Genomic DNA, 72,089 nt, shown 5'->3' with positions numbered 1-72,089 from the left:
AGGAAGCTGACGACCTCGGCAGCTGTCAGAGCTGAAAATTGGCTGACTTGTGCCTCTTGGCCAGCCCCCTCACATCTGTGAAAGAAACCAGTCATGCTTGAATCACTCCTCTTTTGTTTTCTTGGATTTTAATCTTTTCTGCAAGCCTAGAGGTGTTGATTAGGGTGTCAGAGAAAGGGAAGGAAAACATGATCTGTATCCTCTTGCCCACATCTCCACATCTCACTCTCATATTCCACTATCAAACAAGGCAGCCAAAGCTTGCAGCTGGAATCAGGTACTTTCTATGTCTGGAGTCGATCACCCTCAAAACATCAGTTCACCTGTACAAAGGTGTTGCTACTGAAAGCTAAGAATACTTCTAATCCAAAATTTAGAGCAAGGACAGCTCATTTTAAAGGGATCTGCTTTGCTTCACTGGATAATTCTGAGCATCCTCTTTTTTCTTACTACCCCTTCTGCAACCCTAGACCCCTGGTTCTCCCATGTAAACCACCCAGTGCTTCCTTCACCTGAATGGCCCAGCCCTCTGCTGAGCATTTCCTTACTACATCCACTATTCCTGCAGTGTTTTAACCCTCCTTTTCCCACCTTGTAAGCAGCCTCAGAAAACTTCTGCCGTAAGCCTTCTCAGGTGAATCTGAAAAGAGGCTGTGTTCCCACAAGCCTGGTAGAGAAAGAGGTCAGAACTCAAAAGCAGTGCCAGGACTTGGCTCTGACATTAACTATGTGTGCCTCCTCCACAAGTACCTTAATGCCGCCGCCCACAAAATTACAGAAAGGCTTAAAGGCCTTTCCAACCCTGAAGCCCCCTGCCCCATAACACCACTCTAAATATGAGTTTCACTTTCACTATTATACATATTTTTTAAACCTCCACCTATAGTGCTCACATCTAGCATACATGTCTTTTGCCTTATTTGTTCTTTTATTTGTGTGGACTTCTAAAATTCTATAGTTAATATATTTTAATAAATAATATAAGTCATAAGAATATGGCTAAATCAGGTTTTTGCATTTACATCTATATGATATTCAGATGAATTCTGAATGTTTTAGCCAAATAGTCTGTATTTATAATGTGGAGTATGTTGATCTACAGAAATATGTGCATATTTTACCATCGATAAGTAAAACATTCCAAACATGACTCCTTTGGAGGTTTTGCCATCAAGGACACACATTCTGATTGAGCTTTGAACATCTGCCCACCCCAGTATTTCTTGCTGCTTAAATAACTTTGCATGGCAAATATTCTTGATGATGATGAATTATCCCTTTACCTCCAGAGAGGGCTCAGTTTTGAAAATCCATCAAGATCCTACCGAAATGCAGAGCTTAATGTTTTTGTCATCTTTGTTTTCCAGGCCATGAAACTGAAATTTTCCAAGCTTTAATCTGTGATGTTAGCACATCCTAAAAGTTGTCAATTTTTTCCATACATGCAAAGTTTGTTTTTGCTAGTGAAAATTAAACAAGATAATAGGTAGCTAAGGCAGGAAAGCAAACTGAATAACAAGTACAAAATGTTTAAAGGTGATATCTCTTTTAGATATCTAAAATTATATTTCTAGTTTTTCTTTAAGTTATCCTTTCTTACCAACAGAGATACTAAGCAAATGATATTAAACAGAGCTATGTGCTAAATTAGCTACCATGTTTGCTTTTAGAATTTGGAATTCATAACTCAGTTATAAAATCGCTGTTGGCTTTTTCCACTACTCTGCCTTCTATCCCTCTAGGATAGGAAAAACTCAGGCAAGCATCCTGAAATTGCCAGGGGGTAGGTAGCAGAATGTGCTTCTGACCACTAAAATACTCTCATTGTTCACACACTAGCCACACCACTGAGCATGTGACCTCTTTCCAACACTGACAAGTGAACACGAACAGCCCTGCTGACTTTGATTGGCAGTTCACTGGGTCTCTGACCTTGAATGACATTGCTGGCAGATTTTGATTGGCAGGCTGCAGCACTGCCGACCACCTCTAGGACACATGTCCACTCTTCAGAAATTAGCCCTTATCTTTTCAAAAACACTCTTATGTTTTCAAAACATGGACTAACATGCACCAAAATGTGACTGCGGTCATCAAACACAGGCTGGAAAATAAAAAACAAAAAACGCATGATCTTTAACTTACAACCCTCAGATCCCACTGTAATTGACATATCCAGTGATGCAGCTGGTCAGGCTTTGGCTGCATCTTTGTGAGACCAAATATCAAAATTAAATGAGAGAAATTTAGACAGTCATACAGATATATTGTCTATAGGGCGTCAAATATTCAGATACTTGGAGCCTCTGAATGGTTCTTGACATGCAGACAAAACACTTGGATGACTGGTAAAAGGTTTCATTTTTCTCTAGATGCTTAGGAATACTCAAAGGAAGCTTCAGTCTCTGCTCAAAACCCTGATTCTGCATGTGCCTGGGTAAGACAGGGGCTCATGGTGCCTTCCCACTGTTCTGGTGAAAAACTATGCTGACTTTAACCCAGCACTCTACGTAGCCTCCAAATGTTTCCCTTAATAAGAATTTACTTTCAAATTAAAATGCCGTATTTTAGTTTGTTTAAGAAACTGTTGCCTTCCTTATAAAATAAAATCCAAATGCTCCAAAGCTAGCCACAAATGTGAAGCTCCCATACTCCTGTCACAGGAGTATGGTATAGTGTACACCTGTGCTCAACTTTGGTTTCTCCAGAAACTCCACCAAAAGGAGAGTAAAAGAATTACAAACTTTCAAGTGTAAAGAAAATGGGAAGAAGACAATGGCAAGTGGGAGACAGCAAAAATTTTTGGAAGTTGGAAATTTGGAGAAATTAACAGAGATAGTGTGATGGCTAAATACCAGGAGAGAAGAATAAGAACTAAGCCAGTTCCACCAAGAGCATCTCAGAAAGGCCCAGGAATTAGAAACTCCCAGTGTCATGCAAGAAAGTGGAGTAAGAACTGAAAACAGGACAAGTGGATGAATGTCAGTATAAGAGGTATTCAGATTCCCTGGCTCCCTCCCAAGCAGACAAGCAACGAGTCCTCTTTTATTCCCCCAAAAAGAGGTTTATTCTATGGAAAAATAGACCAAAGAAAATCTAAACTTTTTACACAGGAGTGAGCAAGAGTTCTGTAGTGAAAGCAGAGGAGAATAAGAAAAAGTCTACACCCTGAACAGCAAACCCCAGCCGCCTTCTGCCAATCAGCTCAGATACTGCTGGCAGCCAGGCATGGAGTTCCCTGTCGCAGGTCAGGTTCCCTGGGAGATAAGCGTAAAGCAAAGATTTGTGTGCAGAACGTGTGTTGGAAGTGCTGTCTAGATTAACACCTGTGTAGGAGGGAAGGGAGCATGGCTGGGCAGAAGAGGAAGTGCTGCGGTGACAACAAAGGACTCAATGAATCCCACAGGGAGCTCCAGAGCTAGGATGGTCCTTCAGAGTTCCCCATGCTGAAGAGAGATGCCAGACCTTTGTATTCCCACACCAACCAGTCACTAAATGTGAGCTGCTGTCTTCAGCTAGAGGCAAACACTCCAGCAATGGGAGAAATGACTGATTTAGTCCTCAAGGAGTGAGGAGGAGATCTGGAGGTGCAATTTGGGGATGAGCAGGATACTATTGCTGTCCTTGTCAAATTCCACTTGTCAATAATCAGAATAAAAAATATACTGTTACAGGGAAGACAGGCTGGTAACTAAATAACTTTAATAAAGTAAGTTACGTGCTCACAAAAGTTATGGGACCAAGGTTTAGTTCTGTGAGTGGGGAAAAGAAAGTGTGGAGGTCCTGGAGTATTTTTCCATGTTGAAGATATACGAACTGGATGTGGAAGGATGCATTAAAATGTATCCACTGGAGTAAATAGGGAAACCTGCACCAGATGGAAGGAAGAGTAAGCAGAGGAATGCATGTACAAAAAAATCGATTAAGTTCAGTGGGGGTAAGTAGTGAAGCAGAAAGGGGTGAGGAGATAAGTCTCTAAGGAAACCTTGAGTGGAATGAATTTCTCTGTACAATAGAGAACTACTGAAAGTTTTTAAGAAGAGAAAGAAACTGACAAATGCCATGTGTCCAGATTTTACTGTCAGTGATTATAGAAATGATTGGAATTGGGAATGACTTGAAGTGAAACATGAGTAGGTAGAAAGTTTATGAAGCTCAGGGGGGCAGTATAAAAGGGTTTTGCATGCTGGAGATTCAGATAGGCCTGGGTTTTAATCCTCACACTGCTACTTACCACCTAGGAAACCTTGCATAGATCACTTAACCACTCCAAACCTGCTTTTCATCTGCAAAATATGGGATACTAATACCTGCTTTAAGGGATTTTGGAAGCAAATAAACGAGATAATATATATTAAGTGCTTAGTACAGCACCTAGGACAGAGCAGGTGTTTATTAAATGAAATCTGATGGGTAGCAACAATAGTTAAGTGCTGTGGGCTGGGATTACTGTGTAGGCAGGAGAAATGAGAAGGAAGGCAAGGAGTTCGGGCATGCTGTGAGAGAGACTTGTAAAGAATTGAGAGAAGTTGGTTTTTATCTATGAAAAGGAAAAGAAATAGGGGTAGATTCAATGATACCTTCACAGTTTTACGTGGAACAATGGCAAGACCAACTGTTAGAATTATGCACATTTAAGGGTTGGAAGTATCATACAATTTTGAGACATTTGATTTTAATATGGTCCAGATATTTAGTCAAACATTATTCTGGGTGTTTGGGGTGGGGGTAGGTGTGTGTGTTTTAGGTGACCAGCATTTGAATTGGTGGGCTGAGTAGAGCAGATTCCTCTCCCCATTGTAGGTGAGCCTCATCCAATCAGTTGAATGCCTGAATAGAACAAAAAGGGTGACCCTTCCACAAGTAGAATGAAACTCCTCCTGCCTGACTTCCTCAAGCTGGGACCTCAAAATATCCTGCCTTGGGACTCAAGTTGAAACTAGCCCTTTCAGAGTCTTGAGCCTTCCAGCCTTCACTCTGGAACCACCCCATTGGCTACCTGTTGCAGGAAGTCAGGGATCCCGAATGGAGGGACCAGCTGGAGCAATGAGGAACATAAATTGTGAAGATTTCATGGACATTTATCAGTTCCCAAAATTAATACTTTTATAATTTCTTATGCCTGTCTTTACTGCAATCTCTGAACATAAATTGTGAAGATTTCATGGACATTTATCACTTCCCTAATAATACTCTTATAATTTCTTATGTCTGTCTTTACTTTAATCTCTTAATTCCGTTATCTTCGTAAGCTAAGAATGTATGTCACCTCAGGACCACTATTGTACAAATTTATTGTAAAACATGTCTGTTTGAACAATATGAAATCAGTGCACCTTGAAAAAAACAGAATAACCATGGTTTTCGGGAAACAAGAGAAGATAAACATAAGTTCTGACTGCCTGCAGGGTCAGGTAGAATAGAGCCATATTTTTCTTCTTGCAGAGAGCCTAATAATGGATGTGCAAGTAGGAGAGATATTGCTGAATTCTTTTCCCAGTAAGGAATACCCTGGGGAAGGAATGCACTCCTGGGGGGAGGTCTATAAATGGCCATTCTCTGAGTGTCTGTCTTATGTGGTTGAGATAAGGACTGAAATACGCCCTGGTCTCCGGCAGTACCCTCGGGCTTACTAGGATTGGGAAATTCCAGCCTGGTAAGTTTTGGTCAGACCGCTTCTTTGCTCTCAAACTCTGTTTTCTGTTAAGATGTTTATCAAGACAATACGTGCACAGTGGGACACAGACCCTCATCAGCAATTCTAATTTTGCCTTTGCCTTGTGATCTTTGCTGCCCTTTGAAGCATGTGATCTTTATGACCTACTCCCTGTTTGTACACCCCCTCCCCTTTTAAAATCCCTACTAAAAACTTGCTGGTTTTGCAGCTCAGGGGCATCACGGACCTGCCGATATGTGATGTCACCCTCAGTGGCCCAGCTGTAAAATTCCTCTCTTTGTACTCTTTCTCTTTATTTCTCAGACTGGCTGACACTTAGGGTAAATAGAAAGAATCTACATTGAAATATTGGGGGCTGGTCCCCCAGAGAGCTACCCAAGTTCCAAGGGTGGAGAGAATTTCAGGGAGGGGCAGGTAAGCAATGGGCTAAGTGTCCATATAGCTAAATGAAAATGAGGGTCAATAAAAACACTTAGAATTTGGGTGACCTTGATATAAAATGTTGTAATAGATTAAGAAAACTGGATTGCTCCACAGGTGCTTTTATAAAATCTCTCACTTTAATACTGCAAATGTCATCAAATATTTTTAGACAATATCTTAGGGGAAGGTTGAAAGCAGAACAAATCACATAAAATTATCCTTGAAAACACAAGTGTAGGCAAATACTTGGAGAATATCATGGCTGGGACCAATCCACTGCACAGTCCATTTCTCAGAACCAGGGATTTAGTCCTGGTAGGAATGGTCTTGGTTGTCTTTTTGTTTCCTGTGTCTGCTGTAATGAATCACCATAAATTGAATGCACTAGAATTTATTCTCTCACAGTTCTGGATACCATAAGCACCGGGCTGAAACCAAGGTGTCAGCAGGCCTGCACTTCCTCCAGAGGCTCTTGGGGAGAATCTGTTTTCCTGCCTTTTCCAGCATCTAGAGTTACCTACCTTGGCTCATAGCCCCTTCCTCTGTCTTCAAAGCCAGTGGCCTAGCATCTTCTTTCTCTGATTCTTCTTCCCTCTGCTTCCCTTACGTGGCTTTCTTGGGGTGTGTGTGTGTGTGTGTGTGTGTCTGTGTCTGTGTGTGTGTGTGTGTGTGTAATCTCCCTCTTATGAGAATGCATGTGACTCCATCTAGAGCCCTCCTGGATAATCTCCCCATCTTAAGATCCTTAGGTTATCACACATGCAAAGTCATTTTCTACCATATAAGTTAACATTCACAGGCTCCAGGGATCAGGATGGGCATATCTTGTGGGAGACCATTATCCAGCCTACCACAGTTAGTAACGTGAAGACTGTGTTGAAATATCCACGCTAACAACCCAGCAGCCCAGGTCCTAAACTCAAGCATCCAAACTCAAGGATTTGAAAGAGAAGCACCCTCAAATGCAAGCCAAAACATAACCAGAAAAAAAAAAAGTGTAGGCACTTTAAAGAGAGAACTGGAGATAAGATCTCTTTAAGAAAGATAATCCACAGTCGTGGAAGGCCTGTCACTTAGCAAGAGCTGTGAGCCAATCAGATGCTCTGTCAGAAGGCAAAGCAGGAGAAAGCCCTGCCTAATTGGATTGGCTGTCTTAATGGGCCAGAAGTCAAGTCAGAATGAAAACTATACTCAATTCAGCCACCTGAAATTGGTTGTAAAAAGGATGCAATAAAATAGGTCAGTTTTCTGAGACTGGTAAGAGGGTCCACGCCCAAATGGACTGAATGCTTCAATCTTTATGTGACTGTTTGTCACCTTGTGACTATAGCCTTCAACCATGCAGTGTGGGTGAATCTATCTTATTTTTAAAGGGTTAAAATCCGGTGACTGAATTAATTCATTCTGAGCGTCCTTCCTACCTACTGCCAGTGAGTAGAATTTATTATAAGTTTGACCAATTGCGCCAGTTCTCTCCCTGCTGAATGACACAGCTCATCAGCTCATCCTCTTTAATATGTCAATACTGAAGTGGAGACTTCTGAGAATGCCTTCCTCCTGAGGGTCCTTCTATTGGTCTTGACCTGCCATTGCTGGTTTACTCTTTCCAAAAATATTTACAGAGTACCTGCCATGAAAGGCACTTTACATAAGTTCTAGCTCCTAAGACTCTCACAACGGAATGGACAGAATCAAGAAGATATAGTCTCATATTGCCCAGATTCTGAATTCTCATCACATTCTGGAGTTGTATCAAGCCTACTGTCCATGTGTGCTATATTGAATTGAATAGTATTCCCCCAAAATTCATATCCATCCAGAACTTTACAATGTGACCTTATTTGGAAATAGGATCATTGCAGGTGTAATTATTTAAAGATCTCAAGATGAAATCATCTTAGATTTAGGGTGATCCCTATATCAAATGACCTATTGAGAATACTATCCCCCTTGCCAATATATTAATATTAATAAATCTCATAATAAATTAAGAGCATGTCTGTTTATCCATAGCCTTATAGTAAACATATTCCCAGTACATTTTTGTAGTTTTCCATTAGGTTTTTGGAAGTTGACAGTTTGTTTGTTTTGGTGACATTGACCTTGTTCCTAGAAGCCTTTACTTTGTGTCTTTCATTTTCTTCCCTAGCTGACATGTTAGTGGCATTGCCACATGGGTATCTGCTTAGAAGGCCAGCATTCTTCTTACCTTTTTTGCCAATAGGTCTTCAGGTTTATTAAAGCTAAAGACTGTGTTTATAGAAAACTACCATTTGGACTGAATTGACCAAACAGTTGATATGGCATTTCCCTACCCTCGCACCTAATTGTATGTTTGAGTAAAGAGACCAAGCTGAACAACTGTTTCGATACCAGTTGAACTCAATGTCTTAAGTTCCATTTAAAACATAGCCTTATGTTTACCTATGTCACCAACTTGTATATTCCACACATGTACTCCAGAACTTAAAATAAAAGTTGACCAAAAAAAGAGCCTTACCAACTAGCCAAATAGTAAAGGTAAAAAATAAAATAAAATAGAACCTGTTATGTATTATAGGCTGATACACCCACTAACTTAGGGTGGTTAGCTGATTTGTCCTCAATCTGTCAGATCACAAGAGCATCTAGATATGTAACAGAAAGGCAGATAAAGCAGGCAAGAAAATGCCCACACTGGGAAACAAACAAGGGCTGAGAAAAGAGATCTCTTAGCTGTACCTAGAGACTGAAGTGAGATACGGTTTTCAGCATTACTAGACCCAAAATTCTACTGTCCAAGGAAAGGGATGAGGAACTCTATTCTGCAAAACTGCACGAAAAATTTGACCCAGATATGAGAATACCACCAACCTGTCATTTAGGGAAGATAACTAAAGAGAAAGAGCAAAGGCTTGTGGGAATAAGGTCAATTTTATCTAAACAGGAAAGTGCTCACAAAAGTACGGGAAGAGCAGCCGCAGTTCAGACAGGAAATCAACAACATGCACAGCTGAGGAAGGAGGAGTCAAGACAAATTAATTCCAACACAGTGTAAAATTCTCTGGACTCCAAGAAGACAAATAGAATCGGGGAAGAGGATGGGAGCACAGACTAGATGTCAAGGATCGCGTTAGGAATATTAGTTATATTGTTAATTTATTGGTCCATTTTATAGTTGAGGCTCAGAGAGCTTAAATTACTTACCCACATAAACACAGCTGATAAGCAAATTCAAGCCGAAGTCTGTCACGTTCAGAGCCTCTGCTCTTTCTACTGCATCAATGTTTCTCAAAGTGTAAACTGAGGCCACCTGCATCCAAGTCACCCAAAGTGCTTGTTAAAAACCCACGCCCAGTACTTCTAAATCAGATTCTCCTTAGGTGGTTCCGTGTACTGTACCCTCTACAGGGCCTCCTCTCTGAGACAGGCCTGTCCTCTGGGAAAAGTAGAGAGGCTCCTGCCTCCTACAATGGTCCTAGTCCCAGGAATCACCCAGTGTATTCACAGAGTCAGATCTTGAAAATAAGGACAAAGTCCAGCCATCAGAACTGAAGGGACCAAAATGTAGAAATGAGTTGAGAGTCCAGCAGCCTCACCCATTAGCAGGCTGAAGTTTCACCCTAGAGCCTCCACATACAATACGAGAAGGAATCAACCAACTGACCAAGGCCAAGTGGTCAGAACTGTGGCAGCAACCGGGAGGCCAAATATTGAGGGTCAGTTTGTTCTCTCTTCCTCTGTGTAAAATTCTCTGTGTTTTTTAACTATCTCCTCCTCCAATTTTCAGCTTCCTTGTCTATAGTCATAACAATAGCTGACATGCACTGAAAACCTCTAGTATGCAAGGCCCTATTGTAGGACTTCTATACATATTTATTTATGTGATTCTGCAACCACTTGAGGAAAAAGGTACAATTTATATATCCATTTTACAGATAAGAAAACTAAAGCACAAAGACATTAAACAACTTGCCCAGGGTCACCCAGCTGGCAAGTATGTCACCCACCCATACTTATCTGGAAAGTATGTCTTCAGAGCCATACACTCAGTCATGACACAGTACTTCCTCTCTGACTGTAGCTATGGTGCCACGTTTCACAAGCCTAACACTTGGTAGGAAGCTAGAGGTGGTGCCATTTGGGGACTCAAATTAGGACTCAAAAACCGCCCTGAGTACATATGTCTGACCAGCTATGATAAGGGAGACAAAAAGATCTCAGCAAATTTTATCTAGTCACATCAGATTCTGCTGTGACCGAGGGTATAGACATGTCCCCAAACCATCAGCTAAATAAACAGAGGAGCCAAACTCCAGCAGATGCATGCACTCTTGTTTTATTTACCATGAGTCCAGGAAGCATCACAACTTCTGCTAGAAGCCTGTTTTGGGGGGAAAAAAATTGCTTGGAAACAGAGAGATAAAATCAATAGGAAGGTGGAATCTTTGAAGAGTTTCTCAGTCCAAAAAAAAAGACAGCAGCAGCAGGACGTTCTGGAGGGTTGTCTTCAGTGGCTGAAGTGCCTACAACTGACCAACAAGGTAAATCAAATCTGCTGCCAATACATTCTTTTGCTGTCCAGATAAAACGGCAGACTAAGCTGGTGAACTTTCACCCTTCACCCGCGCTCTTCAAGCCAAAGTACAGATTAAAAAAAATCAATAACCCCAATCGATGGGAAATTATTTTTAGTCTCTAACTGAACGATATGTTTTGACAAGGCCAAAGAGGAGCACAAAAGAATGGCGAAAGATAAAAGACAGAAAATTAGGAATTTGCTTTATTGGGTGAGGTGGAATCACCAATCACTTTCTTTTTTCCTCGCTGACATTCGTCTAAATTATCTCACAGCAAGGAAATAAAGTGTAAGGAGATGAATTTATAAAATGGCATGATTCACTGCCAAGCACCTTAAAACCTATTATTGCTACCATTTTCTGTTGCCATTTCCAAGAAAGCAATCTAGAGAAATGTCCATGTTCAGAACAGTCAGAGAAAAGAGCATTTCCCCAAAGTGAATAGAGTGAACAATGGAACCACGGAGCCTCCCACCCCCACCCCAATCTGCAGGTCACATCCAATACTGAACACATCAGAAAGTGTTTAAAATCCCCAATTTGACTTCATTTTTCTCAAAATAACCGTTGTTTTTCATAACTCAATACCCTCGAGTTCCCTTCATAACAGAGCAAATTAAACACATAATATCACCTTGTCTTCTGGCCCTTTAAGCAGTAATTTATTTTTGTACATAGGTGCAAGCCTGTTGTATTTCCAAAAATTATTTCACATTTTTTCCTACATTAAATAAAAATGATAAACATGCAACCCTGAATGAAATTAACAAAAATTACCTGTCAATTTGTTTGCTTTTTTTTTTTTTTTTTTGGTAGAAGAAAGTTGTGAACATAGGGAATAGTCTTACCAATTGATTAATATTTTCAATTCTTTATAGTAACGACAATTGGTAAACAGATTTATGGGATTCAAAAATCTATATAAATCCAATAGACTGAGAGTTGGCATCATAGCGACCTATTTTACTTATTAATACATATCCTTCTCTTTTTTTCTCCCTTAATATCAATGCCTCATCTGTTATTTGATAAGCCTTTGGAGTGAATTTAATGACTATCATTTTACTACAACTCTTTATTTTTTCCTCTAGCAGAAGCTTAAATATATATTTCTTACATAAATACATACCTAAGCTGACGGTTACATCCGTGTGATGGCAGCCAATTCTACCCACAAAAATCAGTCAGTTCCATAAAAGAGATTGCCAAACCAATGGTTTGACATCGTATATGTGGCAGTCAAAGCATCCACTCAATGGCTACTTGATTGGCCATTTTATTAATACTGTAAGTAAGTTGCTTCGTTGTTAAGATCAATGCAGATTTTCTAATTGCGATCATTCTGGTAGGGTGAAAAAAAAATGGAATAGTCTAGTCCCCTGAGACTTCCATAAGAACCAGCTTTGTACACTTGTGTTCTATTTACCCAAGTGTAGAAACCTTCACAGACTGTTGGTACCCTCACTTCACAGACTCTCCAGGATACTTGGACCTACTTACATTTTTGTTAACAGGAACAATGTACTTCACTGTCTCTGTTAGTAAAAATCATATAACACTTGCTTCTCTTTCCTGAGCATTTACTATATGCCAAGCTCTCTATGCTTAGCATTCTTATGCATCTGATCTCAGTTAACCTCAGAACTAACCTACAACATAGGTAGTATCAGCTCCAAATTACAGAAGAAAAAAGCCTTGGCGAGATAAAGTAATTGCCCAAGGTCACAACAGTAAAGTGGTAGAGACAGGGGTCTAATCCCATTTCTTTCTGATTCTGATGTCTATACCACTACTTCATTCGGTTTATGGTACCACCACCTAGATGGAATAGAGCTGATAATATTCACCACCTGAAGTAGTTGGAATGACCAGAAAATCACATTTGATCGACTCCTTAGTTCACAAACTATCGTGCCATATTCAAATGAGCATGAAAGTCACTTTTAATTTGTTAAGTCATTAGTTATGATACATTTGTTAAGCATCTTTAATTCTGGAATATTTATGTGAATACAGCTCATTAATAAATTCCCAGTAGGCCCCCTTGTTAAGAAATACTTGCACTTGCTTAGTGAAAGATCAATGCATGATAAACACATTTTAAGTGCATTGTAAGTACATCCTGTATGTACTTCATGAGCAGGTGAAAGGCCAAAACCAAAAGTGTTATATATGTTACCCATGAAGACTCATTTCCTCAGAATTTTCCAAAATAATTTTTCAATATCGAATTGCCATATTTCACACATTTCCTCAAAATGGCTGTCAATAAAATGTCATGCTTCAGGTTGCCCATTTATTCACATCTCTCTTCAAGTTGCCTAAAGGACTTTGGACATACACTCCCTCTTTTTAACATTCCCTAGAAGTCCTTACCATGGTAGTTGATTGTTGAAGCACTTGTAATTGAAATGAGTAGGTAATTATGATGTTCAAAGCTTTCAACATGCTCAGGGAAGTGTGATGACTACTTGAATTAGCTAACGAAAACATGTCAAGTCATTGCCAAAAGATCTGTCACAAAAATCCATTATTTGCAGCTGGGAAGTTACCAACTGTTTGAAAAACCAGAATGACTCTGTAACTCCAGCTACATAGTATTTGACTCCATTATTTGTGAGTAAAACTGGGTGTATATGTGAATCCCGGAATGTTTTCACAATGGAGAGACATGGTAGACTCAGTGATTCCCTGACCATCACAATGTTCAAAACATTCTGTTTCTAACAGGGGCTGAGGGACTGAGCTTTTCTTAGCAAAAAATGGATTTAGCTAGCTAAATCTAGATTTGCCTCTCCGGTTGAATCCTAAGTTCTTGAGAGGTAGAGACTGTTACAGGAAGTTCATGCTCCAAATCTAGCCTTTAGTCCATTTTCCTTAAACCTTCCAATGCTTCTCATAAGACTGGAATAAAATCTAGATCTCTTTCCATGACCTGACAGCCTTGGTAGCTGTGTGGTCACCACCTGGAATACACAACCCACAGACTTCTGTGTGGCCAGCAACTATTTTATTCATCATTCAGGTCTCAGCTCATGCATCATCCCTCCAGAGACACCTCCACTCCACCGCTCCCCACTCATTCTTTATTATTTTGTTTTCTATCCTCTGCAGCACCTATCATTATCAGAAGTTGTCCTACTAGACTACAGGTTCCACTGACTGATGAAGGGGAGGAGCCTGACAAGGGGGAGGTGTTCAATATTTGTCGAACACATGAATCTCCAGGGCAATGACGGACAACTTGGATTGAATCAGATTTTTTATTAAGCCAAACTGCTTTTGGGGAAGTACCAGTTTTATTCCTCATGCAATAGCAAGCTGATTCTTCAAAAATTTGACTACTGAATTTTTTGGTCCAGGCCTTTTTAAACCACAGGTATATGGACATGGTCTTAGGATAGATTTTCCCCTGACCTGGGTGAAGCTGCTTCACGCCTTCTCTGTGCCTTTGCATATGTCCCATCTGCCTGGAATGCTTTTCCCCTCTCCACCTGATAACTTCTACTCATCTTTCAAACTTGTCTAAAGCATCCACTTCTTGTGGAATGCACTTGTGAGTGGGGTCCTCTGTTTGCTTCCATAACTTATCTCCTGCAAGTCATCTCTCATAGCTTATTCTCTAGCAACATTGGTATTTTCACCAAACTCAGTCACATGTTTGTGTTCTATATATGCATTTCTTTCTACCAGAAATTGACTAGATTTTATTCCAGTCTTATGAGAGGCATTGGAAGGTTTAAGGAAAATGGAAGGTATTGACTCTTTACCCAGCTTGCCTTCCTGTGTCTTTTAATTGGAGCAGTTAGCCCATTTACATTTAAGGTTAATATTGTCATGTGTGGATTTGATCCTGTCATTATGATGCTGGCTAGTTATTTTGCAGACTCGATGTATTCGCTTCACAGTATCACTGGTCTTTGTACTTCAGTGTGTTTTTGTAGTGGCTAGTAACGAGTTTTTGTTTCCATATTTAGTGCTTCTTTCAGGAGCTCTTGCAAGACAGGCCTGGTGGTGATGAACTCCCTCAGCATTTCCTTGTCTGAAAAGGATTTTATTTCTCCTTCACTTATGAATCTTGGTTTGGCCGGATATGAAATTCTGGATTGGAAATTCTTTTTTTTTTTGAGAATGTTGAATATTGGCCCCCAATCTCTTCTGGATTATAGGGTTTCTGCTGAGAAGTCCACTGTTAGTCTGATGGGCTTCCCTTTGTAGGTGACCTAGACTTTCTCTCTCTGCTCTTAACATTTTTTCCTTTATTTCAACCATGGAGAATCTGATGATTATGTGTCTTGGGGTTGATCTCATGAAGTATATTACTGGGATTCTCTATATTTCCTGAATTTGAATGTTGGCCTGATTTGCTAGGTTGGGGAAGTTCTCCTGGATGATATCCTGAAGTATATTTTCAAAATTAGTTCAGTTCCCCTATCTTTCAGGTACCCCAATCAGTCATATGTTCAATCTTTTTACGTAGTGCTGTAGTTCTCAGAAGTTTTGATCATTTCTTTTCCTTCTTTTTTTCTCTAATCTTGTCTGCCTATCTTATTTCAGCAGGATAGTCTTCAAGTTCCGAGATTCTTTCCTCTGCTTGGTCTGTTCAGCTATCGATATTTATGGTTGCATTATGACATTCTTGTGTTGTGTTTTTCAGCTCCATCAGGTCTTGCATGTTCCTCTATAAACTAGTTATTCTGGTTAACAGCTCCTGTAATGTTTTATCATGGCTCTTAGCTTCTTGCATTGAGCTAGAACATGCTCCTTTAGCTCAGCAAAGTTCATTATTGCCGTAATAATCCATGGAGACTATGGCCATCCCTCTCCCAACGGGCTTTGTCCCAGGGAGATCAGAGTTTTGTCCATAAACCCCTGACTAGAGTTGCTGAAATTCCCATGGAGAGACCCTGCCTGGTGAGGAGGGATGGGTCCAGGTCCAACCTAAAGAGGCAGTCTGGTCATAGTCTGCCACAGTCGCTGTGCTGCACTGTGAGGAATTCTTCTTGGGTCAAAACCACCCAGTCTCTCCAGCACCAGCAGGGGAAAATGGCTGCAGTGATGATGGCTGCCCCTCCCCCATGGACTCAGTAGTCTTAGGTAGTCTCCAGCTGAGTGGCCACCAAGAATCTGCACAACTCTGTGCTTGGAACCCAAGGCCCTGGTGGTATGGGCTCACAAGGGGATCTCCTGATCTGCAGCTTACACAGATACATGAAAAAATTGTGGTTTCACCAGCGGGGTAGCACAATCACTCACCACCTCCCTTGGCTGGAGGTGGGAGCTCCCCTTGCTTTGTGCATCTCCTGGGTGGGCTGTTGCTCCACCCTGTTTTTCTCACTCTCCCTGGGTCATGCCAACCACCTAATCAGTCCCAGTGAGAAAACCTGGATACCTCACTTGCCAGTGCAGGATTTACTCACTGCTTTTCATTCCCCTTAGTGGGAGCCTCCAACCACAGCTGTTTCTAGTCGGCCACCTTGGCCCCTCCTCGTCACTTCTCTAATGTGTCTTTCTATGGAACTCCTATTAATTGTTCAAAACCTACTCCAGTGTCATTGCTTCTGTGAAGCCTTCTATGAATCATCTCCACTCCAGAAAGAAGTAATCACTCCCTCCACTGGGCAACATCTCTACCCTGAACATATCCAGTTTTTACTTTTCATACTCTTTTAAAATTACTTATTTTCAAATATCAAACTGTCTTTGACACTAGACCAGTGCTTCTCAATCCAGATGATTTGACCTCTCTGGAAACATTTGGCAATGTCTGAAGGTATTTTTAGTTGTCATAACTAGGGGAAAAAGGGATAGTGCTACTGGCATCTAGTGACTAGAGGCCCAGGATGTTGCTACACATCCTACAATTCACAGAGCAGTACCCACAAGAAAAAATCATCTGGGCCAAACTGTCACTAGTGCCAAGTATGGACTAAGATTCCTATGTGCTGCAAAGGGCTTCAGTGATCAGTGTAGTTGGAGCCAAAAATGCGTTCAACCTTTCCTTCATCTTTGCAAGAGACAAAATGGCTGAAATAGGGCTCTTCAGCTTACTTTTTCCGTATGGAAAGTGAGAGTTTATAGATACACACAAGGTGCCATAAGCCTAGGACTCAGAAATCCTGAGTTTGAATCCTGGAGCTATGCGGCCTTGGGCAACTCACTAAGTCTCTCTGAGCCCCAAATCAATGAGATGCAAATAACATCAGCTCAAAGGGCTATGCAGAAGATGAAAGAAAATCATGTGTATGAAAATGCTATGTAAACTAAAAAATTCGAACATTAACACTTTCTTTCCATGAAGGGGAGAAAAGAGCCAAAAACAGTTTCAGTTTTATTTTCTAGCCCTGGTTATAAAATCAGCTCAGAGTGAGCCATCAAGTTTTCTGTTTATTAATGTTCAGGCTCAATATCATGCAGTAGACAGGAGCCCCTTGTCATCATCTCTGTCATTCTTACAGCAATGGAGGCAACTTGATCTAAAATACCTGGGGCAAACCAGCTCCAAACTATGCCTCCCACACTCCCACTCCAATTACATCTTTGTATGTCGTGTATTATATAATGTAGGCCAGCAGCTGGGACATGCAAACCTCAAAGTTTCAGTGGCTAAACATTGCAGAAGCCCATTTCTTGTTCATGTAGCATCCAATGCAGGTGCCAGTTAGAAGAGGGTGAAGCAGGTGGGTGCTGTGCTCCATGCAGTCATTCAGAGACCTGGGATTCCAATGACTCTGCCATCTTCAACATGTAGCTTCCAAGCTTACTCTGGGCATTGACATCTAATTGGAAGACAGTAGGAAATAGAGGTTAGAGAAGGCACACACTTAATTTTTAAACATCTCAACTTAGAAGGGATACATACATCACTTCTACTCATATTCCATAGGTAAGAATTAGTCATATGGTCCTACCTGGATGCAAAGGAGGGGAACTGAAATATGTAGTCCTTAATTTCCCAGCCACTTTTCAGAAACAATCAGAGAAGATACACACTCAATTATTAACATCTCAATCTGAAAAGGACACATACCTCACTTCTACTCACATTCTATAGGTAAGAACTAGTCATATGGTCCCACACAGATACAGGGGAGGAGGACTGAAATATGTAGTCCTTGATTTCCCAGACACTTTCCAGGAACAATTTTATATTATGAAAGGGGAGCAGGAGAGCAAGAAGTTTTGCTAGATAGCTAACCATCTCTGCCACACACGCTAAAGTATGCTCTGCTAACTTAATACTTTAGATTCTTCTTGACATTCTTTAAACACACCACGTCCCCCCACCCATTTCCCTACTCTTGTCTGTAATTTTACTGCTTCGTTAGTGTGTAATGCCCATTCCTTCCTGTATCTGTCAGTATGAATCTTTCAAGCCCAGCTCAATTCTCACCACCTCCATGCAGTTTCCCTGATCCATTAGGTAGGATGTGCTCTCTCCCCACACCGACCTTCATGCTTCTTTGTACCTTTCATTATAACACTGGTGATCTATTTGGCATTTTGTTTATATGTATCCAAATCAATCCCATTACTAGGTTACAAGTTCTTGGAGAGTAGGGCCTATGTCCCATTCACCTATGTGTCCTTTACAGTATCCAGTAATATGCCTGTTGTGTAGTTTGTAGTGGGTGCTCAGTATATGGTAGGTAATGTGGCCATTCATAGACATGAACCCATAATAATATCTCACTTGCTTGGAGGCAGATCCAAGCCTGCGAAGAACTCAGGGAAACAACTCTCCCTCACCATTCAAAAAAAAAGAATCCTATAAATTTTACCTCAGCTATTACTTCTTTTTTCACTCAAAGAAGCAGGTGCTTCCTGCCATGCTATTCAATGCTGCCTTTTATGAGGCATAATGGGAGTATTTTGAGTGACTGGGATTCTATTTTATTCTACCACAGAAGCCCAGGTAGCTAAAGGGCAACTTTAAGACCACCAACTAATCAGTACAGGATTAGTTGACAGCAACCTGCACAGGAAGAATGGATGAGCCAAGCATGTCTGGCCAGTAAACTAAAATTTGTTTTATTTGTTCAGAAAGGTATTTTGTGAAGCCTTGGCTGGCCATATTTTTAGCATTTAAAGAAATGCTCTAAATCAATAGAAAATATGGCAAATAAATTTTGGCACATCCCCACATAGAATACTCGGCTGTCATTAAAAAAATGATGTATTCACACCTCAAGAAACTAGAAAAAGAAGAACAAATAAACCCAATGTTAGCAGAAGGAAGGAAATAATAAAGATTAGAGCAGATATGAATGAAAACGAGAATAGAAAAAAACAATAAAACGAAGAGTTGATTTTTTGAAGAGACCACAAAACTGACAAATCTTTAGCTAAGCCAACTAGAAAAAAATGAGAAAAGCCTCAAATAACAAAAATCAGAAATGAAGGAGGAGACTACATAACTGATACTATAGAAATATAGAGGACTATAAGACACTACTATGAACAATTATATGCCAACATACTGAATAACTTACAAGAAATGGATAAATTTCTAAAACACACAACCTACCAAGACTGAATTGTGAACTAAAAAAAAATCTGAACAGACCTATGACTAGTAAGAATCTTGAATTAAAAAGCTCCCAACAAAGAAAAACTCAGAACCGGCTGACTTCACTGAAAAATTCTACCACACGTTTTTAAAAGAATTAATACCAATACTTCACAAACTCTTCCAATAAAATCAAAGAGGAAGAATTCTTTTAAGCTTATTCTATGAAGTCAATATTATCCTGATACCAAAATGAGATAAAGACACTATGAGTAATGAAAGCTACAGACCAATATCCTTGGTGAATATTGATGCAAAAATCTTTGACAAAATACAAGCACATTGAATTCAATAGCATGTTAAAAGAATTATACACTATGACCAAGTGGAATTTGTTCCTGGAATGCAAGGAAGGTTCAACATATGAAAATCAATCAATGCAATATACCACATTTACAGAATGGAGGACAAAAATGACATAATCATCCCAATTGATTCAGAAAAAGTATTTGAAAAAAATTCAATACAATTTCATGACCAAAAAAAGCCCTCACCAAACTAGGAATAGAAGGAAATTATCTCAACATAATGAAGGTTATATATGAAAAAATCACACAGCTAACATATACTCAGTCATGGAGAACTGAAAGCTTTCCCTCTAAGATCAGAACAAAACAAGGCTACCATCTCTCACCACTTCTAGTCAACATAGTACTGAAAGTTTTAGCCAGACTAATTAGGCAATAAAATAAGTAAAAGGCATCCAAATGGGAAAAGAAAAAGTAAAACTATTTCTATTCACAGAAGACATAACCCTATATGTATAAAATGCTATATGTAAAATTCCACCAAAAACCTGTTAGAATAAACGAATTCAGTGAAACTCTGGGATACAAAATCAACACATACAAAAAAATCAGTTGTGTTTCTGTACACTAACAATGAACAATATGAAAAGGAAATTAAGAAAGCAACCCTATTTACAATAGGATAAAAAAGAATAAAATAATTAGAACTTAACCTAGGAGGCAAATAACTTGTACACTGAAAACTACAGAACTTTCTTCAAAGAAATAAAATAAAACACAAATAAATGAAAGACACGTACATAGTCTGTGAAATCCCTATCAAAATTCCAATGATTTTTTTAAAGAAATAGAAAAGGCCTAAAATTCTATGAAATCTCAAAGGACCATGAATAGCCAAAGTAATCTTGAGAAAGAAAAACAAAGCTGAAGAGCTCAGCCTTCCTGATTTTGAAACATTATTACAGAGCTATAGTAATCAAAACAGTATGGTGCTTACAAAGACAGAAACATAAACCAATGTAACAGAATAGAGAGCCCAGAAATAAACCCTCACATATATGGTCAGATAATCTTCAATAAGGTGCCAAAGTTACACAATGGGAAAAAATGGTCTCTTCAACAAATGTTGGGAAACCTGGATACCCATGGGCAAAAAAAAAAAAAAAAAAAAAAAAGAAGTTGGACCTTTACCTTACATAATATACAAAGTTAATTCAAAGTAGATTAAAGACCTAAACACCTGAAACTATAAAGCTCCCAGAAGAAAATAGGGGGAAAGATTCATGACATTAATCCTTGCAATGATTTCTTGGATATGACATCAAAAGTACAGGCAACAAAAACAGGAATAAACAAGTGGAACTACATCAAGCTTAAAAACTCCTGTGCAGAAAGGAAACAATGAACAGAATGTAAAGACAATCTATGGAATGGGAGAAAATATTTGCAAACCATATATCTGAAAAGGCATTAACGTTGAAAATATATAAAGAACTCCTAAACATCAAACAACATCAACAACATCAACAAACAACATCAACAGAAATAATTTATTTTAAAATGGCAAAACTCGAACAGACATTTCTCCAAAAACACAAACAAATGGCCAATAAGCATATGAAAAGATGTCCAACATCACTAATCACAGGGAAATGCAAATCAAAACCACAATGAGATGTCACCTGAAACCCATTAGAATGACCACTATCAAAAAACAGAAAATAAAAATATTGGTGAGGATGTAAGAAAAATAGAACTATTGTACACTGCTAGTAGGAATGTAAAATTGTTCAGCAGCTATAGAAAACTGTATGGAGGTTCCTTGAAAAATTTAAAAACATAATTACTGCATGATCCAACAACCCTAGATCTGTTTTTAAATCAAAAAGAATTGAAAATAGGACCTTGAAGAGATATTTGCACAACAGTGTCCATTGCAGCACTATTTGCAATAGCTAAGATATGCAAACAATTCAAGTATCCATAGACAGACGAATGGATAAAGAAAATGTAGTATATACATAAAATGCAATATTATTCACCCTAATAAAATAAATTTTGTCATATGTTGCTCCATTAATGAATCTAGAGAATATTATGCTAAGTGAAATAAGCCAGTCACAAAATCACAAATATTACACTATTTCGCTTAAAGTTTCCAAACTAGTCAAGTTCTTGGAAATGGTAGAATGGCAGTTGCCAGGGCTGGTGGAGGAGAGGAAAAGGGTGAGATGTTGTTCAGTAAGTGTAGAGTTTCCATTTTGCAAGATAAAAAAGTTCTAGAGTTCTATTGCACAAGAAGGTGCACATAGTTAACACTACTGTACTGTATAGTTAAAAATGGTTCAGGTGGTTAAAACAATGAAGTGTATGTACTCACTGATATTAAGACATGCTGATTAAAAAAAATCAAGAAGAAAGTTACAAAAAGAAAGTTATAAATAAGATGTATAACATAATCCCACTTTTGTAAATACATGTGTATGTATATATATATGCATGCATATGCATGTGTATTTGTATACATCTACGCATGTGTATCACATTTATATAGTTTATACTACCTTTATATTTATACACGATAGAATATGAGCACAACTTGACAAAATGCATATGTATCTGATTTGTCATTTTATTCCTAGTGTTCAGTACATAGTTGGTTAGAAATATTAATAGTTGATCAATGAATAAGCACATGTGCCATCCAAAAGACTGAAAAGTTATGCACCAAAATATCAACAACAGTCATCTGTTTCAAGATTTTTTGTCTTTACTTATCTGTATTTCTAAAATTTTTTCTAATGAACAGTATTATTTGTTCTCAAAATAATTTTTAAAGGTAAAGAATGGAGAGGAAATGCTCTGTGTCTAGATATATACAGTGAAATGATGAATTTTTAGCCCAAATAGATTTTACCTAAAATTCCCTAATAAAGTGAATAATTTTTTTATTTGGGAGGAGGAAGTGTTCAAGAGACACAAAGTGTGACAATAAGAGAGAGAGGTTATGTCCAGATGGTAAGGTCAGGAGGGAACTTGAGGAAGAGATGTTGCTGGAGTCAGGTCTAGCAGGACGTGTGCACTTTCAATGAGTGAACTGGAAGGAAAATTCACTTCAAAAGGGAGATGAGATTAATAATGGCATAAACACTAGGAATTATGAGGTGGGTTTCGGGGACAAATAATTGGAGTAGACTTGGGTTTAAAAGAAATGTGACTGGAAATGGATATGGGCTGATTGTAGGTGATTCTGCCTGTGGAAAGTTAGGAGTTTTGACTTTGTCCTGTGTGGGATCGAGGGTCATCCTTGTTTTTTAGCAGAGGTGTGGCACAGCCAAAGCGCTGTTTACTCGCCAGCTGCTTTTCACATGGGCTCAAATAGAAGAGACTGGTTAGAAAGCTCAGGTAGTATCCTAGGTTTGAGAATATAGAGACCTGGACAAAGAGGGAGGGGAGAGAAGCAGAAATAGATGACAAAGACAGATGACAGAGTCTATGAAGAAACAATAACAGGGCTTAGAGACTGAGTGTCAGCACAGGAGGTTGCAGGCCCAGATGAAGCAATGGGGAGCTTCACTTTTTCCCCCACTGGATAAAATTAAGTTATGATAAACATCAAGAACATCTCTCATAGAACAAGCTATTTCAGGGTAGGCACAGTGGCTCAGGCCTATAGTCTCAGCACTAGGGAGGCTGAGGGAGGCAGGATCACTTGAGTCCAGGAGTCTGAGACAAGCCTGGGCATGATAGTGAGACCCCATCTCACCAACAACTTTCTAAAAAAATAGAAAAATTAGCCAAGCACAGAGGCTCGTGCCTGTAGTCCCAGCTACCTGGGAGCCTGAGGTGAGAGAGTTGCTTAAGCCCAGGAAGTCAAAAATGCAGTGAGCCAAGATTATGCCACGACACTCCAGCCTGGGAAACAGTGAGACCCTGTCTCAGAAAACAGGGGGCAATGTCACAAGGAAGTCTACTTAGGCAGAAAGATCAGCCAAGGACTTTGGGTTTTCTGGGGATTTTTGTTTTCAGGATGGTACTGTGAGGATCAGAAAGTAGACAAGAATGAGACAGTGGGAAGAGGAAGGCTGGGGATAAAGGAGAGGCGGGATGACTGGGATGGATCTCCCAGTAGGTGGGATAGGAGACAACCCAGACCAAGGCAGAGAAATGGAAAGATTCCTCAACTCCAAGGCTGATAGAAAGATGAGCACTGGCAATGTTCTCACATGGAGAGAAATGGGGACGGTGAGATCATCTGTTTTTGCTGTAGGCATTATGGAGATCGCCTGCTTTGCAAGGAGTGAGGATTGAGCAGAAAAGAATACATCTGAAACACCAATGTAAAAGAGTCTTAGAGAAACAGAAGATGAATAAAGGGTCAGACAGCTACATGTGGCTGTGGGTCAGGCACACGGGACTGAGCAACCTGTCCTTCTAATGCCATAGAGCCCATGCTCCTTAGTCAGGAGAGACCAGGACTGGGAGACACTTGACAAGCCAGTAGAATGTTGTGTTAGGTTCAGGACACAGGAGAGGATTGAGAAAGACAAATGGAAGGGACCTCAAGTCCTGAGTGAGGTGGGAAGGGCTGTCTGACAGGAAGTTGGGTCTGCTTCCAAATCCCCATCATAATCTTTGGTGTTTTAGGGTGACAGAGTCTCATGCACAAGCCCTTGAGCAGGACCATGGGAGAAATGGGTCCTCTAGAAAATGGTAAGGAGGCCCCTTATGAGGGCTGCCTGGGCATACTGAGGAGGGCAGTAGTCTCCTGGGAAATGGAGAATCACTTGTTGGAATTTATTCTCCTCTACTCCCCAGGAAATCAAGAGGAACTAGTCAGTAAGCATACAGGACACTGGAACCCCAGAGGGATGAAAAAAGATAGGGCAACCCGGAATGCGTTTAAGAAAAGCTGATATAAAAATGATGAAGTAAAAGAAGTCACTGGAGTGAGTCATGGGCAAAGAGCTGAGGAAGGGTCAAGGCAGAGATCTGAGTGTGATGACCGAGGCTCTGGATGAGACCTTCAGTTTCATCATCCAGTGGCTATGAGTGGTCTGAGAGGGACAGGTGGGACAAATGAGATTCTCAGGTGTAAGATTCATTAGATCTCACAACTAATCATAGCTAAAGTTACACTAGTTGTTTTGTTAAACGTTAGACTAGATGTTTTGTTAAACATTATCTTTCTGAAATTTTCAAACAATGTTTAATGACATCGATCATGAAATAATGTGATTTACAGGGGTAATATGATTCTATTTCTGTTAAAATTATGAAAAAAGTTATATGCACAAAATTATCAGAAAAAATTCACTAAAATGACTAAAATGTACGTATTGTTTACCTCTAGGTTATGAGAAAATAAGAGCCATTAACTTTCTTTTGCTTTTCTCTAGCTCTCTTGAGTTATAATTGATATATACAGACTTGCACATTTTAATGTGTAAAATCTGATGAGTTTGGATACATGGAAACACCCATGATACCATCACCATAATCAATGTATATAAGATAATAGACACATCCAACGCCTCCCAAAGTTTCTTTGTGTCCTTTTCTGTGTGACTGTTGTAAGAACATTAAAATAATATTCACCTTCCTCAAATTTTGAAGTGCACATATCATATTAACTATAGGCGCTATGTTGTACAGCAGATCTCTAGAACATATTTATGTACCATAACTGAAATTTTATGTCTATTGAACAGCTCCCCATTTCTCTCTCCTTTCTGCCCATGTCAACCATCATTCTATTCTCTGCTTCTATGAGAAGCAGAGAAAAAACATAGAAAAAAGAGGAAAACGTAGGAAATAGGCTGCATGTAGAAGTACTAATAGGTTTCTCATTTATCGAAAATGTAGTCAGTACCTACTTTGTATCAGGCAGTGTGCTTGGTAGGCGAGGGAGGGAAAAGTGAATCAGACATCAGACTTGGATTCTGTCTTAATGGAGTTATTTAACTGAATTTCGAAGAAAAATTACATTTAAAAGTTTAAGTACTTGTAAATATTTGATCTATGTATGCTAAACACAGAGCTGATCCACACAAAGGTTTACATAAAAGTGTTAAAGTCTTGTTGCCTTGTTTCACCTCACTATGGTTACCCATCTCTACTTACTTCCTCTGTAGATGGAGACACACTTGTTCAAGATCAGACCTTAGCATGTAATATTCTTAGTCTGTTCACTTGATATGAAATGTCAGCTTGCATGTTTAATTAAAATCCTAGTCTCCTGTTCCTACAAAGAGGTCTTACAGATTGGGACAGTTACTCTGCATTGGTCAGGAGGAGCAAGAAGGTGGGAGCTCACAGGTGGAGAGAACATGTATGTGAGAAGCTACTGGAAAAATGCCATTTTGAACTGCCTATCTGTCTCTTCTGCTTTTCTCCAAACCCAGCTGATATAAGGTGCCACAGACTCCAAATAACTCACAATCACAACTGATATTGCAGGTGGTGACCTAGAAACCTACAGTCCCCAGGATATGATGATATTAGGAGGTCTATACTATGGTCTCTTGAGAAGGGTGATAAATGGAGTCACCTTGAAGCATGTCCCAACTGGCATTGTGGGAGCTGTCGGTGGGTCTGGGAAGCCCTTTAAACATTGCCTCCTTTTAATCTAAGCTGTCTTTGATGCTGGATATGTTGCTAGAGTTATTCTCCCAAACACAGGCTTTTTGATCGATTTCTCTTTAGTTGTTGCTGATTTAGAAACTGCTTGTAGGTCTATATCTGGGTAATCTGAGGTTGCAGATGTCCTGGCAAGGAGGCTCCTAAATTATCACAAAATTATCTGGAAGGTCCTCACCTCTTGGCATCGTGAGACTTCCTTCTTGTAATCACCCCAGAAAGGCTGAGTGCTTCAGAATTAGGGGTCTGGCTTTACAGATACTGGGGCTCAAATCCTGACTCCCCACTTTGTAGTGCTGTGATCTTGAGAAAGGTAATTTTAATCTTTCTAAATTTCAACTTCCTCACCCAAAAAAATGGATTGTTGTTAAGAATGTAATGAGATAATCCCTTTCCCGATACTTGCAAATAGAAAGTGCTCAAGAGATGTTAACTTTTGTTATTAATAGTAACAATCACAATTTAAGTTTAACACATCATTGTAGATCACATAATCCTATATGTAGAAAACTTTAAAAATTCCACACACACACAAAAAAAACTGTTAGAACTAAGAAATGAATTCAGTACAGTGGCAGGATACACAATCAACACACAAAACTCAGTTACTAACCAGCTGAAAAAAAATTAGGAAAAGTCATTTTTACAGTAGCATTAAAAAGAATAAAAGGCTGGGTGCAGTGGCTAATGCCTACAATCCCAGCATTTTGGGAGGTAGAAGCAGGAGGATCACTTGAACCCAGGAGTTCAAGACCAGCTGGACAACAAAGTAAGACCCAACTCTATAAAAAATAAAAAATAAAAAAAATTTAGCCAGGCATGGTGGTGCTTGCTGAGTCCAAGCTACTTGGGAGGTTGAGGTGAGAGGATTGAGCCTGGGAGGTTGAGGCTGCAGTGAGCCATAATCATGCTCCAGGGCTCAAGCGATCCTCCCACCTCAGCCTCCTGAGTAGCTGGGATTACAGGCACAAGCCACTGCACCCTAGTTATTTAACTAGAAATCAAAGTGTGGTGATCAAACCTCATGTCTGAATCACACACAATCCAATCTACTATAGTCTCGCTCCACAGCCGTATGAGTTGTTCAGACCAAGACCCAGACCATCATTTGGGGGGCCATGATAAAGAGCCATGGTAAATAGCACTACCTAAATGTTTGAGATATGACTAGTTCCTCTGACACTGTATGGCAACAGCCAACAACTCTATGTTCCTGTGGAAATGATATAAACCATTCTTAAGAGTGGTTCTGATGGACTTAGATTTCTTGCAAATGGGTTCTTTTAAGGAATTATAATACTTCAGAGCCAGAGGGTTTTTGTGTTATAAATTTTCTAGTCCAACCCCTTTAATTGACAGGTCTGTTAGCATAGGTTCAGGAAGACAGGGGTCTCGCCTGGTGATCACATACCTTGTTGGTAACAAAACTGGGATGAGAGGCCCAGCCTGTGTCCTCACTTTTATCCTCTCTAACTTCTGTTCCTTCAGCTCTCAAGTTAAAGCCTTCACTGACTTCCATCCCCATCTAAATTAGATACTCCTCCTACTCACCCTCATAGTACTCTATACCTTTGTACATTTGACTATAGCACAATGTGTTGAATGTCTGCCCTCCACCAGAAGTATACAATACCAGTAGCTTGCCAGGCACCAGATAGTCCATAAACACTTGTAGAATAAATGAGTAAATACAGGTATGAATGAATGAATGAATGAATTCCTCTACAATGCGTTTCCCAATACATCACACAACCTTCATTCATTCATGTATCTAGTATATCTTTTTACTTTTCTGTCTATCCCCCAAATTGTCTTTTCTGTCCATCCAAAAAAAAGAATGAAAAACTTTAAAGACCAAAAACAATCATTTTAGAGAAATAAATAAGAGCTTCTAGACATACGAAAAACAGAAGTTTTATAAATCACTTTTGAGGCCCCCTAATTTTTCAAAGTCTAGGACCGTACTTTCTTCATCTCTTTGCCTATTGCCTAGCACACAATAGGAAAGGCAAGTAATGTGAAATCAAATAAAAGAATTGAAGAAATGAATAAGACATGCAGACTATACATGTGTCCAGATGACGGTAAATTATCTGAATGATAAATGAAATATCACCCAGAACTTTTTGTTTATGTTTTCTCTAGGATAAGCCATTTCCATCTTCTGGACAGAGCCACATTCTGAGAACTAAACAAGAGGTTCATAGCTCAGCATTCGAACCCAAAGTGAAAACTTGGTCTCAGTCATAGGAGGTTAGGAGCCTCGTCTTTTCGAAAGTGAGAGTAAGTTGAGGGTCACAGAGAGGACAAGGAATACACCATCCCCTGCCCGCCTCAACAGCAGGGACTCCGGAGCCAGGCTGTTCCCCTCTCTGTATTGAAACTCAGTGATGCTGCAGCATGCTGGCTGAGCAGCAGCTGAAGAGAAGCCACCCACCGCTCCAGTGGAGCCAGCACACAGCCACGAGGGCAGCAGTGACCGCCCCACACAGCCAGGCTGGCCTGACCTAAAGGCCCTTCAAACAGAAAGCACTTTTCTGAGTTTCAGAGAGACCGATCATAGCCACCCCCGTGGCAACCTTAGGTTAAGTCCACGAAAGCAAGGGTTAACATACAGTGCTGTGCAGTGAGAGCACCATCCGTACTAAGTTAAACCTCCTTTATATAAAAGGAAAGATCCGACCGTTGTGCAGAAAATCCCTACCCTTTCTGATCGATGCTTCCTACCACTAGGGCATCTAGTAATTTCTGATTCAGTCTCCTGTAGCCTTTACTTCAATGACAGGGCACAGCAGGCCAGGGGCAGACAGCAGCCAGGCTCCGTGTGGCAAACCGTCCGCCCTGGCAAGAGGTGTGAGTGTTGGGGGTGATGCACAGAGCAGAGGACAATGTCACTGTGGGTCGCACTGGGACTGTTTTAAGCCCTGCCCATGTCCTCAATCATAGACTCTGAGTTCAAAGGGCTGTTAGGCTGCTGGTCACTGATCTCATCTCAAGGTGATAGTCACCTCTGGCCTTTCAACAGACAGCAAGCTCTCTGTCCATCCATCTCGAAGCAGCTTGACACTAGCTTCTCTACCCATTTTACAGCCAGTGAACATTCCCTATTGATTTATTGATCAGTGTCTGCCTGTGGAGGGAGCTCGGAACAGACTCTGCACTCACAGCCTCCCGCATGGATTTTTTTTCCCTCCTTTCTTTTCTCCTTTTTATCCAAGGCGTCTTAGCAGTCTGGGGTGCAGCAGGAATTAGAGCATGCAGGAGCCCAGTTTACTGTCATGAACGTGCCCAACTCCCGTTGGTCAGTCAGGTCTGCTTGTCTTTTCTTTTCTTTTCCCTTTTTTTTTTTTTTTTTTTTTGCCCCAAACTCAGAATACCCATTCCTTGCCCATACTTGTTTGCCAGTGAGCCCCTGCTTTCCCTTGCCTTTAAGGCATTTCTTAAATCTGACGTGGAACAAGCAGAAAGAAGGGAGTTAGGAGAACAAACATACTCCCTCCCCTATCGTATTTTTGCTGTCACATCCCATTGCAGGAGAAGAGCACCTTATTTACAAAAACAAGAGTTCCTCCTCACCCTCTTTTTATAAATAAGCAGTATTTGATTGCTTTGAATCATTTATAATTCAATTCTAAGTCACTGCAATTGCACTGGTTTCTCTTCAGGAAAACAACCTTTTCAGCACATTCATCCTTACTAGAATTTCATGAATGAGCACTCAGAAGCCGTGAAATCTGTGTGTCCTTAAGCTTTTTAATCTGCAGAGCAAGTTTAAGAAAAGTGCCTATAAAGCAAATCCCCTCCTTCAAGGGAGAAACAGAAAGCACAAAATCCTTATAAACAACCACACATCTACCAGGTATAAGGTGCAACAACAATAGAAATCATTGAACAACAGTTAATGTGTCTTATAAGGAGACCACATGGCTATGCTTGGTAGTAGTTACTTTCAAACCATCTCAGATGATCTACAAATCACATCTCTGGATTCCACAATTCTTCACTACCTTTGGAGTTTTTAGAGGAAGGAACTACTTATCTCCTTATAGTAATTAGGTAGAACAATGACTGTGGGATCTTATGAGTAAAATATTGCATTGATCTGGACACTGGATACCCAGGTCACATGTTAGTCACAAATACATTTTCTCAAAAAACAATAATTGGTTTTGCTTGAATTAAACAAACCATTCTCCCAGGAGCAAAATTTCCCAAAGACAGAGGGGCAAGGCTACCTCAAATGCCAGTTATCCAGCCTCAGTGTTCTAAAAAGTATAGAGGGTGATTTCAGTTCTCTGAGGCTACATAGCCCCATTTTAATCTGACCTCAAAAATACTTTCTCATTCTACTTGCAGCCACTAGTTTTCTAAGAGACCTAATGTGACCAGTATAAGCTAGTTGCCTAGGTTTCCATCTGCTGATTTAATCATATAAGCATGTGACAGGTTTTTTTTTAATTAGCTGTATTTAATCCTTTTTAAAATTTTAATTGGTCTCAAGATTCCAATGGTAAACAATCAAAGTAAGGAAAAACAGAAACAAAATTTGAAAATATAAATTAAATAAAAATATAAATTAAAAAGGTGACATAAACATCCTATAGGTAGTATAAATTGGTAAAACCATTTTGAAAAATAATGAAACAAGATATACCAATAGTTTTTAAAATGTAGACTATTTACATATATCCTTTTGATCTAATCTAAAGGAATAATTTTAAATAATTTTTAAATTATTCTTTAAAAGATTTACAACAGTGGATATAAAAATAGACACAATAAAGAGGAAACAATCTAAATTTCGAAAATATGGAATAATCAAGTTGTAATATATTCACTCAGTAAAATGAGCTACTGTAAGTCACAGAAGACTATAAAGAAAACATAATAAGGAGAAGCTCCTCTACTGTAATATTAGGTGGAGGGAACGGCCAACTATTATCAACAAAATAATTATAACTAGATGGAAGAAAATGGGCACAGAGAATATATAGTAACAAGAAGTTCTCTAAATGCCAGTAATGTCAGGTTGAAATTATGAGATTGTACTATCATCATTTCTTCTCTTACCCAAATATTCTTCTTTCAACCTGCATGCGTATTTCTAATAAAAATTTTAAAACTTGGAAAAAGTAGAATAAGTTGTCTTTGAAATCATTTGGGCTGGCTCTCAAATATGTAATAACATTTAGTATTTTTATTTTCCTTACTGCAAAGTCACCTACGGAGCAAAGGTAAGGCTCTGAGCTGTTTGCTTTGGCAACATGGTTTTGAAGGCCATTGGAATTTTTTCCCATAAGTAGTAGAAAGATTTTTAGCACCGGACAGCAGGCAAACCAACAATAGGACAACAATGACTGGATATATTGAGATCCTGTGGTGTGGTTTAAAAAAAAAAAAAAAAGGAGGGGGGCTGGATGCGGTGGCTCATGCCTGTGATCCCAACACTTCGGGAAGCCAAGGAGGGGGGAGCAAATCATGAGGTCCAGAGTTTGAGACCATCCTGGCCAACATGGTGAAACTCCGTCTCCACTAAAAATACAAAAAATTAGCTGGGCGTAGTGGCAGGCGCCTGTAATCGCAGCTACTTGGGAGGCTGAGGCAGGAGAATTGCTTGAATCCGGGAGGCAGAGGTTGCTGTGAGCTGAGATTGCGCCACTGCATTCCAGCCCTGACTGGATTCCAGCCCTGGCGACAGAGTGAGACTCCATCTCAAAAAAAAAAAAAGAAAAAAGAAAAAGAAAAAGGGTAGGGAGGGTGCCTTTAAACACTTTGGATTCTAGACCCAATACTGCCATTAACTAATTGGGGAAAAACATCATTAAACTTTTTTATACTTTATACTTTAGTATTTTTTCCATTCAATGAGATAAAATCATTTTTAATTCCTATATAACATACAAAGTATAATGAACCATTGGATAAATGGGCAAAATACCTGACATAACTAAGTTCCTGTTCTCAGTCCTCTCTCTAGAATAATAATTATTTGATTCTTTTTACCCTTCTTCTGGTTGGACTGGCCACTCTGTAAAGTAGCCCCTCAGTTTTGCCATCCAGAATGGTGTCAGTGTAAATGTCACTCACCCCTGTGGCAGGATGATTGTCCAGAATAATGGTGCAGCCACCTGCTTTTCAGGGAGGTGCTGGCCAATGGCGCAGGCCGCCAGGGGGGTGTGGCAGCACACCAGGCTAAGCCAGTCCATTGACCTGTGTATATCTGAGAGTAGGGCTGTTGAACAAACAAGGCTGAACTGTAAGCCCAGATGTCCCAGCAAGAGAACAAAGGTTGAAGCTAGGCATACTTTAAACAAGGTTAAGTCAACAGTTGGACAGAATTTTCTACCTTGAAATCACTTACGATAGGGAGTCACAATCATTAGATCCAAGCATCACATGAATACATTATCCACAAAACTGGCCAGGCCACTAAATGATATAATTTTCTACCTGGAAATCACTTATGATGGGGAGTCACAATCATCAGATCCATGCATCACATGAATACATTATCCGCAAAACTGGTCAGGATACTAAGTGACCTTGTCAAAAATAAATACCAATGCTTCTCCCTGAGCTACTCTAAGAGTAAGTTGCAAGTCACTTACAAGAGCCACCAAGGCAGGTTTTCAACTGATTCCTCTATTCAACCACATCAATCAAGATTCTACGATGCGCTAAGCAAAGGGCATGGAAAGAATAGGCCCAGTCCTGGTCTCTGAGGAATTTTCAGCTCACTGGAAATAATAAGCAAATGTTATACACATAGCATCCTGCATAGGATCTGATGCTTTCAACTCAGTGCTGCATTTAACCTCCCAGTATCTCTGTGAGGTCTTGCTATGGAAAAATATAGCCACCCGTGATTGGGCATAGACTGTAAGACTGAAGAAAGGATGTGATTCGATCCCAAGGAGTTTCCTCTGTCCATGTTTGGTATAGCCAATTATCCCAGGAGAGAGTATTAAATAGGCAGAGACTGTGGCAGGCCCATAAGTTAAAAGAGTATACAAGAATCAGAGTGGTTGTATCATAGTGTGCTATTCTCTGCTACAAAGGAAGGAGGAAACACATTTCCACGTTCCCCACCATGATGTGCCCTGACAGTCCCAGGGAGGACCTAAGGAGAAGCAAAGTGCCTTTGGACCCTCAGGTCAGAATGGAGATGCCTGTACTTCTCAGGAGTACTTCTTGCCCGAGTTAGCTTCAATCCCGGCCCTGAGTTTCCAGGGAACCTGGAGTTGATCAGAGGAAGCTCCAGGGAAGACCCTGGAATTGGCCCAGCTGCAAACCTGGAGCTTATTTTTCTCATCAAGAAGTTCAGAGTTCACACACCAGGAGACTTTTGCTCAGGAAGTAGAAAGAACTCAGCCACCTTCATTCTACTCAAACCAACTCCCTGCCTGCTGCCTCACTCTTGCTCCCCCTGAGTAAAAGCCATGGAAAAACATCACATAATATCCAAGTTTGAATGAATCTTAAAACTTCTGTTGTACAGTCCCTCATTTCAAAAACAGGAAAACAAGGGCCCATAAAGAGATCATCACTTGCCTAAGGCCACTCAACCCACCTCCAAACTCTTCATGACACAGGTCAAGGCAGACCTATCTGCTCATATACATTTGTGCATTTATTCACATATGCAATCCTAGAGCAAGGGAATGGCACCCTTAGAAGCCATGTGTCTAGACTGTATATTTGTTATTTTAAGGACCACCTGTGCTAGATGTAACTTTGGCTCACACCATAAAGGAAATACAATTGGGCTGAGTACTTCTGTCCCATGTCTATATTATGAATATGAACTGAGGGCAAAAGCAAACACAAATTAAGACACTTATATTATCTTAAAATGACTTCACCAATGTTGGCATTGGTATTTCTCATTGATTAGAAGCTGCTTTGGCTTATTCACAGCTTAATGTTGCTTATTAGAGAAAATAAATTAGACTCCTAACCATTCAATGCGCCTGAGGTGTACTTACAGCTTTCAACACATAGTGGTTAGACAAGCTGATCATGATACAAAATCATTCATTCTTGCTACCTTTCTTCCAGTCTATTCCTGCACCCCACTCCCATCCCTCCAGCCCCCTCTGTTCGACCACTTGCTGATGCTATTTGCCAGAGAGTGAAGGTGTCTGTGAGCTTTGAAAATTGGATCACAGGAGCAGCTCCACGCTGGCCCCAATCATGCTGACGGCAAGACTGATCAATCAATACCCTGTGTGACACTTTCAGAATTCATTGGAAATGATGCCCTTTTCAAATGACACCCACATTTTATCCAGGGCAGTTCTAGTGAAGAAAAAAAAAACACCACACCAATATGTTTTTCTTAGCTATATCTAATTTCAGTAAACTTTGTTGGTTAAGACCAATAAGTCTATATCTCCAACCTCTCCCCACCCAACCCAGCCTTTGAACAAGAAGGAGAATGCAATGTTTAGGCAGCTTTGCAAGCTGACATTTTCCTGAGCCCTTAAGTCTCACAAACAGAAAAGAAAATGGCCATGCTTCTTTCAATGCGATGAGTATTTTAAAATTCTAGGTTTGTTGTGGACTTCCAGCACACCAGACACATACAAAAAACAAATGAAAATTTTCTTCCAGAATGAAAGGCTTAAAATTGCCAGGCTCCTGTTCTAAATACTTTGAGAGGGTTGACCATTACCTGTGTCGTATAATGCTGGGATACACAATGTCAATAATTTGCTTTATATGCAGTAGGGTGTATGAGGGAGGGAAGGACCAAGTGTCAGCTACCCGGACCAGCCCAGAAGGTCAGCAGTGCTGCTTAACAAAACCAGGTGGAACGCTCTGGTTTAATTGCTAAGTTCTAATGAGGCTAGAATGTTCCCAGTGCCTCCCAACATTAGGCAGCCCACCCAGGCCCCCAGAGTGGAGGTTACAAAAGGCCTTGAGGGACTAAGAAATGAGAGAAGTGACTCTTCTGACTGGAAGACTCAGGAGGAAAGAATGAGAGAACAAGCCAAATTAGGATCCCAGGTGTTAAGGTTTAAACAAAACCCCACATACTAGTAGTTAAGAGCAATGGTTCTCTTAACTAGTAGTTAAGAGCAGGCATCAGCCTCATTGGGAAGGCTCATTAAAACAAAGGTTGCTAGGCCTCATCCCTAGAGTTTCTGATTCAGTAGGTCTGGAGTGGGGCTCAAGACTGCATTTCTAACAAGTTCCTGTGTAAAGCTGCTGCCTCCGCTCTGGGACCAGAGTTTGAAGACTACTGATTTAGAGCATCTTTAAATAACCTACAAATCAAATAAACCCAGCTGTGTAAATAGCACCAGAATCATTTTTATTTTATTGTGCTCATCAGGGTAGATATGACAGAGCATATCTTTAATGGAACCAATTTTCCAAAGTGTTGTCAGGTTTTGGTTTTTGTTTTGTTTGTGTTTTCTGCCTCGTACTGTGAAAGAACAAAGGTGGACTGTGAATTTTCTTCTCTGACAATGACAATTCTGCAAACAAAACAGGCACGTGACTAGTCCTTGACAGTCCAAGCTCCCCTTAGGGTTCAGGGAGCAATCATCAGGGCCTGGAGTATCCAGGTCAACTGAGTTAACCAGACGCTGGTCAATCACGGGGCTCTGGGCTGTCACAATGAATGGGCAATCAATGGGCCATCACATTCAGTTGTTGAAACACTCAAAATCTAATGCCCGACCATTTCAGGATCTGGTTATCATGAAATCCAAGGGAGCTATCTTTAAATAGCCAAGGTTTCAAATATGAAGCAATGTGATTGGTCTCTTAGCAATTTTCTCCCTCAGTCAATCAAGTTAATTAGCAAGAACTGCCAAAAAGTTTCTAATATAAAACAATTAATATAAATATTCTCCTTATTTCTAACAGGATTTCAAGAAGATTTTATGAGAAACTACTATTTCCTTTTTTAAAAAAATACCAAATGGAGGCAAACCTGTGAATACTAGAATATTAACATTGAATATAGAGTACACTTCTCCCGCTGTGAGCCTCCCTGTATACAGAATTCCATATCTGTGGGTTTGTTTCTGTGCAGCTTTTCAGCAATGGGAAGAATTTCACTTTCAGTTACACTGTACAAGATTTATGAATCCCTCCGACTGGGGATAATTAGAAAAAGGGAAAGTGGTGTAGGGAATAGGAAAAAAAGCAAAACAGACAGCAGAACACGAGCTGGAGTTTCTGCAATGTTTTCTTTCTCTCTTAGGATGTGGAAAGAAGGTAAAACCTGGCCTCAGAACTGCACTCCTGTGACTTTTGCAAGGCAGGAAACAGAGATGTGAGTATGGTGGCTGAGTGTGCTCTGGCATGAAACTAGCTGAGCAGAGAGTTTCTAAATCTCTGTGTATCAGGATAGAAGGTGAGAAATGCCTGCTCAGTGAGAGTGAACAGTTTAAATAAAATTTCCTTCAAGGTTTGAGGTTTACCTGTTTGTTGGGTTTTGTTTGCCTCATTTTTCTCTATTGTTAATATCCAAGTCACTCTGCATTTCTAAACAGGAGTAGAACCTGAGAGATGGGAAGCAACAACTCTAAACCATCAGAAAAGGCACTAAATACTTTAACAGTGGAGAAGACACAAAGAAAAGCCCTTTCAGCATGCATGCTACCTGGAAATGAAAGAGGAGTGATGAATTCATTTTTTTAAGTGTTAAAACAATGTTAGAAGAAATCTGAAAATAGTTTTCAGTACCAAAGAGTGGCAAATCTAAATTAACTGTCACGTAACTTTTTTGTTTTTGTTTTTGTTTTGTTTGTTTTATTTTTATTTTTTTATTATACTTTAAGTTCTAGGGTACATGTGCACAACGTGCAGGTTTGTTACATATGTATACATGTGCCATGTTGGTGTGCTGCACCCATTAACTCGTCATTTACATTAGGTATATCTCCTAATGCTATCCCTCCCCCCCTCCTTCCCACAATAGACCCTGGTGTGTGATGTTCCCCTTCCTGTGTCCAAGTGATCTCATTGTTCAATTCCCACCTATGAGTGAGAACATGCAGTGTTTGGTTTTTGTCATGTAACTTTTATAACCACCTAATAATGAGTAATATGGCGTTGGCATTCTCTTTATTTAATGTATTAATTTTACCATCTTATTTTCATGTCATAAAGTAGTTTAAATGATTTTTGTGTATCTATCTCCTTCCTCATTTTTCCAATGTCTTACCTATAAGATCATCTGATTCTCAACTATGTGTACATAGGAGTTATATAAAAATTCTATGCAAGTCAGTAAGCTCAAATCAATTACTGGAACTGTGTGTTGTGCTATACAACTCATGGGGTGGAAGAACAAAGAAAGACAGGAAAGGTAGTAAAATATGTTCCTCCACCTGAAAGAGTTCACAATATGTGGTGAGAACAGATTAACAAAAGCCAAACCATCGTAGATGTGGGAAGAAAAGAAAAAGTATCCAAAGTGTTTTAGGACCACTTCTTGTGTGAAACTGGCAAAAAGGAAGGTTCTAGAAGTTTTCACAATGGAAGACACATTTAAACTGAACCTTGAAGAACACAGGAGTTTGCCATCCTAAAAATGGAGAGCAGAGGAAGGGAGCATTCTAATAAATGTTCATGACCTATTAAAGAAACCTCCCTCTTTCAGTCAGGGTTTATAGCCACCATAAGTATTACAGGAATGAGGGATTTATTTTAGGAATTATACCTTACACAGGTGTGAGAGGACCTGGGGAAGTAAAGGTCAGGATATCAGAGGAGAAGCCATTAACCAGTCTACCTAGAGCACTAGCAAGGGAAGAGAAGTTGAAGCTTGCAGTAAAATCCAAGAAACCAATTTATCTAGCCACCGAAGTGAAACCATGAAGGAAGAGCTTGTGGGGAGGACTAGAGGAAGCTATGGTCTCTAAAGATCACAACTTCTGCACACTCATAGTCAAGAGTCTTGTAGTAGGCTTGAGACCACTACTGGTCAGCAGAGCACCATTTGGGAAGATGTGTTAGACACAGAGAAGAGGAGAGCCACGATCAGCTAGAACCCATCACGTTCTGTATCTGACCGGGACAAACTTCCAAATTAACAACTGCTGCTTCTCTCCCACCTTCCAAATTTCATTCAAGTTCTTCCTTCAGACAGCTCTAACAGGGAACCACACAAAGAAGGGTTTCTAAGAAATAGAATTCCCAACTTAACCAAATTGGTGTTGCCAAATCTCAAAGAAGTTGTAAGAAGGAAAACTGGAAAGGGTTCTTTGAGACCAAGTAATTTCTTCTTGGTTCTGAAGAAATCGGAGAGTCATTAAAGGTTTTATCAGCAGATTGCATGTCCAATTTCTCTTTATTAAAAATAACTTAAGTGACTATGTGCTGTAAGTAACTCATAGATAGGGAAGAAAGAGAAGGCGATTTCATATCTCCCTAAGCTGACTCAAGTTATTTCTTCTCTCTCAATTGCTCTTCTTCTTGCCATTCCAGTGAAAAACTCTTACCCCTCACAGATTTCACTCAGACATCACCTCCTCTGAGAAGCCTCCAATGACTTTCCACTCCATATCCTCCATTTCCCCCTTTGGGCTCCCATAACATCTTGTACATACTACTATAAAGCACTTTTCATATTGTGGTATAATTTTCTGGTTTTACGGTTGTTTTTCTTCAGTAAACCATAAGGTCCTTGTGAAACGGGACTATGTTTTATTTCTCACTGTTTACCCAAGATCTTGTTAATAGTAAGGGCTCAAAAGACAGAGAGTGAAGAAATGAATGAATGGTAAATGATTGAGCGAAAAAGAAGCCTACTGAGGATGTTAATGCAGTAGTTAAAGATAAAGGTCCAAAAGGCTTGGATTAGAAGAGTGGCAATGGGGATGCAGAAAGTGGGGAAAAGCCAAGTAACATTTAGAAACAGACTGCCTAGGATTTGTTTTATACTAGTTGGACATAGAAGATGTGGGAGATAGACCCTGATAAATGTTTAAAATGAGGATATAAAGTTATAGAAGAAACCATAGTAAGTTTCATCAAAGAGATGAAATTGTTATGACATTAAGAAGATTATGTCTCCTTAAAATAAAATATAATCAAAGCACATCCCAACAAATGGGCCTAAATTAACGGGTGGCCAGCTAACTAAAAGAGGTGAATAATGTTATACATTAGAATTATCTGCAGGAAATCTTAATTCCTAAGCTTCTATCTATACTTTTTATTTTGTTTCACTTGGCAGTTACCACTGGGTGACTTTAATGGAATCAAAAGAGCTGTAAAAACACATAATGACTTTTAATGCAATTTGACATGAGGCATCATTGGCATCATTGGCTTATTGCAGATTTTCAAAATGGCTCCACACTGAGCTAAGCAAGGCCAGCAAGCACTCTCTCACTTTCCCTCTCTCTTTCTCTCTCTCTCTCTCTCTTTCTCTCACTGTGTCTCTTCAAGTCTATTGAATCTCCTTTCATATAGACTTGGGTTTGAATTTCAGCTTCACTCCTTATTAGCTGAGTGATCTCAGGCAAGTTTTTGGCCTTCTAACCTCACTGTCTACATCTGTAAAATGGCTATAACAGCAATTCCTGTATTTTATATGTTAAACACTTAGAGAAATATCTGACTCGTGGGGTGATTCTTGTTTTTTTTTTTAGTATTTTCTTCTACTTGAAAGAGTTTCAAATAAAGTAATATATATCTATGGCACAAAATTCAAAAACACCTCTTGAAGTTCATTGAAAAATTATTCTTCTTTTCCTTTCTTCTAGTCACATAGTTCTCTATCCAAAGCAAATTACTATTATTCACTTTAGAAACAGGCCACACATTTTCCATACACATAAATTTTGTATATCCATACTATTCTGAAGTCTGTTTTTTTGTTCACTTAATATTGAAAGACTTTCAGATAAGTATATACTGCACCGTGTCATTCACTTTTTTTTACAGCTGCTTCATATTTTCTTGTATGGATTATTCATAAATTATTTAACCGGTCTCTATTAAAGAACATTTCAGTTGCTTCTGATCTTTTGACATTTCAATGTTGCAATGAGTATCCTAGTAAATATATCACTTCACTGATATACAATTGTATTATAACATTAAAAAGTGGAAATGTTGATCAAAGATATGTATATATATATTTTTCTTTTCTTTTTAAATCATTTTAAGGAAAGTGCACAAAATTTAAAAATGCACAACTCAGGAGGTGGGACAAGATGGCAGAACAGAAGCCCACACAGTTCATCCTCCCCACAGAAACAGCAAATTTTAATAACTATTTGCACACAGAAAAGCACTATCACAAGAAACATTAAAAATAACAACAACTTTTCAAGACATAGATAGTAAAATAAGACATAAAGAAAAGCAACAAAAGTTTAAAAAGTGGGGATGAAGTTAAAGTATATAGTTTTATTACTTTTCTTTTTGAATGTTTGTTTATTTATGTGATCAGTGTTAAGTTGTCATAAGTTTAAAATAATGGGTCATAAGACAGTATTTGTAAGCCTCACAGTAACCTCAAATCAAAAAACACACAAAAAAGTACAAAAATTAAAAAGCAAGAAATTAAGTCACACCACCAGAGAAAATCACCTTTGTTTAAAGGAATACAGGAAAAAGAAAAAAAGGAAGAAAGGACCACAAAACAAGCAGAAAATAAATAACAAAATGCCATAAGTCCTTACTTATCAATAACATTGAATGTAAATGGATAAAACTCTCCAATCAAAAGACATAGAGTGGCTGAATTGATTTAAAAAAAAGAGACCCAATGATATGTTGCCTACAAGAAACATACTTCACCTATTTTTTTTTTTTTTTTAAAAAAAAGAACACATGCACTGAAAATAATAAAGGGATGGAAAAAGATATTCTATGCCAATGGAAATCAAAAAACAAGAGCCTTTCAATCTAAAAGGTCTTTAAATGTAAGACCTCAAACTATAAAACTGCTAAAAGAAAACTTTGGAGAAGCTGTCAAGGACATTGGTCTGGGCAAAAATTTCTTGAGTAATACCCCAGAAGTACAGGTAACCAAAGCAAAAATGGACAAATGGGATCACATCAAATTAAAAAGCTTCTGCACAGCAAACAAGCAACAAAGTGAAGAGACAACCCACAGAATGCAAGAAAATATTTGCAAACACCCCATATGACAAGGGATTAACAACCAGAATATATAAGGAGCTTAAACAACCCTATAGAAAAAAAATCTAATAATCCAATCAAAAGATGGGCAAAAGATCTAAATAGACATTTCTCATGATAAAACATACAAATGACAGACAGGCACATAAAAGATGCTAAACATCATCTACCATCAGAGAAATGCAAATCAAAACTACTATGAGATATCATCTCACCTCAGCTAAAATGGCTTATAACTAAAAGACAGGCAATAACAAATGCTGGAGAGGATACAGAAAAAAAGAGAACCCTCAAACACTATTGATGGGAATGTAAATTACTCCAATCACTACGGAGAACAGTTTGGAGCTTTCTCAAAAAAAAAAAAAAAAAAAAAAAACCCTAAAATAGAGCTACCATATGATCCAGCAGTCCCACTGCTAGATATACACCCAAAAGAAAGGAAATCAGTATATCAAAGAGATATCTGCACTCCCGTATTTGCTGCAGCACTGCTCATATTAGCCAAGATTTTGAAGCAACGTAAGTGTCCATCAACAGATAAATGGATAAAGAAAATGTGGTACATATACAAAATGGAGTTCTATTAATCTATAAGAAAGAATGAAATCCTGTCATTTTCAACAACATGGATGGAGCTGGAAATCATTATGTTTTTGAAATAAACCGACCATAGAAAGACAAACATTGTATGTTCTCACTTATTTGTGTGATCTGAAAATCGAAACAATTGAACTCATGGAAATAGAGTAGAAGGATGGTTACCAGAGACCAAGAAGGGTAGTGGGGAGTGCAGGGAGAGGTGAGGATGGTTACTGGGTACAAAAAAAATAGGAAGAATGAATAAGACCTATTGTTTGATAGCACAACAGTGATTATAGTCAATAATAATTTAATTATACATTCTAAAATAACTAAGAGCATAGTTGGATTATTTGAAACACAAAGGATATGGGGAATAGATACCCCATTTTCCATGTCATTATTGCATGCCTGTATCAAAATATCTCATGTACTTCATAAATATATATACCTACTATGTACCCATAAAAATTTAAAAACCTGTACATCTCAATTATCACAGTGACATCCTGTGATGGTTAGTACTGAGTGCAACTTGACTGAATTGAAGGATACAAGGTATTGTTTCTGGGTGTGTCTGTGAAGGTGTTGCCAAAGGAGATTAACATTTGAGTCAGTGGACTGGAAGAGGCATACCCACCCTCAATCTGGGTGGGCACCATCTAATCAGCTGCCCCCACAGCTAGGATAAAAGTAGACAGAGAAACGTGGAAGAACTAGACTGGCTGAATCTTCCAACCTTCATCTTTCTCTCATGCTGGATGTTTCCTGCCCTCAAACATCAGACTCCAAGTTCTTCAACTTTTGGACTCTTGGACTTGCAGCAGTGGTTTGCCAGGGCTCTAGGGCCTTTGGCCACAGACTGAAGATCGCACTGTCGGCTTCCCTGCTTTTTAGGTTTTGGGATTCAGACTGGCTTCCTTGCTCCTCAGCTCGCAGACAGCCTATTGTGGAACTTCACCTTGTGGTCATGTGAGTCAATACTCCTTAAGAAACTCCCTTCCATATATACATCTGTTCTATTAGCCCTGTCTCTCTAGAGAACCTGACTAATACACATCTCACTTCCCTGGCCAAGAAACAGAATGTTTCCAGAATCTCAAAAGCCTCCTCCTAATCACCAATCTTTAGAGCCCCCTAAGACAACCTCTGTCCTGGCTTCCATGACAATACCTCCTTACCAACACTCACTTCCAAAAATGCTTCACCAAACACCACAGCCTACTCTTGCCTGCTCTTTGTACTCTTCATTAATAGAGTCATAATGTGGGTATGTTTTCAAATCCTTCATTCGTTCAACATTGTACTTGTAAGAGGAATTCATATTGCTGCACTTACATGTAGTTTATTCATTTTCATGGCTGTATAGTATTTCATTATATGAGTATACCATAATTTATGTATCCATTCTAGATAAGACATTTTGAGTTGTTTCAACCATTAAAATAATGTTTTTATGAACATTCTTGTATGTGTCTCCTGGTATACATGAGTTCCCATTTGTATGGGGTATAAATCTAAAACTGTAATTGCTAAGTCAAAGAATACATGTATCTTTGTCTGACCTTAGTAGATAATACCTTACTGTTTTCCAAAGTAGTTGTACCAGTATACACATCACTGAATGTGAGTTCACTTAGTTCTACATCTTCAACATTAGGCATTTGTTAGTCCCATTAACCATAGCAATTCAGGAAGATGGCAAATAGTATTTTCTTATGTTTTAAATTTTCATTATTAAAGAAGTTAGGCAAATTTTCATGTATGTTTAGGCCAATTGAATTTTATATTTTGGGGAGTACCTATTCAAATCTCTTGTTTATAGGTTATTTCTTTTAATTTTTCCTTTTTATTTTTCACATTTTGAATACAAAGACTTTGTAAGTAGATTTCAAATATGTAATATTTGTTGTAAATACTTTCCCTCTTTCTGTTTAGCCTTTTCACTTTCTTCTGATAAAAAGAAATTCATAATGTTAATGTAGTCATATTTGTCCTTTTTTTATAGTTAATGTTTTTTCCACATTGGACCACAAAGATATTCTCCTAAGTTATCTTCTAGGCTGTTACTGTCTTGCCTCTCACATTTTTATCTAGCTGGAATTGATTTTTGTTTATGGAGTGATGAAGGGGTCAAGTTTCTTGTTTTCCATGATTTTACTCATTTTTCCTAGCATAATTCATTGATAAGCCTGTGCTTTCCCAACCATTTTGGTGTGCCACCTTTGTCATAAATTTAATGTTCACATATCTGTGGTCAATTTCTGAACTTTCTATTATAGTCCACACTTTTATTTGCTTATATCTTATCATCTTCTGACTTGCCCTTTTTCAAGAATGCCTTAATTACTCTTGACCCTCTGAATTTTCATTTAAATTTTAGAATCAGTTTGTTTCCACCAAAATACATGAGCTTTTTGTTGAGATGAGAATTTTTATTGGGATTGAATTGAAAAGGTAAGATTGAGCAGCATTAACATCTTTATTATATTAAATCTTCAAATCTATATACATTTTTTCTTCCAATTATTTATATATTATTCTTAGTTTTTATGTTATGCTTTGTGGTTTTCTGCATAGATGTCTTACACATCTGCATTAACCCGTTTTCATGCTGCTGATAAAGACATATCCGAGACTAGGAAGGAAAAGAGGTTTAATTGGACTTACAGTTCACATGGCTGGGGAGGCCTCCAAATCATGGCGGGAGGTGAAAGGCACTTCTTACATGGCAGCAGCAAGAGAAAATGAGGAAGAAGTAAAAGCAGAAACCTCTAAAAAGCCCATCAAGTCTCGTGAGACTTATTCACTATCATCAGAATAGCATGGGAAAAACTGGTCCCCATCATTCAATTTTCTCTTCCCGGGTCCCTCCCACAATACATAAGAATTCTGGGTGATAAAATTCAAATTGAGGTTTGGGGGTGGATACGACCAAACCATATCAACATCATTTTTTAGATTTTTTTCTAGATAATTTGTATTTTTATGCTATTGTAAATCATATTTTTATTCATTTCATAGCTGTTTATTACAGGTATATAGATAAACAATTTATATTTCAATATTGACCAGTAATGCTATAAGTAATGTATTAACTAAAATCATGTATTACTAATGTTATCTGTACATTCTTTTGAACTTTTTCATAAAATCATATCATTTTTTGTAATTCTTTTATTTCTCCCTTCCAATCTATATACTTTTTCTCTTTTGGTTTTTCTGCCTCTTTGCACCAGATAGCATTTCCAGTATAATGTTGAAGAGAAGTGGTGATACTGAGGATCTTTCTGTTATTTCTGATCTCAAAAGAAGAGCATTTAACCATTAAGTATAAATTTATAGTAAACTTTTTTTTTTAATATACTTTAAGTTCTAGGGTACATGTGCATAACGTGCAGGTTTGTTACATATGTATACTTGTGCCATGTTGGTGTGCTGCACCCATCAACTCGTCAGCACCCATCAACTCGTCATTTACATCAGGTATAACTCCCAATGCAATCCCTCCCCCCTCCCCCCTCCCCATGATAGGCCCCAGTGTGTGATGTTCCCCTTATAGATATCCTTTATCATTAGGAAAATCTTCCTGTATTCCCAATATACTAAAAAAATAATTAGAAGCCAATGTTAAATTTTATCGGATACAATTTCTGAACTTATTGAAATGGTCAGATTTTTTTTATCATTTATTCTAAGTTAATTTCACGGATTTCAAAGGCTAAAGTAATCAGATTTGATTTGTAACATTTTGATTAGGTCTTTTTTATACCTCTATGCCTATAAGTGAGATAGGCTTTATACTTGATATAAAATGTGTCTGCAATATTCTTTCTTTTGTGTAACATGGTAGTTATTTTGGTCCTAAATGTCTGATAGAATTTCTTATCTGGTCTGATCTAGAGTTTTCTTTGTAGGAAAAGCTTTAATTTCAGATTCTGTTTTCTTAACAGTTAAAAGACAATTCAGATTTTCTCTTTCTTCAGATGTCTTTTTAATAAAATTATACTTCTTTAAGAATGTGTTCATTTCCCCTAAATTTTCAAATGTTTTGCTATAAAGTTATTCATAATAGTTTCTTATCATTTTAATATCTAGAACCTGAGATAATCTTTTTTTTATTCTTGACATTGATTCTTCTCTCTCTCTGTCTCTCTCTCTGTCTCTTTCTCTCTCTGTCTCTTTCTCTCTCTGTCTCTTTCTCTCTCTGTCTCTCTATCTCTTTCTCTGTGTATGCGTGTGTGTGCATGTGTGTGTGAGTTTGTGTGTCTCACTCTCTTGGCCTCACCAGAAACTTATCAGTTTTAATAGCATCTTCTAAAACCAACTTTTGCCTATATTGATGTATCATACATTTACTTTTTGTTTTCAACTTCATTGTTTTCTACTCTAACCTTCATTATGACATTTCTTCTGCTTTCTTTGGTTTGATTTGCTGTTATTTCCCAACTTCTTAAGATGGATGCCTAGCTCATTAATTTCAGCCACCCATTTTTCCTAACTTATGCACTTAAAGCTATAAATTTTCTTACAAGCAAAGGTTTTTACTGTATTTCACAAGTTTTGATATGTAACATTTTCAAAATCATTCAATTCAAAAACATTTTAAAATTTCCATCATGATTTCCTCTTTGATCCATGGGTTATTATTTAGAAGCATGTCTTCATTTTCCAAAGGTTTGTGAATTTTATAGTTTCATTTTTGTTATTGATTTCTGGCTATGATTTCTTTTCATTTCAGTGAGTGAGCTGATTTCAGTCCAGAACAAGATTTTGTACTTCCAGGTGCGCTATCCAAATGGTTCATGGGTGGAGCCAAGTCACAGCTGAGATTCAACATCCTGAATCACATTTCAAAGCTGGGTATATAGCCAGCACATCTCACTAGCTCAGAGTTACTTTAATAAATGGCAACCATCTTTACATGTATGATTCTGTTGTTCAGACCAGAAACTATTTCTCCCACTCTAACTCTACTCACAAATGATATCCTGGAGCTAAACAAAAGCCCCAACAGGAAAGTGCTAAAATGGTGTACTAGTGCAGATCCTTAGTACAGGGTACTACTCCATAGGCAGCCACCATATATCCTACCTATGTCGAAGGTGCCTCCTGGAGTTATGCAGGCACTCTGTGTGACCATACACAACAGCCCTGCCCTCTTCCCACACTAAGCCTCAGCCAGACAGATTCATTTTCCTTAGCTAAAATGCCAGTTGAAGTAGGTCAGAAACCATGTATATTCAACCTTGTGTCTCCTGTGACATTTAGCTCAATTCCTAGCAACTGTGTTCAATAAATGTCTGTTGATGGATAAAGTAAAGGATGAATATCCGGACAGAGAGTCAGATAACAGAAGAAATTGAGCAACTTTATTTTCTCCTACAAAGGACTGAGATCTTTTTCAAAATGGAGATGGAATACATATAAACTTAAATCAAGTTTCATATAACATAGAAAACCAGTATCTATGAAAAGGGAAAATAACAGGACAGTCATCATTTGAAATAATGGAACTTAACCCTATAAAGGAGAACATATAAGGTGAAACCATTAAAAACTAAGTGTTGGTTGAAAAGGCAGTTGGATTCAAGAAAATTTAAAATGATGACAGGATATTTTTCCCTCCCAGATGCAGATAAAACGTTTTAGAATGCCTCGGTCACTTGGAAACAGCAAGATAGTGCATAAAGATCAACTCTGGAGCTTTACTTCAAGAAGGAAAATGGGAATCCACCAGAATCATGATGGGCACCACAGATCCTGGGGAGCAGAATACCAGCAAACAGCTCCTATGACATTTGGCTGATAAAAGTGAGTGAAGTCTGAGTACCTCGGAGAGGCAAGTAGCCTCCCTGTATGACTCACATTTCCACTGGGGATCTGAGCAACCCGGGCTGAGGGAGAGCACTTTGTTTCTCCTAAGTGTTGGAGCTGATTTGGGGAAAGGCTTGGAGACAATGTAAGGGAAAGACACAAGAAAAAGCTGCAGACATTTTCCCAGACCCAGGACTGAGAACAGGACACCATTTTTTAACCCAAGCACATACAAAGTCAGCCATTCTTTGGCAACCTGGCAGCATGACCATCAGGCATTTCAATCTCAGACCAGAGGTTGGAATGCCTGCTCTCGAGTGAGGGAGACAACTATCCTAAATATATATACACACCCAACATTGGAGCACCCAGATTCTAGACCTACTAAAAAACTTGGAAAACCACACAATACACACAACATCCCACCGACAGTGTTAGACAGACCATCAAGGCAGAAAACCAACAAATAAATTCTGGACTTGAATCAGACACTTGACCAACTAGACCTAATAGACAACTACAGAATACTCCACCCATCAATCACAGAATATATATTCTTCTCATTTTCACACAAAACATAACCCAAGATCAACCACATGCTTATCCATAAAACAAGTCTCAACATATTTTTAAAAATAAAACCATACCAACCATGCTTTTGGACCACAATGGAAGAAAAAATAGAATTCAATACCAAGAAGATGTCTCAAAACCACACAATTACATGAAAATTAAACAACTTTCTGCTAAATGAATTTTTAGTAAACAATAAAATACAAGCAGAAATTTTAAAATATCTTGAAATAAATGATAACAGAGATATACCAAAATCTCCAGGCTACAGCAAAAAGTGTTAAGAGGAAAGCTTATAGCCCTAAATGCTCACCTTAAAAAGTTAGAACAATTTCAAATTAATGGTCTAACATCACACCTAGAGGAACTAAAAAATAAAGAACAAACTAACCCCAAAGCTAGCAGAAGAAAAGAAATAACTAAAATCAGAGCAGCACTGAACAAAATTGAGACCCAAAAATTCATACACAGGATCAACAAAACCAAAAGTTGGCTCACTGAAAAACTAATATGAACATCTCTGTGCACACAAATTAGAAAATCTAGAATAAGTGAATAAATTCCTGGAAACACGCAACCTTCTATGATTGAATAAAGAGGTAATTGAAACCCTAAACAGCCGAATATCAAGTTCAAAAATTGAATCAGTAATTAAAAACCTACCAACCAAAAACTTAAAATCCCAGACCAAAAGGATTAACAGTCAAATTCTAGCAAATGTGCAAAGAGCTGGTACCAATTCTTCTGAAACTATTCCAAAATACCAAGGAGAAAGGACTCCTCCCTAACTCATTCTACAAAGCCAGCATCACCCTGATGCCAAAACCTGGCAAAGATACAATGAGAGGAAGCTACCGTCAATGTGCCTGATGAACATAGACACAAAATCCTCAACAAAATACTAGGGAACCAAATCCAATAGTACAGCAAAAAGTTAATTCACCATGATCAAACAGAGTTCCTGGGATGAAAGATTAATTCAAAATATGCAAATCAATAAATGTGATTTGCCACATAAACAGAATTAAAAACAAAAACCATAGGATCATCTCAATAGATGTGGAAAAAGCTTTCAATAAAATCCAACATCCCTTCACGATAAAAACTCTCAACAAACTAGGCATCAAAGGAGCACACCTCAAAATATAAGAGTCTTCTATGACAAACCCTCATCCAACAAAATGTCATATCAAATGGACAAAAACTGGAAGCATTCCCTTTGGAATGAGACAAAGACGTTCACTCTCACCACTCCAATGCAACATCATACTAGAAGTGTTAGCCAGAGTATTCAGGCAAGATAAAGAAGTGAAAAGCATCCAAATAAGAATAAAAGTCAAACTCTCTCTTTGTAGACAATATAATTCCATACCTAGAAAACCCTGAAGACTCTGCCAAAGGCTTGCAGAACTGACAAACAACTTCAGTAAAAGTTTCAGGATACAAAACCCATGTAAAAAAAATCAGTAGCATTCTGTTTTTTGGTTTTTGTTTTGTTTTGTTATGTTTTTTGAGATGGAGTCTCACTCTGTCACCCAGGCTGGAGTGCAGTGGCACGATCTGGGCTCTCTGCTACCTCCGCCTCCCGGGTTCAAGCTCTCCCTACCTCACCCTCCCAACTAGGTGGGATTACAGGTGCCCACCACCACACCCGCCTAAATTTTGTATTTTAGTAGAGACGGGGTTTCACCATGTTTGCCAGGCTGGTCTTGATCTCCAGATCTCAAGTGATCTGCCTGCCTTGGCCTCCCAAAGTGCTGGGGTTACAGGCGTGAGCCGCCACACCCACCCATCAGTAGCATTTCTATACACCAATAACATTCAAGCTGAGAGCCAAATCAAGAACACAATTCCGTTTACGATAACAACACAAAAAATAAAATACCTAGGAATATCTGACCAAGGAGGTGAAATGGCTCTACAAGGAGACCTACAACATACTGCTGAAAGAAACCAAAGAGGACACGAACAAATGGAAAAATATTCCATTCTTATGGATTGGAAAAATCAGTATTATTAAAATAGCCATACTGCCCAAAGCAACCTACAGATTCAATGCTATTCCTATCAAACTACGAATATTATTTTCCATAAAACCAGAAAAAAACTATTCTGAAATTCATATGAAACCAGAAAAAGAGCCCAAATAGCCAAAGCAGTCCTAAGCCAGAGGAACAAAGCTGGAGGCATTACATTATCCAACGTCAAACTATTCTGTAAAGCTACAGAAAAGAAAACAGCATAGTACTGGTACAAAAATAGATACACAAACCAATGGAACCAAATAAAGAACACAGAAAGAAAGCTGCACACCTACAGCCATCTAATTTTCACCAAAGTAGACAAAAATAAGCAACGGGAAAGGTCTCCCCATTCAATAATTGATGCCAGGATAGCTGGCTAGCCGTATGCAGAAGAATGAAACTGGACACCTATCTCTTGCCATATACAAAAAATTAACTTGGGATGGACTAAACGCTTAAATATAAGACCTCAAACTATAATAGTCCTAGCAGGAAAACCTGGGAAACACTATTCTGTACATTAGCCTTGGAAAAAATCTTATGGCTAAGTTGTCAAAAGTAATTGCAACAAAAACAAAAATTGACACGTGAGACCTAATTAAATGAAAAGTCTTCTGCACAGCAAGAGAAACTATCAACAGAGTAAACAGACAACCTACAGAATGGGAAAAATATTTGCAAACTACACAACCAACAAAGGTCTAATATCCAGAATCCATAAGAATTTAAAGAAATCAACAAGCAAAAACCAAAGAACCCCATTAAAATGGGCAAAAGTCATAAGCAGGAACTTCTCAAAAGAAGACATACAAGCAGCCAACATACGAAAAAAGGCTCCACATCAGTAATCACCAGAGAAATACAAATCAAAACCACAATGAGATACAATCTCACACCAGTAAGAATGGCTACTATTAAAAAAAAAAATCAAAAAATAACAGATGCTGGTAAAGCTATGGAGAAAAAGCAATACATGCGCTGATGGTGGGAATGTAAATTAGTTCTGCCACTGTAGAAAGCAGTTTGGGGATTTCTCAATGAGCTTGAAACAAAACTACTATCAGACTTACCATTCCCATTACTGGGTATATGTCCAAAAGGAAAAAATCCTTCTACCAAAAAGACATATGCATTCATCTATTCATTGCAGCATTATTCACAATAACAAAGACATGCAGTCAACCCAGGTGTCCATCAACATTGGACTGGATAAAGAAAATGTTGTACATCTACACCATGGAATACTACGCACCATAAGAAAGAATGAAATCATGTTCTTTGCAGCAACGTGTTGGCAGGTGAAGGCCATTATACTAAGCGAATTAAAGCAGAAACAGAAAACCAAATACTGCATGTCCTCACCTACAAGTGAAAGCTAAACATTGGGCACATCTGGGCATAAAGATGACAACAATAGAAACTGTGGACTAGTAGAGTGAGAAGGCAGGAAAGAACAAGTTTGAAAAACTAACTGTTGGATACTATGCTCAGTACCTGAGTGATGAAATCATTTATATTCCAAACTTCAGCATCATACAAATGCACATGTACTCCCTGAATCTAAAATAAGAGTTTAAAAAAATAAAATAAAACAACACATATGGGGCTACATCCCTGATTACAAAAATAATTGTTCAGAAGTAAATACCAGAAGTAAATAGTCTGGGTGTTTGAATCCAACTTTTTCCTAAACTGTTTAGCATGTTTTTTCATAGTACTGGTTTGGGGATATCTTTTTGAATGAGGGTCCTTTCTGAAAATATCTGAAGTTTTTGAGTAGGGCATAAATATTCCTTCTAAAATTTCTCAAGATTTTCATGTGTGTATACACATACATGTATCTGCATATGTAGGTCTGTTCATGCTATAAGAGATATTAATAAGTTTTTTTAAGTGATGCCCAAATAAGTTTTGGAAACACCAAGATTAAATGCAGTTAAGCAAGTTTCTTTATTGTTCTAAAGTGCATTGTTACTTTATAAGAAACAGACATAATATATCGTGTTCATATGACCACGTGACTCTATAATATCTTGCAGGACTAGTGTTCCACAGAACACACTTTGGGAAATGGTGCCCAATCCATAGAATTTAGGGTTTCTTTTATTACAAATTATGTCCTGAAAATGAAAGGAGAAGATGTCCCTGAATCTTAGGATAAACAAATAAGGAAGACCCTAGAATAATGAGTAGCAGAAACCAAGTCTGAGACATTTAAAAGCAGATGTGAATTCTCAAGTATTACTGATGAAAGTAGCCTATGAAGGGCAATTTGGCAAGTTATCCTGCACGTATACATGCACTTGAATTAAATGATACTTACACGTGGTTACTCATTTTAGCATTGTTTGCAATAGCTCAAGATTAGAAACAACCTAAGTGTCCTTAAGATGTTTGTTAAACCGTGGTACAAATACATCATGAATTCTACACAGTTAATCAGGTCAGTTAAGATACAGGTCAATTCCATTAGCATGAACCCTTCAAAGATTCCATGTGTCTTGCTGATCTTTTTATCTAAAGAATTGAGCACAGGTACTGAAATATTATAGGTGTTCCACAAATATTTGATGAAAAAATAAATTAAATAATTGAATGAATGACACAATTAAAGTCATAGCCTTTTATACCAATGAACTTAGTTTCTGAATTTTCTTTCCTTGGGACCCTAGTAATTCATCATCAAAAAACATACTGAGTACCTGTTACGTAGCATACATTATGCCGGATACACAGACATAAGTCAGAAACAGATCTTACCCTTCAACAACTCAAGTGTCTTGCAAGGGAAGTTAAGAGAAAATAAAGCACAATGGGAATTCGGGAGAGAGAGCTGTTACTTTATCTGTTAGGTCATTACCAAATAATAAATATACAATGAAGAAATTAGAGAAGATTCTCAAGAGGCGCTGTCTCCTTGAAATATTTTTATCTGCTTCTAAGTGACGGACCATGGTCCCTTCAAACATGGACAGGAACTAGTGCCCAATTATTATGCTGTTCTGGGACCTGGAAGGGTGAAAGGAAGTCTAATCTCTTACTATCATGTTTTGGTGTGATTGCTTTGTATTAGCAAATCGCTTTTCCATCTCCTGGTATTTTTCCATTTTTTCATCCCATCCTTTCCTCCACAAAATTCAGCAGCTAAAATGCTCTATGCTTATTGTCTGAATAAATTTTGTAAAAAGGAGTCTACCTACCTCTGAACTCCAAAAACCTAAACTTCTAGAGAGCTGAAGAGGACTCTAGGCATGAATTTTTAAAATGTTGGAGAGAAGTGAGATTTAAGGAGTGTGGGGGCTTCCATAGTGTTGAAATTTAATGTCTTTTAGTAGAAACCAGGGTAGAGCTCAGGTAGCAGAAAGGGCAGGAAGCACAGTGAGTCCAGACAGAAACTTCAAAGAGATCTCCATGCTCCTATACGGCAAGAAAGAGTGGAATTAACTTGCATGGGAGTAGCATGGTAATTCTTCTCTCCTAGTGGGTAGGAGAGCCACTAGGCTTGCAGAAGCCAAGAAAGGGAAGGCAGCTGGGCACGGTGGCTCATGCCTATAATCCCAACACTTTAGTAGGCCGAGGCAGAAGGATCACTTGAGATGAGGACTTCATCTCAAGCCTGGTCGACAAAGCAAGATACCATCTCCTCCCCTCCAAAAATTTTTCAATTAGCCAGGCACAGTGTCATGGACCTGTAGTCCCAACTACTCAGGATGCTGAGGTGGGAAAATTACTTGAGTCCAGGAGTTCAAGGCTGCACTGAGTTATGATCATTTATATTCCAAACTTCAGCATCATACAAATGCACATGTACTCCCTGAATCTAAAATAAGAGTTTAAAAAAATAAAATAAAGGCCGGGCGCGGTGGCTCAAGCCTGTAATCCCAGCACTTTGGGAGGCCGAGACGGGCGGATCACAAGGTCAGGAGATCGAGACCATCCTGGCTAACACGGCGAAACCCCGTCTCTACTAAAAACACAAAAAATTAGCCGGGCGAGGTGGCGGCGCCTGTAGTCCCAGCTACTCGGGAGGCTGAGGCAGGAGAATGGCGGGAACCCGGGAGGCGGAGCTTGCAGTGAGCTGAGATCCGGCCACTGCACTCCAGCCTGGGTGACAGAGCGAGACTCCGTCTCAAAAAAAAAATAAAATAAAATAAAATAAAATAAAACGACACATATGGGGCTACATCCCTGATTACAAAAATAATTGTTCAGAAGTAAATACCAGAAGTAAATAGTCTTGGTGTTTGAATCCAACTTTTTCCTAAACTGTTTAGTTTAGGAACTAAATTAGGGCACTCCACCCCACCCAAAAGAGCAAGTCTGTCTCTAAAATAAGTAAATAAATAAATAAATAATTTTAAAAAGAGGAAAATCTCACAGGCACCTAGGTGGGGACCAGATGAAAAAAAAATGGATATCTCAGGAGATAAACTTATTGAACAATGTTGTAGTCCACAGGCAACCCTGCTATGCCTAGTTACCAAAAAACCATGCCCCCACCCTCAACAAACTTAGACTCCATCACAAGAAAGGGGTGGAGGACTATGTTTCTGCTATCCCAGCAAAATGATGGCTCAAAAGAAAAATTGAGTTATAGAAAAAAAATAGAGAAAAGTATGTTTTCTTCCAACTTGTGCTGTGGACGGTTACAGAAGCTAGCCGCAGCTAGTATCACATGCCTTAGAATTCCTGCAATGACTATGCTGCACATTCACACAGACTCTAAAACTTCTGGTTTCAAACCAGTCACAGAGATACCCCTGTGAAGGGCCTCAAACATTGTCTGGGCTCCAATATGATGCCTAGTTTCACCAGTTGGTGGAGGGGGCAGTCTTCTTCCTCAGAACAGCTAAGACACAACGAGTTGAGACTCAAAGCCACTCACTCCAAGAATGTGGTCATTAGAGCTATATCATCTGTCACCTTTGGGTGGTAATTAGAAAAGAGAAGTCAATAACAATAGTACATAACACTACTTTACCAAGATTTAAACAAGTTGTAATATTGTTGAACATCTATTGATGAGTCCAAATGTGCCACAGGCTATTGAGCACAAGAAGGGCTTTGATGGGAGGCTTTTCATTATTAATTTGATGGGGTGAGGTTTATAGGCATCACAGCATACATTGCATTTGTTCCATGAGCCCTGGCCTCACAAAGCCATCAAATCTAATCAGCATCTGGTGGGGTGACACCTAAGGAAGTGAAGATATCTCAGAAATCTGTACCTGAGACTTGCAACCCCATGAAAGGAAAAGAGTCTTGCCGTGTTGTTGACTTTGTCAGACACTTTCCTAAGTGTGGGAAATACTCTAGGGTAGCAAAACCAAAAAAAAACAAACCTGTGATCCTTGGAAAGAATAATTTCTGAGCTGAGAATCATAAAGCCTTGGTTTTAGTTAAACTCTGCTAACAGCTATGCCTGTGCCCTTAGGTACATGCCTGATGTCACGTTACCTCTTGATATGGTTTGTCTGTGTCCCCACCCAAATCTCAGCTTGAATTGTATCTCCCAGAATTCCCACGTGCTGCAGGAGGGACCTAGGGAGAAGTAATTGAATCATGGGGGTCTGGTCTTTCCCTTGCTATTCTCATGATAGTGAATAAGACTCATGAGATCTGATGGGTTTATCAGGGTTTCTGCTTTTGCTTCTTCTTCATTTTTCTCTTGCTGCTGCCTCGTAAGAAGTGTCTTTTGCCTCTTACCATGATTCTGAGGCCTCCCCAGCCATGTGGAAGTGTAAGTCCAATTAAACCCCTTTTTCTTTCCAGTCTCAGGTATGTCTTGATCAGCAGTGTACAAATGAACTAATACAGTAAATTGGTACCAGTAGAGTGGGGCATTGCTGAAAAGATACCCGAACATGTGGAAGCAACTTTGGAACTGGGTAACAGACAGAGGTTGGAACAGTTTGGAAAATGTGGGAAAGTTTGAAACTTCCTAGAGGCTTGTTGAATGGCTTTGACCAAAAGCCTGATAGCTATATAGACAATGAAATCCAGGCTGAGGTGGTCTCAGGTGGAAATGAGGAACTTGTTGCGAACTGGAGTAAAGGTGACTCTTGTTATGTTTTGGCAAAGAGACTGGTGGCGTGTTGCCCCTGCCCTAGAGATTTGTGGAACTTTGAACCTGAGAAAGATGATTTAGGGTATCTGGTGGAAGAAATCTCTAAGCAGCAAAGCATTCAAGAGGTGACTTGAGTACTATTAAAGGCATTCAGTTTTATAAGGGAAGCAGAGCAAGAAAGTTTGGAAAGTTTTCAGTCTGACTATGTGATAGAAAAGAAAAACCATTTTCTGGGGAGAAGTTCAAGCCGCCTGCAGAAATTTGCATAAGTAGCCAGGGTCCTAAGGTCAATCCCCAAAACAATGGGGAAAATGTCTCCAGGCCAGATCAGAGACCTTCACAGAAGCCCCACCACCACCACCATCACAGGCAGGGAGACCCAGGAGGGAGAAATGGTTTAGTGGGCCAGGCCCAGGTTCCCCGTGCTGTGTGCAGCCTAAAGACTTCATGCCCTGTGTTCCAGCCACTCCAGCCATGGTAGAAAGGGGCCAGCCATACAGCTCAGGCTGTAGCTTTAGAGGATGGAAGCCCCAAACTTTGCAGCTTCCATGTGGTTTTGAGCCTGCAGGTGCACAGAAGTAAGGAATTGAGATTTGGGAACCTCTGCCTATATTTCAGAAGATGTATGGAAATGCCTAGATGCCCAGAAAAAAGTTTGCTGCAGGGATAGGGCCCTCATGGAGAACCTCTGCTAGGGCAGTGCAGAAGGGAAATGTGGGGTTGGATCCCCCACACAGAGTCCCTAGTGGAGCGCTGCCTAGTGGAGCTGTGAGAAGAGGGCCACCGTCCTCCAGACCCCAGAATACTAGATCAACCAACAGCTTGCACCGTGTGCCTGGAAAAGCCACAGACACTCAATGCCAGCCTGTGAATGCAGCTGGGAGGGAGGGTGTACCCTGCAAAGCCACAGATGTGGAGCTGCCCAAGAGCATGTGAATCCACCTCTTGTGTCAGCATGACTTGGATGTAAGACCTTCTGAAGTCAAAGGAGATCATTTTGGAGCTTTAAAATTTGACTGCCCCACTGGATTTTGGACTTTCATGGGGCCTGTAGCCCCTTTGTTTTGGCCAATTTCTCCTGTTTAGAATGGCTGTATTTACCCAATGCCTGAACCTCCATTGTATCTAGGAAGCAACTAACTTGCTTTTGATTTTACAGGCTCATAGGTAGAAGGAACTTGCCTTGTCTCAGAGGAGATATTGGACTATAGACTTTTGAGTTAATGCTGAAATGATTTAAGATTTTGGGGGACTGTTGGGAAGGCATGACTGGCTTTGAAATGAGAGGACATTCCAGGGGTGGAATTATATGGTTTGTCTGTGTCCCCACCCAAATCTCAACTTAAATTGTATCTCCCAGAATTCCCATGTGTTGCAGGAGGGACCTAGGGAGAGGTAATTGAATCATGGGGGCCGGTCTTTCCCATGCTATTCTTGTGATGGTGAATAAGTCTGCAGAGATCTGATGGGTTCATCAGGGGTTTCTGCTTTTGCTTCTTCCTCCCTTTTCTCTTGCCAACACCAAGTAAGAAGTGCCTTTTGCCTCTTGCCATGATTCTGAGGCCTCCCCAGCCAAGTGGAAGTGTAAGTCCAATTAAACCTCTTTTGCTTCTCAGTCTCTGGTATGTCTTTATCAGCAGCACGAAAATGAACTAATATACCTCTTTGGATTAGAGTTCTTCATATATAAAATGACAATCTGTTAAGGTAACTTTCAGGCCCAATATTCTATTATTTTTCTACCTTGGGTTATCTCTTCCAGTCTCTTAAATAGTATTGATATGCTGGTACTTCCTATTTTCATCTCCATCCCCAACCTCTCTCCTGACCTCCAGACTTATTTTACAACTGCCCTTTTGACAAATTCACTTGGATGGCATCTCAAACTTGACATACCCCAAACCCAAACTCTTTATTTCTCCCTGAGGCCTGCTTCTCCCCACCCCAGCTCACCCCTACCCCAGTCTTCCCATTACAGTAAGTGACAACTGCATTCCACAGCTTTCAATTGAATCTTCTTCTTCCTTTGAAATATGTCCATAATCTGATGCCCTCTTCCTCCACATCCTTGTCTAAGCATCCGTCTTCTCTCAGTTAAACCGGTGCCTTCTTTTCCACTCTTGCCCATCCCTGGACCATTCATAACACCCAACAAGAATGACCATGTTTCTGCTCTTTCCCCCAGATGTCCTTATGGCTTTCTCCTCATTTTCTTCAAGTCTCCAGTTGAGTTCCTTATCAGAGAGGCCTTTTCTGGTCATCCTATTTAAAATAGCATTTGTATTAGTTTTCTGTGCCATAGAAAAAATTACCACCAACTCAGTGCCTTAAAACAATATGCATTTGTGTTTCCAGTTTCTGTGGGCCAGCACAGCTAAGCTGGGTTCTCTGCTCAAAGTCTCTCAAGGATGTAATCAAGGTGGTGGCTGGCCTGCATTTTCATCAGAAGACTTAGCTGAGGAAGAATCCACTTGCAAACCCATTCATGGTTCTGGAGAAATTTGTTTCCTGTGGTCATATAACTTAGACCCCTGGTTTTTTGCTAGCTGAAAGCTGAGAGTTGCTGTCGGCTCTTAGAGGCTACCCTCTTGTCCTTGCAATGTGGTTCCTTCCATAGGCAGTTTACAATATAGCTATTTGCTTCTTCAAGGCCAACAGGGGAATTTCTCTTTAATTTCAAGTAGGGCCTAGTTCCTCTTTTAAGGGGTTTGACCTGATTAAGTCAGGCTAATATCCCTTCCGATTAACTCAAAATATACTGATTTGAGGCCTTAATTATATCTTCAAAATCCCTTCACCTTTGCCATATAATATAAGCTAATCATAAGAGTGGCCTTCTATTATATTCACAGGGCCCCTTCACACTCTAGGTGGAGGGCAGTGAGAGGAGTGATTACACAAGGGGTGTGACCAGGAACAGGGGCTCATCTTAGAATTCTGCCTGCCACATCATTTGTACCATAACCTTTACCGCATCTCTTTTTATATCCTTTGCCTCCTAACATATTATTTGTTTGCTTATTTATTGTTCTGTTTCTCCTGAATAGAATGAAATATTCCTGAAAGCATGGACCTAACATTGTTTACTGTTATTTCTCCAGCAACTAGAACAGTATCTGGCATATAATTCAAACTCAATAAATATCTATTGAATAAACAAATGAATGAATGAATTAAAATATAAATCTTTTACCCCTTTTTATCACAGGAAGTTCAATACATTATCTCCCATAGTTTACTATGCCTCTAATAGACCTTGGTCACATGCAAGGCATCTTTAGTGAATATTTATTGAGCACTTACTCCTTACCAGCCACTTGAACACACTAGTTAATCCTCACAATAATCTTCTCTAAATCACACAATCTCTTCTGAGACTGGCTGGTAGGAAATGGAATTTCAGGCATACTTTTGGGAGTCCTATATTTCTGGAGTAGGGGCTAAGTACTTTCTTATTCTGTTCTGTTCAGAAATTAAACCCCTCAGTTTTTGGGTTTTTGTTTTTGTTTTTGTTTTTTTTTAACGAAGTTTCACTCTTGTTGCCCAGGCTGGAGTGCAACGGCGTGATCTCAGCTCACTGCAGCCTCCTCCTCTCAAGTTAAAGTGATTCTCCTGCTTCAGTCTCCCCAGTAGCTGGGATTGCAGGTGCCCACCATCAGGCCCAGCTTTTTTTTTTTTTTTTTTTTTTTTTGTATTTTTGGTAGAGATGGGATTGCACCATATTGGCCAGGCTGGTCTCAAACTCCTGACCTCAGATTATCTGCCCACCTCGGCCTCCCAAAGTGCTGGGATTACAGGCTTAGCCACTGCTCCTAGCCTAAACCCTAGTTTTAGCTGGGCCCCTGGCCACCTGATTACAAATCCCCTCACTTAGTTTCTCTTAAAGCAAGATGTGGCCATAGGACTAGGTTCAAGCCAATGGGATGTAAAAAGAAACTATGGGCATGATTTCAACTCCCTAAAGATAAGACTGCTTGCCCTGGACTTCTATCTTAGAACTAGAATATGGACATAGAGGTGTGCCAGCTTTAATACTCCAGTACAAGCTCCTTAGCCTGGGGTTGACAGATCTGCAGAACATCCATGAACAGAATCCAGAGAGTCCAGAAACTTCGGTTGGAAAAATTCCATCTTTACTTTTAGCAATCTCTCATTGAAATTCAGCATTTTCTTTAATTATAAATGTAGGCAGCAAACCACAACAGTAATCACAGTATCTGTGACCTTGTCACCATCAGAAATTATAGTTATTTTCATATCATATTACATGAAATAATGATTTATCCTCATCACTATTTTTAAACTATGGTACTTATTAGACACAGCACTGGATTTTGCTAACAATTAACAAAGAAGCATAATTATATCACAAATTTGTCTTTTAAATATTGTGATAATTGTATTTTATTCTTATTTACTTCCCTTGTTATCATTCTATGTATTTTTTGATGTATTTAAAAGTATTTTTCTGGGACAGAGTCCACACGCTTTACCAGATCCAGGAAGGTCATGGCAGAAGATTTTTAAATCCTATTCTAGCAGAAGGCAAGCTACAAATATGGAAGAAACATGGATTCCTAAATGACTTAGGTGCAGGGCTGGTTATCAGAGGTGGGCAGCTAGCTTGCTTCCAGATTGTTACAGAGAGAGAAAAAAAAAACTTTTAACTTGTTTGAGTCTCTGTAATTGGGAGTCTGTATCACAGCAGCTGAACTTATACCTAAGATAATCCTCCCTCCCTGAAGTCAAGCCAGAATCCTAGGGCACCCTATGCCCTACAAAAAGTATTTAGAGAAGGATTCTCCCGTCTTCAGAGTGCACTGTTACAACTGATGAGCTCATTGTCTATGCTTGTATGCTTCCTAGAAGATAAGCAATCAAGGGTAGTAGGACCTTTTAGAGACTGCTGGTCCTAAGGCAATAGCTCTTAAAGTTTGACCCATTGATCCCTCAGCCTCACCTATCAGTAGTCCCAGTAACCCCACCAAAAGGGAGAACAGTAACGTTCCTGACTATAAAGAACTTACCAAATCTTACACCCTTCCTTGTCTCAAAAAGAATTCTCTAAAGAACCTCCCACCTCTTTAGCTTGGCCCACTTCTACCTCCCAAACTCCATCATTCACCTCCTACTTCCCCTCTAGAGTGATCGAAAATAATTCTCCTTAAGGAGCTTACCCTTTTGCAAACAATATCTTGGGTAGAGGCTGTCCGGAGACATATTTTTTGTCATATTCACTCCCCTTCACAAAAGTGTGAAGTGTTCTATGCCAGAGGCATAGAACAGAAAAAGTAGGTTGCCATCTTGTTATGGGGGAAAGATAAAATCATGTAGCAGTAAGAAAAAAAAATTATCTCAATAAATTAAGTATAACTACAGCAACAATCCAAATATGAGGTCATAAGAGCCTATTTTGAGAGCTGGTTGGAGTGAAGAGTAAAAAGTTGGTAGAGATTATAGAGAATTTTTGGAGGCGTAATGAAAACAAATAGTGACTGGCCAGATATGGAAGGACTATGGAAAAGGAGAAGCCAAAGGTGGTTGCAAGATTGACATTTAAGTGAGCAAAAGGATGATATATAAAAGAGAAACATAGGCAGGAACACCGTTTTGGAATAGAAGACAACAGCTTTTAGATAAGTGAAGTTTGAGCTGTGGTTGAAAATCCAAATGGAAATTCCCAAGAGTCATGAAATGAGAACTCTGAAATCAGCATCTAAATGGAGATGTTCATAGAAACCAAGAGAATGAAGAAGCTCTCCAAGGCAGAGAACTAAGAAGGGAAAAGACAGAATACCACCCCATTTCTTGAGGAACACTCACATTTAGAGAACAGAAGAAACCATCAAAGGAGACAAAGAAGAAATGATTAGAAAAGGAGAAGTAAATTTAGATAGTTCAACGTCAAAGATAGCACAGGAAAAATGCTTTAAGCCAAATGCATAGAGCAACTGACAGTAAGAACTGAGCAAAGAACAGTGGGTTTTGCAATTTTAAATGGCTGGTTGGTAGATAGCTTACTAGTAATAGGTATCCATACAAATAAGATACCCTGAGGTGCAGATATTACCAGGGACAGAGGCTGTCAAGATTCTTTTCAGGGCTATAATGGAGCCACAATCTTCCCTTAACACCTTTTTCATCGTTTCTGGCAAATTCACTACAAAAAAAGATATCTACTTGCTTTTTGCAATCACACAATATCCCTGGTTTGAAAAATATCTACATCCCAGAAGGCATGATTTAAAGGCAAATGGGCTTGGAATTATTAAGTGTGTTCCATTGGATCAATATCATGGAGAATACTTATTTTCATTTCACTTATCAGAAAACTACATGTATTACATACAACGGCTCTTAATATATAAAGCATTTTCTCCCAAGCTATTCAAATGAAGGTATTTCCCTCCATTTTCATTCTGTATTGAAGGAATAATGTAAGTCCTATTTAGGGAACCAGCTAGTGCTTGCCTAAACCCCTAAACGTTCACCCACAATAGAATCAATAGATGAAATATAGAATTCATCTCACAGATGAATGACGCCAAATGGACCCTAGATTTTAATTCTTAGACATGAGCCTAAATGGAAAAGCTAGAGAAAAATAAAAGAAAAAGATAAGAAAGGGAAAGAAAAGAAAACAAAGAACAAGTTCTTTTCTAAGTCAGAAACAAACAGGAGTGTGCATATTTGAACAAAGGGAAAATTATGCAATTAACAATGTCCTCATAACCTCACTGGTGAGCATGAATAAAACATTACCAGTAACCATACAGTTTAAACATTTAGGTACTGGATACTGGCGCTCACCATAGACAATGAGAGCCTCTTACACTAATCAGATATTACTTTATTAAAAGATTTGTGAGGTTCAGAAAGACCCCATGATCAGGGAGAAATTTAAAAAGCATCTTTTGCCCACCAATAGCCCCAAAAGAAAAGAAAAATAACAAATTCAGGTTATGCTCGACTTGCTTAACCCGTGCTACTTTAAAGCATTCATACAGTTGCACTAATGTTTTTTTTATTTCTCTCCAGATTCCTGGTAGCATTTAAATGTGGGCTTCTGTTCAGCTTCCATGTTCTGTTTTCATTAAAATCAGTTGTGTTGTAGCCGGCTTTGGGGTCAACCCACAGCAGTAGATGGCACTGGGAAGTCTCCAGCTTTATTCAAGCTTTAGGGAGCTGAAGTGAGGGAATCTTGGTGATATTCCCCTCACGGTGCCCATGGTGTTTATTCTGCACTCTTCTCTCACTCTTGGTCCCAGAACCTCCTCCACCCTTTCAGCTGCTGATCTAGTTTGCTGGGATTGGAGTTACCCAGTGCACACTTCCTCACCAACCTTTCCCCATCTATCTTTGCACCCATCTTTCCCTCCAGCCTCAAGATAAAATGAACCTTCCTTTTCCCCAGAGGTAAACCTTCCCACCACTCAGGTTCTGGTTTTTACTTCGTCAATTCCTAAGAGATGTTGGCCATGGATTCACCTATCCTTTTCAAGCATCCCAACTGGCTGTCTACCCTCTGCTGTCAAACATCCACTGACTTCTTCCGTTTTGGTGTTGGGGGAGAAACATCCGTCTTAATTTTCAAGGAGGCTCCATTTATCAATGCATATTTCCGTAGGCCTCCTTTTCTTCTCTATCAACCTTTGACAATAAGTAATCTACAGCGAAAAGCAAAATAAATGTGCAATGGTTCACAGTTAGAAAAGAAAAAAATTTTTAATTCCATTCACAAATCAAGGAAAATGTTGAATATATAGAAAAAAATTTACAAGAAAATATACCTATAAGAAGAATATTATAAAACTTTGCTGACATTTTTTATATAAATGGACATGTGTTCTGGATAGGAAAACTGAATATCAAAAATTGTCCCCAAAAATGATGGAATGTAAATTAGAGTCCATTTTGTTTATGTGTATCAAGAGCCTTCAAAAATTGTTCATATATTTTTTAATCAGTCATAACACTTCTAGGAATATATCCCACTGAAGTAATCAGAACTATAGACCAAAATGTCTACGCATTTTATATATTCATTTCAGTTTTATTTATGATAGTGAAAAAAAATAGGACACATCCTACAGTTCCAATAAAAGAAGAATGATTGAGAAAATTTATGGCACACCTAACCAATAAAAATGTTTACAGCTATTAAAACTCAGACTGACTAAGTGTAGAGAGAAATGTTTATTTTATATAATTAAGGAAAAGCATAATATGACCTAATATAAATTCAACTATGTAAAACACTGTCCAGTATGCTGTATATATATTGGACTGTATGCCAACAGTTTAACAGGAGTGGCCTCTGAGTAATAGTTTCATAATACCAAATTTTTTCCTGTTCCTTTATACATTTCTGTCCTTCCCAGTTTGTCTAAAATGAACATATTCAGGCTGAGATTAATAAAGCCTGTTTTGCAGGTAGCTTCCTTTTTCTTCAATTTCCCAAGAGAAAACAGGAATAGGCCACCTTCTCTTCCATTTTTCATTCCAAGGAAGAATCAAGCCACTGGTGCAGAGAGAATGCTCGGTCTTTTTGTGACCCACACCCCTGCAGTGGCTGCCTTGAATTGTAGCAGACTGTATGGATTTTTAGTTTTGAATCTGTAGTATATGCAGTCTCATCTCTGAAAAACCAGATATTGATCCCTATCTCACTGGGTCTACACAAACTGGATTGCCTGAATTCATGGATTTTTTTAAAGGAACAAATTCTGCAAATTAAAGGGAGTGGATTTTTTTTCCTACACTATTCCAAATAGCAAGTTTGACTGCATCTTTTGCTTGTTGTCTAGTTTTTCTGGTGATACAGAAATCTACAATGCAAAATGATATACAGGGAAGCCAGTATACCTTCTGATGCCTCATCAAGTTGACTTTGCCGTACATATAATTGCGCCCCACCCAAGTCCCGAAATCAGGGTACACATTATACCCAGAGAAGGATTAAAGAGGAGGAAGACCAACCTGGTGGCTGATTCACAGATCAGTAACAAGACATCACAGATGTTGCCTCCATGGTCAGCCATTCATAGAGTCTGCAAACATTTGTTAAGCACCTCATGATGTACCAGGTTCCAAGAACAAAACATGGTACCTGTACTCAAAGACTTTCTGTCTACTTGGAAAAATAGACTTTAACCTAGTCCCACTTTGGCTGTGAAGTATGGACTTCACACTGTGTGGACTGAGAAGTCCAAAAGAATTTAAAAGTGCTGTAGAAACTCAGCCAGACCCAACCTAGCCTGGAGAGTAGTCCTTAATAAGGGCTTATCATTTAAACTATACACCTGAAGATCAGTAGAAGTCGACTAGATTAAGTGGGATCAGAAGGAGAGTGGGGACTAAAAAGGCAGAAAGATCATTCTAGACAGAGGGAGCGCCACACACTGAGGTTCTGGGAGTGAAAGAGGAAGGTTCTGTTTGGGAAACAGAGAAGTCCTTGATGGCTGAATGGTACAAAAACAGGGAGGAAGCCGTGAAAGCCAGGTCAGAGGGGTGAGTAATTGCAGAGCCTGGAGGGCCCAGTGAAGGTTCTGAGCTTTTTCCTAAATGCAGTGAGAAGGCATTTATGAGTTTTAAGTTTGGTTGCTTTGGCTCCAATAACAAAAACTGTTTGGAGGAGAAAGGTGGGATCAGGGGGATGACCTAGGAGGTTATTGCTGCAACGCAAGCAAGAGATGATGGTGGTCTGGGTGACATAGTGACAGTGGGCATAGAGAAGAGAGGACAGGTTTGAGGACAACTTCCAAAACACTCAATTGTCAGGGTCACATTGCTGCCTCCTTTTATTGAGGCAACAGCCCAACTCACACCTCCAACCTCCTAGATCCCACCACCCCGTATCCTGAGAAAGTGAAAGTGGGGAGAAAAGATGCCCTTCCCTCAGCCATGACACATCTATCACATTTTCAATATCATTTAGAAAGTGGCTTTCTACCATTAAGCGGGTGTATCCCCACATCCATATTGAAATAGCCAATGAAGCCTGGGTGTGGTGGCTCATGTCTGTAATCCCAGCACTTTGGGAGGCCGAGGCAGGCAGATCATGAGGTCAGACCATCCTGGCTAACACAGTGAAACCCCATCTGTACTAAAAATACAAAAAAACTAGCCAGGCATGGTGGCACATGCCTGTAGTCCAAGCTACTCGGGAGACTGAGGCAGGAGAATCACTTGAACCTGGGAGGTGGAGGTTGCAGTAAGCCGAGATTGCACCACTGCACTCTAGCCTGGGCGACAGAGCAAGACTCCGTCTCAAAAAAAAAGAAAAAGAAAAAGAAAGAAGGAAAGAAAAAGAGAAATAACCAAGGAACACTCTAGGTTTTTTTCTAAAAGGAAAAAGACCAGTCCCGGCACAGCCAGGAGGAATCAGAAACAAGCCTGCAAACTGAATCCTCCATCTCCTCCCAGTCCAGGGTTCTGTCCACCTGGCCATCCAAAGAGAAAATAGTGGTCAGCTTTAGTCCAGGAGTCAAGAGACTAACTGCTCTTTCCTCTCTGCTTTCATGAGGCTCTTACCACTTCAGAACTAAAATGGATGCTGATCACAAATTCTTAAGAGGATTTTTAAAAGAAAACAAGTAATATGTTTCTTCCCCTATTGTGTATTTTCCCTAGAAACCTTCTATGAAAGGTTTTTATTATCCAAGGTAGCTTTTTAGATGTCACTCCAGCACTAAGTGTATTTGCATTAAGATACAGCTTATTTCTTGTGTCTCTGAGAACCTTGCCCTCTTGCTATTAGTACATTCACAACCCCTCACGCTCACAACAGAACAAGAGAAGTCAAAGCAGATGAAAGGGACCAGATCCATTTGCTCCTAACCAGGCCACTGAAGAGCCTCTTAGAGGATCCCAGGTTACAAATGTGTTCATCTTTTCCATCCACTGATATCTTTTTGAAGGCAAAGATGAGATGGGTCTATAAAATGGGAAAAGAATAAAGTCAGTCTTTTCCACTACCACTTCCAGAATCCTTCCTTCAAAAATATTTTTATCTGCTAGCCATGATGCTGGCTTTACATGTATACCAATGTTCCTAAATTTGTTTTAAATATATACGTGTTTCCCAGGATTATAGGTTTCTCGTGGCATCTTTCTTTCTATTGAAAGTTGTGAGCAAGGAAAAGAACTTCATGCTCTTATTTTGAGGGACAAAGAGAAAAGCCAAAGTTTTATGATCACATCTCCACCTGCAGAATTGCATGTACTTTAACAGAAACTTTGTATTGACTTGAAAACCTTTGCAAGAGCAACTGCTGGTTTCCATGACAACCACATCTATGGCATCTGGCTTTCCCCCTGCACACTGGTGACACAAGACTACACGTGATGGGTTATTTTATGCATCGGTCACAGCAATGGAAATTATAGAGAAACCACAACTTACCCTACACTTGAGAGTTTAAGATGTAGCTAACCCCTTAAAATAGACCTGCTACTGTGGCCAAAGAATAAGGACATGTAAAAAATGCAGACCTTCTATAAACTCAGCTGTAAGCTGAATTTGTTTCTCACATCAGAATGCGTTTTTCAGAGAGCCCAGGTGCCTGGATGCAAAATACACCAGAAATGCTAAATTTCCCTTGATTTTTTTCCCTGCTTTCTCTCCAAGTTCTTTTTTTTTTTTTTTTTTTCATTTTTAGAATGGAGTAATGATGAAAAATACATTAAACCTAAGGACAAGTATCCTTATCCGAACTATCCTTCCAGTCATCCTAATTGAAATATTATACTTTATGAATTAGAGAAAAGTTCATGAGAAACATCTTTATGAGAAACATAAAATAGATTTTAGAAAAATTATTCTCTCCCAAGGACTTGACTGTCAATTGCAATCCTCTTCATACAAACATTCTTGCTCTACTGTTAAGCATGAACACTTTTGAGCTTGGCTGACTTGGGCTCAGTCATGGCTCTGTCATTTACAGCTGTAAGGCCTTGGGCAATTACTGGAGCTTCAGTTTCTTTTTCTGTAAACTGGAAATAATAACTACTTTATAGAATTGTTGGGCTTAAGATAACTGCACGTAAAAAGTTTAGCATTGTGCCTGAGAGATGTACTACTCATATCCATATTTATATTTATAACAACTATTCATATATATATATATATATATAAAATACTTCAGTTCAGTACAAGAAGCCATCTTCATGTTCTTTTAGGCTAGAATGTTGAAATGTTAAGTTATAAATACCGTACCACTTTCAAAGGGCCTAATTATTTATGACACTCTGTTACTAGTTGAATGGAACGTTTCATTTATTTTTTAGTTTAACTTTTAAGTTCAGGGATACATGTGTAGGTTTGTTACGTAGGTAAATTTATGTCGTGGGGGTTTGTTGTACAGGTTATTTCATCACCAAGGTATTAAGCCTAGTACTCATTAGTTATTTTTCCTGATCCTCTCCCTCCTCCCATCCTCCACCCTTTTCTAGGCCCCAGTGTCTGTTGTTTCCTTCTATGTGTTCATGTATTCTCATCATTTATCTCCCACTTATAAGTGAGAATGTGTGGTGTTTGATTTTTTGTTCCTGTGTTAGTTTGCTAAGCGTAATGGCCTCCAGCTCCACTCATGTTCCTACAAAGGACATGTTGTCATTGTTTTGTATGGCTGTATAGTATTCCGTGGTGTATATGTACCACATTTTCTTTATCCAGTCTATCATTGATGGGTATTTAGGTTGGTTCCATGTCTTTGCTATTGTGAATAGTGATGCAATGAACATATCCATACATGTGTCTTTGTGATAGAATAATTTATATTCCCTTGGGTATATACCCAGTAATGGATTGCTGGGTCAAATGGTATTTCTGTTTTTAGGTCTTTTAGGAATCGCCACAATATCTTTCACAATGGTTGAACTAGTTTACATTCCCACCAACAGTGTATAAGCATTCCTTTTTCTTCACAACCTCACCAACGTCTGTTATTTTTTGACATTTTAGTAATAGCCATTCTGAATGGTGTGAGATGGTATCTCATTGTGGTTTTGATTTGATTTGTCTAATGATCAGTGATGTTGAGCTTTTTTTCATGTGTGTTAGCTCCATGTATGTCTTCTTTTGTGAAGTGCCTGTTAATGTCCTTTGCCCACTTCTTAATGAGGTTATTTGTCTTTTTCTTGTAAATTTAAGTTCCTTATAGATGCTAGATATTAGACCTTTGTCAGACGTATAGTTCGCAAAAATTTTCTCCCATTCTGTAGTTGTTTGTTTACTCTGCTAATCGTTTCCTTTGCTGTACAGAAGCTCTTTAGCTTAATTAGATCCCATTTGTCAATTTTGGCCTTTGTTGCAATTGCTTTTGGCATCTTTGCCATGAAATCTTTGCCTGTACTTTATGCCCTGAATGATATTGCCTATGTTGTCTTCCAGGACTTTTATATTTAAGTCTTTAGTCCATCTTGAGTTAATTTTTGTATGTAGCGTAAGGAAGGGGTCTAGTTTTAATCTTTTGTATAGCTAGCCAGTTATCCCAGCACCATTTGTTGAATAGAGAGTCTTTGCCCCATTGCTTGTTTTTGTCAGATTTGCTGAAGATCAGATAGTTGTAGGTATGTGGACTCTCTATTCTGTTCCATTGGTCTATGCATCAGTTCTTGTACCAGAACCATGTTGTTTTGGTTACTGTAGCCCTGTAGTGTAGTTTGAAGTCAAGTAGCATGATGCCTCCAGCTTTGTTCCTCTTGTTTAGGACTGTCTTGGATATTCACGCTTTTTTTGTTGGTTTCATATGAATTTTAAAACAGCTTTTTCTACTTCTGTGAAGAATGTCCTTGGTAGTTTAATATAAATAGCATTGAATCTATAAATTGCTTTGGGCAATATGGCCATTTTAACAATATTGATTCTTCCTATTCATGAGCACGGAATGTTTTTGCATTTGTTTGTGTCATCTCTGATTTATTTGAGCAGTGTTTTGTGGTTAAATGGAACATTCTTTTAATTCAAATCCAAAATATTATTTTAATTCATTTGCTGGATAATTCCTAAAAATCGTATTTGTTAATTACCCAAATAATGGCTTCACATTCCATTACAAGAGACTTTAAATGTGTCGATGACATCCTAAAACATTGCTTTAAATCAGTATTTTTTTTACTGGTCTATTTGGATAGACTTTGGCAGAGCCATACAAAGTGCTGAGGAAATTTTGACTAGCTATCCCTTGAAGGATCTTCAGAATTCCTTTATGAATTTAAAAATATTTTAATGCCACAAAAGCAAAATAAGAATCTGATTTAATAATTCATTTTTAAAAAACATAAACCTGTTATTGAGCAAGAATTCACTCTTCCTCCCAAAGACTATGAACTGTCATTTGCTAAATTCAGTCACTGAGGAAACTTCACTATACCACCTCCAAATACAAACTAACACCAGTAACTATGGTCTGTTCCCTCTGGCAAGACTTAAGACTGAACAGTTAGGCAATCAAGCCAGTTTTTTCACTATATCACAAAATCTATTTCAAGAAGTTCTCACCACCAAAGCAGCTGTTTGTCTGGAAAGATTTAGGCTTCAATTGATTCACTTTGACCATCAAAACTATACCTGCCAAGGTTCAGCTGATGGACAGTTTACAAGCCCTCCCTCAACTCCTCATTCTTGATTGCCCTGGAATATCCAGAAGTCCCATATTCCCTGTGTCTGGAGCACTTAGGTGCTCTGACCTTGCTTAGAGAATCACTACTTTTTTCTCTATCAGTCAAAGCACAGAAACTGAAAGAGTTTAGTAATAGAACTATTTTCAAGAGTTAGGATAACTTAAGGGAAACCACCAGCACCCAGGGTAAAGCACCCAGGGGATAAACTATTAATACTCCAAGATCTGAAGGATCGAGAAGAAGGTACAATTTCCAGAATGGGAGCAATAGCTGTGGCTTTGGAATGCCGCCATGCTTCCATAGGAGCTGTGACCTCAGACAGAGAAAAGCAAGGACTGTCAAACTATGGCCTAAACAAAGAGGGAGCAGAGTAATAATACTCCAACCTTGCTCCTTCTTTTCTACCCTCTTATCTCCTGCTAGTATCTTTCAGTGGCCGAATTCAACCAGAAGCCACAAGGCAAGAGACCTTGATGGATGCAGCCCATGAAGGTCAGCCTTTTGGAATAAAATGTAGGTTGAAGAAAAGTGAAGAGTTGATCTAGGGGTGTGGGGAGAGGTAAATGAAAAATTCCAGCACAAATGTTTTAGGATCCTCTCTGGTTATCCACCTTCCCATGAGAACATCATTTTCAGAATCTAAACCAATTTTACAAACATCTATAAGGCAGAAGTAATAAAGTCTCCCCACTCCCACATTTGTGAAACTGAGCTTCTCTAATTTAGTGGTACAGAAACAAGGTACAAAAGCTCATGGAGGTATCCCCTTCACACTTTACTCAATTATTCACACAGGAGAGATGAATGTCAGGTGCATGGAAGGGGAAGGGGCAGCAATGAAACTGAGGAACCATGCAGGTAGATTGCTGAAAGTAAGCAAAAGAAGTCAAAAGGTAAGATGTTTCCAGCAGTGAAAAAGGATAGACTTATGCAACTTGCCAGATGCAAGAAATATGGTAAGACTAGCAGCAGAGGACATTCAAGACTGCAACAGGTCACAGAAGCAAGGCATCCAGGGCAATGATCTAGGTAGATGAACTGGTTCAGTGAGCAATAACTAAATCATTTAGTGTTGGATAGGGGGTGATTCTTTTCATATAGCTGCCCAACACTTTTAATGCAGTATAGATCAAGTGGCAGACATAATTGTGCCTTTTAAATATGCCATG

This window comes from Papio anubis, unplaced genomic scaffold, assembly GCF_008728515.1.
Source record: "Papio anubis isolate 15944 unplaced genomic scaffold, Panubis1.0 scaffold99, whole genome shotgun sequence".
NCBI lineage: Eukaryota > Metazoa > Chordata > Mammalia > Primates > Cercopithecidae > Papio > Papio anubis.
Note: the sequence above shows the minus strand (reverse complement) of the source record.